Below are 72,089 nucleotides of genomic sequence, written 5' to 3'. Positions count from 1 at the left end.
CATTAAGGCTCCTTAAGCTAGAAATTGTCTCATGGCAAGAAGATAATTCACAAGAAAGCATTTCATTTCTTTTAATTTCTAGAGCAAGAGAATTTTGTGCACTAACAAATTTATCATGCTCCTCATATAAAAGATCCTCTTGTTTTTCTAGTAATCTATTCTTGTCATTCAAAGCATCAATCAACTCATTAATCTTATTAATTTTATATCTATCTAATCCCTTGAATAAGCATGAGTAATCTATCTCATCACCATCACTAGACTCATCCTCACTTGAAGAAGCATAAGTACTAATATCATGAGTGCTTACTTTCTTCTCCCTTGCCATGAGGCAAGTGTGACACTCGTTGGGGAAGAGGGATGACTTGTTGAAGGCGGTGGCGGCGAGTCCTTCATTGTCGGAGTCGGAGGAGGAGCAATCCGAATCCCACTCCTTTCCGATATGTGCCTCGCCCTTGGCCTTCTTGTAATGCTTCTTCTTCTCCCTTTTGTTCCCCTTTTCCTGGTCACTTTCATTGTCGGGACAGTTAGCAATGAAATGACCAATCTTACCACATTTGAAGCACGAGCGCTTCTCCTTTGTCTTGGTCTTGCTTGGCTGTCCCTTGCGACCTTTAAGCGCTGTCTTGAAGCGCTTAATGATGAGGGCCATCTCCTCATCATTTAGCCCGGCCGCCTCAACTTGCGCCACCTTGCTCGGTAGCGCCTCCTTGCTCCTCGTTGCCTTGAGAGCAATGGGTTGAGGCTCATGACTAGGACCGTTCAACGCGTCGTCCACGTATCTCGCCTCCTTGATCATCATTCACCCGCTTACGAACTTCCCAAGAACTTCTTCGGGTGACATCTTGGTGTACCTAGGATTTTCACGAATATTGTTCACCAAATGAGGATCAAGAACGGTAAAGGACCTTAGCATTAGGCGGACGACGTCGTGGTCCGTCCATCGCGTGCTCCCGTAGCTCCTAATTTTGTTGATAAGGGTCTTGAGCCGGTTGTATGTTTGGGTTGGCTCCTCGCCTCTTATCATCGCGAATCGTCCAAGCTCGCCCTCCACCAACTCCATCTTGGTGAGCAAGGTGACATCATTCCCCTCATGAGAGATCTTGAGGGTGTCCCAGATTTGCTTGGCATTGTCCAAGCCGCTCACCTTATGGTACTCGTCCCTGCACAAAGAGGCTAGCAACACAGTAGTAGCTTGTGCATTTTTATGAATTTGTTCATTAATAAACATGGGACTATCCGTACTATCAAAGTGCATTCCACTCTCTACAATCTCCCATATGCTAGGATGGAGAGAGAACAAGTGACTACACATTTTGTGACTCCAAAATTCGTAGTCCTCTCCATCAAAATGAGGAGGTTTACCAAGTGGAATAGATAATAAATGAGCATTAGTACTTTGAGGAATACGAGAGTAATCAAAAGAAGAGTTCGAATTGACCGTTTTCTTTTTCTCGTGGTCGTTGTCGTCCTTTTGGGAGGAGGAAGATTCGTCGCTGTCGTAGTAGACAATTTCCTTGATGCGCCTTGTCTTCTTCTTCCTCCCGTCTTTTCTTTTGTGGCCCGAGCCTGAGTCGGTGGGCTTGTCATCATTGGGCTCGTTGACAAAAGACTCCTTCTCCTTGTCGTTGATCACCATCCCCTTGCCCTTAGGATCCATCTCTTCGGGCGGTTAGTCCTTTTCTTGAAGAGAACGGCTCCGATACCAATTGAGAGCACCTAGAGGGGGGGGTGAATAGGTGATCCTGTGAAAATTGAAAACTTAAGCCACAAAACTTGGTTAATCGTTAGCACACTAATTGCCAAGTGGCTAGAGAGGAGTCAAAACACAATAACCACAATAAATCAATCACAGAGATGGCAAAGTGGTTATCCCGTGGTTCGGCCAAGACCAACGCTTGCCTACTCCACGTTGTGGCGTCCCAACGGACGAGGGTTGCAATCAACCCCTCTCAAGCGGTCCAAAGACCCACTTGAATACCACGGTGTTTTGCTTGCTTTTTCTCAATCCCTTTTGCGAGGAATCTCCACAACTTGGAGTCTCTCGCCCTTACACTTGAAGTTCACAAAGAAACACGGAGTAAGGGAGGGAAGCAACACACACAAATCCACAGCAAAATGTGCACACACACGGCCAAGAATCGAGCTCAAAAGACTATCTCAAAGTTCTTACTAGAACGGAGCTCGAATCACTGAGAATGACAAACGAATGCGCAAAGACTGAGTGTGGATGATCAAGAATGCTCTAAGGTTGCTTGGTATTCTCCTCCATGCGCCTAGGGGTCCCTTTTATAGCCCCAAGGTAGCTAGAAGCCGTTGAGAACATTCCAGGAAGGCAGTTCTTGCCTTCTGTCGCCTGGCGCACCGGACAGTCCGGTGCACACCGGACACTATCCGGTGCCCGATTTCTTTCCTTAAAAGCCGACCGTTGGCAGCCAGAGAGCCGTTGGCGCACCGGACATGTCCGGTGCACACCGGACAGTCCGGTGCCCTCTTCTAGCCGTTGGCTCGGCCACGTGTCCCGCGCAGATCGCGCGGCCGACCGTTGGCTCACCGGACAGTCCAGTGCACACCGGACAGTCCGGTGAATTATAGCCGTACGTCGTCGGCGAATTCCCGAGAGCGGCCACTTCGCTCGAGCCAGCCTGGCGTACCGGACACTGTCCGGTGCACCACCGGACAGTCCGGTGCTCCCAGACTGAGCAGATTCTTGGCTGCTTGAGCCAAGACATTTTCAATTGGATTTTTCCTGTTTCCAGCACTTAGACACAACACATTAGTCTTTAAAACAATGTACTAAGTCTGAGAAACATACCTTTATCCTTGATTTGTACTTTGTCCACCATTTTACACTTAGGCACTTGTGTTGGACACTAAATCACCAAAATACTTAGAAATGGCCCAAGGGCACATTTCCCTTTCAGAGGTGCCTGAGGTGCTTCTTCTTCTTCAACTTGAACATCCTGTGCTCCCCCTTGATCACACGCCTCCTCTTGATGAACCTGTTCATCGTCTTGAGTTGGGGAATGCACCATTGTTGAGGAAGAAGGTTGATCTTGCTCCAATTGTTCATGTGGTCGCACATTGCCAATCGCCATGGTGCGCATAGCGGCCGTTGGAACGTCTTCTTCATCTACATCATCAAGATCAACAACTTGCTCTCTTGGAGAGCCATTAGTCTCATCAAATACAACGTCGCTAGAGACTTCAACCAAACTCGATGATTTGTTGAAGACCCTATACGCCTTTGTATTTGAGTCATAACCTAATAAAAACCCTTCTACAGCTTTGGGAGCAAATTTAGAAGTCCTACCTCTCTTCACAAGAATATAACACTTGCTCCCAAATACACGAAAATAAGACACATTGGGTTTGTTACCAGTTAGCAGCTCATACGAAGTCTTCTTGAGGAGGCGGTGAAGGTAGACCCGGTTGATGGCGTGGCAAGCCGTGTTCACGGCTTCCGACCAAAACCGCTCGGGGGTCTTGAACTCTCCAAGCATAGTCCTCGCCATATCGATGAGCGTCCTGTTCTTCCTCTCTACCACACCATTTTGTTGTGGTGTGTAGGGAGCGGAGAACTCGTGCTTGATCCCTTCCTCCTCAAGGAACTCTTCCACTTGAAGGTTCTTGAACTCGGACCCGTTGTTGCTCCTTATCTTCTTCACCTTGAGCTCAAACTCATTTTGAGCTCTCCTGAGGAAGCGCTTGAGAGTCCCTTGGGTTTCAGATTTATCCTGTAAAAAGAATACCCAAGTGAAGCGGGAAAAATCATCAACTATAACAAGACCATACTTACTTCCTCCTATACTTAGATAGGCGACGGGTCCGAAGAGGTCCATGTGAAGCATCTCCAAAGGTCTTGATGTGGTCATCACATTTTTGGTGTGATGAGAGTTTCCCACCTGTTTCCCTGCTTGACAAGCTGCACAAGGTCTATCTTTTTCGAAATGTACGTTAGTTAGACCTATCACGTGTTCTCCCTTTAGAAGTTTGTGAAGGTTCTTCATTCCCACATGTGCTAAGCGGCGATGCCACAACCAGCCCATGCTAGTCTTAGCAATTAAGCATGCATCTAGACCGGTCTCCTCTTTTGCAAAATCAACTAAGTAAAGTTTGCCGTCTAATACACCCTTAAAGGCTAGTGAACCATCACTTCTTCTAAAGACAGACACATCTACATTGGTGAATAGACAATTATACCCCATATTGCATAATTGACTAACAGATAACAAATTATATCCAAGAGACTCAACTAAAAACACATTAGATATAGAGTGCTCAGATGAAATAGCAATTTTACCTAACCCTTTTACCTTGCCTTGATTCCCATCACCGAATATTATTGAATCTTGGGAATCCTTGTTTTTGACGTAGGAGGTGAACATCTTCTTCTCCCCCGTCATATGGTTTGTGCATCCGCTGTCGATAATCCAGCTTGAACCTCCGGATGCATAAACCTGCAAGGCAAATTTAGGCTTGGGTCTTAGGTACCCAACTCTCGTTGGGTCCTACAAGGTCAGTGACAATGGTTTTAGGGACCCAAATGCAAGTTTTGTCTCCCTTACATTTGGCCCCTAACTTCCTAGCAATTACCTTCTTATCCTTTCTACAAATAGCAAAGGAAGCATTGCAAGCATAATAAATTGTAGAAGGTTCATTCATTACTTTCCTAGGAGCATGAACAATATTCTTTCTAGGCACATGAACAATATTTCTCCTAGTCATATTTCTATCATGCATATGGGAAGAACTAGAAGCAAACATGGCATGGGAATCAAAAGCATCATAAGCATTATAACCCTTATAAGCATTTTTAGATTGTCTCCTACCATGGTACATGAAAGCATGGTTCTTTTGCACACTACTAGCCATAGGGGCCTTCCCTTTATCCTTGGCGGAAATGGGAATCTTATGGCTTGTTAAGTTCTTGGCTTCCCTTCTGAAGCCAAGTCCCTCCTTAATTGAGGGGTGTCTACCAATCGTGTAGGCATCCCTTGCAAATTTTAGCTTATCAAATTCACTTTTGCTAGTCTTAAGTTGGTCATTAAGACTAGCCACTTCATCACTTAATTTAGAAATTGAAGCTAGGTGTTTGCTACAAGCATCAATATCAAAGTCTTTACACCTATTGCAAGTTGCAACAATTTCTACACAAGATGTTAATTTACTAGCTATTTCTAACTTAGCATTTAAATCATCATTTATGCTCCTTAAGCTAGAAATTGTCTCATGGCAAGTAGATAGTTCACAAGAAAGTATTTCATTCCTTTTAACTTCTAAAGCATGAGATTTTTGTGCCTCTACAAATTTATCATGTTCTTCATACAACAAATCCTCTTGCTTTTCTAATAGCCTATTCTTATCATTCAAGGCATCAATTAATTCATTAATTTTATCTATCTTGGTTCTATCTAGGCCCTTAAATAAACATGAATAATCTACTTCATCCTCATCACTAGATTCGTCCTCACTTGAAGAAGCACAAGTAGTGTTTCGGGTACATACCTTCTTCTCCCTTGCCATGAGGCACGTGTGACTTTCGTTGGGGAAGAGGGATGACTTGTTGAAGGCGGTGGCGGCGAGTCCTTCATTTTCGGAGTCGGATGACGAACAATCCGAGTCCCACTCCTTGCCAAGGTGTGCCTCGCCCTTAGCCTTCTTGTATGCCTTCTTTTTCTCCCTCTTGCTCCCTTGTTCCTGGTCACTTTCATTATCGGGACAGTTAGCAATAAAATGACCAATCTTACCACATTTGAAGCATGAGCGCTTCCCCTTTGTTTTGGTCTTGCTTGGCTGTCCCTTGCGACCCTTTAGCATCATCTTGAAGCGTTTGATGATGAGGGCCATCTCTTCATCATTAAGCCCGGCCGCCTCAACTTGCGCCACCTTGCTAGGTAGCGCCTCCTTGCTCCTCGTTGCCTTGAGAGCAATGGGTTGAGGCTCATGGATTGGACCGTTCAACGCGTCGTCGACATATCTTGCCTCCTTGATCATCATTCGCCCGCTTACAAATTTCCCAAGAACTTCTTCGGGCGACATCTTGGTGTACCTAGGATTTTCACGGATATTGTTCACCAAATGTGGATCAAGTACAGTAAAGGACCTTAGCATTAGATGAACGACGTCGTGGTCCGTCCATCGTGTGCTTCCGTAGCTCCTTATCTTGTTGATGAGGGTCTTGAGCCGGTTGTATGTTTGGGTTGGCTCCTCTCCCCTGATCATTGCAAATCTTCTGAGCTCGCCCTCCACCAACTCCATTTTGGTGAGTAAGGTGACGTCGTTCCCCTCATGTGAGATCCTGAGGGTGTCCCAGATCTGCTTGGCATTGTCCAAGCCGCTCACCTTATGATACTCGTCCCTGCACAAGGAGGCTAACAACACAGTAGTAGCTTGTGCATTTCTATGAATCTGTTCATTGATAAACATAGGACTATCCGAGCTATCAAATTTCATTCCACTTTCCACAATCTCCCATATGCTCGGATGGAGAGAGAACAGGTGACTACACATTTTGTGGCTCCAAAATCCGTAGTCCTCTCCATCAAAGTGAGGAGGTTTGCCAAGTGGAATGGAGAGCAAATGAGCATTTGTACTTTCCGGAATACGAGAGTAGTCAAAAGAAAAGTTCGAATTAACCGGTTTCCTTCTCTCGTAGTCGTTGTCGTCGTTGTCCTTTTGGGAAGAAGTAGACTCATCGCTGTCGTCGTAGTAGACAATCTCCTTGATGCGTCTTGTCTTCTTCTTCTTCCCATCTTTGCGTTTGTGGCCCGAGCCTGAGTCGGTAGGCTTGTCATCCTTGGGCTCGTTGACGAAGGACTCCTTCTCCTTATTGTTGATCACGATTCCCTTCCCCTTAGGATCCATCTCTTCGGGCGGTTAGTCCCTTTCTTGAAGATAACGGCTCTGATACCAAGTGAGAGCACCTAGAGGGGGAGGGTGAATAGGTGATCCTTTAAAACTTGAAACTTAAGCCACAAAAACTTGATTAAGTGTTAGCACAATAATTGCCAAGTGGCTAGAGAGGAGTCTTCAACAAAACACAATAACCACAAGAGATCAATCACAGAGATGGCACAGTGGTTTATCCCGTGGTTCGGCCAAGACCAACGCTTGCCTACTCCACGTTGTGGCGTCCCAATGGACGAGGGTTGCAATCAACCCCTCTCAAGCGGTCCAAAGACCCACTTGAATACCATGGTGTTTTGCTTTGCTTTTCTTAATCCCGTTTGCGAGGAATCTCCACAACTTGGAGTCTCTCGCCCTTACACTTGAAGTTCACATAGAAGCACAGAGTAAGGGAGGGATTAGCAACTCACACAAGACACAAAGATCACAGCAAATACGCACACACAAGACCCAGACTTAAGCTCAAAAGACTAGCACACTAGAACGGAGCTCAAATCACTAGAATGTCGAACAAGCGCGCAAGAATGGAGTGTGAGTGATCAAGATTGCTCAAGGAATGCTTGGTATCCTCCTCCATGCGCCTAGTGGTCCCTTTTATAGCCCCAAGGCAGCTAGGAGCCGTTGAGAGCATTCCAGGAAGGCTGATCTTGCCTTCTATCGCCTGGCGCACCGGACAGTCCGGTGTACCACCAGACATTGTCCGGTGCGGATATCCTTCCTTATTTGGCGAAGCCGACCGTTGGCGCCTGGGAGCCGTTGGCGCACCGGACACTGTCCGGTGCACACCGGACAGTCCGGTGCCCCCTCCCGACCGTTGGCTCGGCCACGAGTCTTGCGCAGATCGCGCAGCCGACCGTTGGCTCACCGGACAGTCCGGTGAATTATAGTCGTACACCGTTAATTCCTTCCCGAGAGCAGCAAGTTCGCCTGAGCCAGTCTGGCACACCGGACACTGTCCGGTGCGCCACCGGACAGTCCGGTGCACCTAGACCGAGCTGACTTTGGTTGAACAGAGCCATCTCATTTCCAATTCAATCTTTCTTGTTTCCAGCACTTAGACACAATATATTAGTCCACAAAACAATGTACTAAGTCTAGAAACATACCTTTTGACATGATTTGCACTTTGTCCACCATATTGCATAGATCAACACAAAAGCACTTGCGTTGGCACTCAATCACCAAAATACTTAGAAATGGCCCAAGGGCACATTTTCCTTTCAATAATCGCTTTTCGTTTCGCTCAGGCTTCGTCCTGACCATACTCTTGTATACTCATAACCCGATTCCGAAGATACCTGTTCACATATTTCACTTGGAAAACATTGTTAAATCATGTTTTTGAGGACCTTCGGAAGCCGAAGGCCCCCAACACTTAGGTTACCATAGGCATGTGTTATGTATTGTAGTTTGGACGCTGAACATTTTTCCCTCCTAATGCAAATTGCACAAAGACCTTGAATCTTCACTAAGTTTATTCACGTTCTTTTTGTTTGTTTTCTGCAATCATACCATGACTTTAGCATACATATCCATCCCCTCTTTAATTCCAAAGGTTCGACAAAGAACATTGTTCTTATGAGCAAGAATCATATCTGCTGAATCCTCGAGCTTTGGGGATGGATCAGGGATGGCTACGAGGAGGCCACGACTAATCGGTTGATCGTTTCTAGGCCACGATTGAGGATGACTCCCAATGTTCTCTAATCGGTTGATCGTTTCTAATCGACACAGAGACGATCAGCCGATTAGATCGATTTTTACTTCACAACTGATGTCTTCGATGGTGATAAATACCAGGATTATATTGGTGACATTATTGCGCAACTTTGGAGTCAGTTCATTCTATTTGAGTCAGCGTATTTATAATGATATTATATATTTATATCGTCAAAATAATATTAGTGTTAATGTGATTTGTTGGCACATGGATTTTGCATATCACAGTGATGTTTATTGCCCCGTATCTATATGTTTTATACTAATTTTTAATTCTCGTGGCAACGCACGGGCACATATCTAGTAACTATATAGGATATGATTCCATTCAAGCATACGCAAAATTCAAGGATTGTAATGTTTTTCTTTTTATTTCAATTGTTTGTTTTGCTTTCGCCATTGTACCCTCTGTTTTATCCAATTCCAGACTAAACCTTCTGGGATCGTTTGAGGATAGATTGCTAACAGTTTGCATTTAGTACCACTTATTTAAGGTCTGAAACTTCAAACGGACCAAAGTGACATGCCTCTTGGAATACTATCCCACTCGTCAACAGCCCGTGGACATGGGAGGCCGCAAGCCTTCACTACGCAGTGGACCTGGATCCTCGCTGGGCTCGTGGCGCATTGCTCGCTCAACACCCTAGTCCACATGGGCTCATTTTATGTACTCGTGTCGTGTCATCGTGTGCATGCGCGTATCGGTATATGCGGCAAGGTTTACAAAACTATCAGTAAATAGCGGTAAAGTTATGTATCGTTGCTTCATTGGAGAGCGGTAAAAAAACTTGTATTTCAGTATTGCGAAGTTCGCTGATTATTTGTTGCATTAGAACTGGAGTTTGTGTTTGCATATGTATGTTGTATGTTATTTTGGTGAATATATGTTGTGTGGATCAATTAATATTTATTGTGCAATGTGAATTGAGCAAAGTACAAATAAATCCTATCGAAATTTTATATTTTTTGTAAAAACAGCGAAAACTAGTTCGTTTCGTGGAAAACCGGCGGTTTAGAGCGGTTTACCGCCGGTTTTTTGACGATAAACTGGTAAAATTCAAATTGGTTTGGATTGTCCAAACCGGTCGGTTTTTATCGGTTTTCACCGATTTACTGGCGGTAAACCGTTACCGGTCCCACCTAAAACGGTTTTGTAAATCGTGTGCGGTGCCCATCAACATGATAACATTGGCACCGATACAAATTCAAATTGGTTTGGACTGTCCAAACCGGTCGGTTTTTACCGGTAGGTAACGGTTTTCCCACCTAAAACGAATTTGTAAACCATGTGTGGCGCCCATCAACATGATAGCATTGGCATCACCACAAATCAACGGAGGAGCCTCGGATGCAATGTTTTCTGCATCCATGGACCACACCCATATCATTTGTTCTCCTAGTGTTGGGTTCCCATGTGGCTAGCAAATGGATATCCACTGTGAAAGGGAATTAGGCTTACACCCATTTTCCTAATTGATTTTGGTGGTTGAATTGCCCAACACAAATAATTGGACTAACTAGTTTGCTCTAGTGTATAAGTTATACAGGTGCCAAAGGTTCACACTTAGCCAATAAAAAGACCAAGAAATGGGTTCAACAAAAGGAGCAAGGGATAACCGAAGGCAGCCCTGGTCTGGCGCACCGGACTGTCCGGTGTGCCACCGGACAGTGTCCGGTGCACCAGGGGACTTCAAGCCAAACTTCGCACCTTCGGGAATTTTTCAGAGGCGCTTCGCTATAATTCACCGGACATGTCCGGTGCACACCGGACATGTCCGGTGCACACCGGACAGTGTCCGGTGCTCCAAAGGAGAGCGGCTATGAACTCGCCAGCTTCGGATTTCCGCTCCGCTATAATTCACTAGACATGTCCGGTGCACACCGGACTGTCCGGTGAGCCAGCGGAGCAACGGCTACTTCGCGCCAACGGTCGTCTGCAACGCATTAAATGCGCACCAGCGCGCGTAGAGGAGCAGAGCACGCGTGGGTGGCACACCGGACAGTCTACAAGACTTGTCCGGTGCACCACCGGACAGCCAGGCGGGCCCACACATCAGAGCTACAATGGTCGGAACCCAACGGCCTGGTGACGTGGCTGGCGCACCGGACAGTGTCCGGTGGCGCACCGGACTGTCCGGTGCGCCATGCGACAGCAGCCTCCACCAAACGGTTAGTTTGGTGGTTGGGGTTATAAATACCCCCAACCACCCCACATTCAAGTAATCCAAGTAATTCAAGTAATCCAAGTTTTCCAACTTCCAACCACTAACAAGAGCTAGGCATTCAATACAAGACACATTCAAGTGATCAAATCCTCTCCCAATTCCACAAAAGCTTTAGTGTTAAGTGAGAGTGATTTGTTGTGTTCTTTTGAGCTCTTGCGCTTGGATTGCTTTCTTTCTCATTCTTTCTTGAGATCAAACTCACTTGTAATTGAGGCAAGAGACACCAATCGTGTGGTGATCCTTGTGGGAACTTTGTGTTCCAAGTGATTGAGAAGAAAAGCTCACTCGGTCCGAGGGACCGTTTGAGAGAGGGAAAGGGTTAAAAGAGACCCGGTCTTTGTGACCACCTCAACGGGGAGTAGGTTTGCGAGAACCGAACCTCGGTAAAACAAATCCGCGTGTCATACTCTTTATTCGCTTGCGATTTGTTTTGCACCCTCTCTCGCGGACTTGATTATATTTCTAACGCTAACCCGGCTTGTAGTTGTGATTAACTTTGTAAATTTCAGTTTCACCCTATTCACCCCCCTCTAGGCGACTTTCAATTGGTATCAGAGCCCGATGCTTCATTAGAGCCTAACCGCTCGAAGTGATGTCGGGAGATCATGCCAAGAAGGAGATGGAGACCGGCGACAAGCCCACTACAAGCCACGGGAAGGCTACATCGGAAGAGTCCCGCAACAAAGGGAAGGGGAAGGAGAAGAAAGCCTCTTCCCACAAGTCGCATCGGAGTGGCGACAAGAAAAAGAAGATGAGGAAGGTGGTCTACTACGAGACCAACACTTCATCACCTTCCACCTCCGGCTCCGACGCGCCCTTCGTAACTTCTAAGCGCCATGAGCGCAAGAAGTTTAGTAAGATCCCCCTACGCTACCCTCGCATTCCTAAACATACTTCATTACTTTCCGTTCCATTAGGCAAACCGCCAACCTTTGACGGTGAAGATTATGCTAGGTGGAGTGATTTGATGAAATTTCACCTAACCTCACTCCACAAAAGTATATGGAATGTTGTTGAGTTTGGAGCACAGGTACCATCCGTAGGGGATGAGGATTATGATGAAGACGAGGTGGCCCAAATCGAGCACTTCAACTCCCAAGCCACAACCATACTCCTTGCCTCTCTAAGTAGAGAGGAGTACAACAAGGTGCAAGGATTAAAGAGCGCCAAGGAAGTTTGGGACGTGCTCAAGACCGCGCACGAGGGAGATGAACTAACCAAGATCACCAAGCGGGAGACGATCGAGGGGGAGCTCGGTCGCTTCCGGCTTCGCAAAGGAGAAGAGCCACAAGACATGTACAACCGGCTCAAAACCTTGGTGAACCAAGTGCGCAACCTCGGGAGCAAAAAGTGGGATGACCACGAGATGGTTAAGGTTATTCTTAGATCACTTATTTTCCTTAACCCTACTCAAGTTCAATTAATTCGTGGTAATCCTAGATATACACTAATGACTCCCGAGGAAGTAATCGGGAATTTTGTGAGCTTTGAGTACATGATCAAGGGCTCAAAGAAAATCAATGAGCTAGATGATCCCTCCACATCCGAAGCACAACCGGTCGCATTTAAGGCGACGGAGGAGAAGAAGGAGGAGTCTACACCGAGTAGACAACCAATCGACGCCTCAAAGCTCGACAACGAGGAAATGGCGCTCGTCATCAAGAGCTTCCGCCAAATCCTCAAACAAAGGAGAGGGAAAGATTACAAGCCCCGCTCCAAGAAGGTTTGCTACAAGTGTGGTAAGTCCGGTCACTTTATAGCAAAATGTCCTATTTCTAGTGACAGTGACAGGGGCGACGACAAGAAGGGGAGAAGAAAGGAGAAGAAGAAATACTACAAGAAGAAAGGTGGCGACGCCCATGTATGCCGCGAGTGGGACTCGGACGAGAGCTCCTCTGACTCCTCCTCCGACGAGGATGCTGTCAACATCGCCATCAACAAGGGCCTTCTCTTCCCCAACGTCGGCCACAAGTGCCTCATGGCCAAGGACGGCAAAAAGAAGAAGGTTAAATCTAAATCCTAGTGATGAGGATGATAATTTGCGTACTATTTTTGCCAACTTAAACATGCAACAAAAAGAAAAATTAAATGAATTGATTAGTGCTATCCATGAGAAGGATGATCTCTTGGACTCCCAAGAGGACTTCCTTATTAAAGAAAACAAGAAGCATGTTAAAGTTAAAAATGCTTACGCTCTAGAAGTAGAAAAATGTGAAAAACTATCTAGTGAGCTAAGCACTTGTCATGAGACTATAGACAACCTTAGAAATGAGAATGCTAATTTATTAACTAAGGTTGATTCTAATGTTTGTGATGTTTTAATTCCCAATCTTAGAAATGATAATGATAATTTGCTTGCTAAGATTGAAGAATTAAACATTACTCTTGCTAGCCTTAGGAATGAAAATGAAAAATTGCTTGCTAAGGCTAAAGAACTTGATGTTTGCAATGTTACAATTTTCGATCTTAGAGATAAAAATGATATATTGTGTGCTAAGATTGTTGAACTTAATTCTTGCAAACCCTCTACATCTACCACTGAGCATGTCACCATTTGCACTAGATGTAGAGATGTTGATATTGATGCTATTCATGATCATATGGTATTAATTAAGCAACAAAATGATCATATACCAAAATTAGATGCTAAAATTGCCGAGCATGAACTTGAAAATGAAAAATTTAAATTTGCTCGTAGTATGCTTTATAGGGGGAGACGCCCTGGCATTAAGGATGGCATTGGCTTCCAACAGGGAGGCAATGTCAAACTTAATGCCCCTCCTAAGAAATTGTCCAACTTTGTTAAGGGCAAGGCTCCCATGCCTCATGATAACGAGGGTTACATTTTGTACCCTGTCGGTTATCCTGAGAGTAAAATTAGGAGAATTCATTCTAGGAAGTCTCACTCTGGCCCTAACCATGCATTTATGTATAAGGGTGAGACATCTAGTTCTAAGCAACCAACCCGTGCTAAGTTGCCTAAGAAGAAAACTCCTAGTGCATCAAATGATCATGACATTTCATTTAAAACTTTTGATGCATCATATGTCTTAACTAACAAATCTGGCAAGGTAGTTGCCAAATATGTTGGGGGCAAACACAAGGGGTCAAATACTTGTGTTTGGGTACCCAAAGTTCTTGTATCTAATGCCAAAGGACCCAAAACCATTTGGGTACCTAAAGTCAAGAACTAAACATGTTTTGTAGGTTTATGCATCCGGGGGCTCAAGTTGGATCATCGACAGCGGGTGCACAAACCACATGACAGGGGAGAAGAAAATGTTCTCCTCCTATGAGAAAAACCAAGATTCCCAACGAGTTATCACATTCGGGGATGGAAACCAAGGTTTGGTCAAAGGATTGGGTAAAATTGCTATCTCCTGACCATTCAATTTCCAATGATTTTCTTGTTGATTCATTAGATTACAATTTGCTTTCCGTTTCTCAATTATGTCAAATGGGTTACAACTGTCTTTTTACTGATGTAGGTGTCACTGTCTTTAGAAGAAGTGATGATTCAACAGCATTTAAGGGAGTGTTAGAGGGTCAGCTATACTTGGTAGATTTTGAAAGAGCTGAACTCGATACTTGCTTAATTGCTAAGACTAACATGGGTTGGCTCTGGCATCGCGGACTAGCCCATGTTGGGATGAAGAATCTTCATAAGCTTCTAAAGGGAGAGCACATTTTAGGATTAACAAATGTTCATTTTGAGAAAGACAGGATTTGTAGCGCATGCCAAGCAGGGAAGCAAGTTGGTGCTCATCATCCACACAAGAACATTATGACGACCGACAGGCCACTAGAGCTCCTACACATGGATCTATTCGGCCCGATTGCTTACATAAGCATCGGCGGGAGTAAGTATTGTCTAGTTATTGTGGATGATTATTCTCGCTTCACTTGGGTATTCTTTTTGCAGGAAAAATCTCATACCCAAGATACTTTAAAGGGATTCTTGAGACGAGCTCAAAATGAGTTCGGCTTAAGGATCAAGAAAATTAGAAGCGACAACGGGACGGAGTTCAAGAACTCTCAAATTGAAGGCTTCCTTGAGGAGGAGGGAATCAAGCATGAGTTCTCTTCTCCCTACACGCCACAACAAAATGGTGTAGTGGAGAGGAAGGATCGAACTCTATTGGACATGGCAAGAACCATGCTTGATGAGTACAAGACTTCGGATCGGTTTTGGGCCAAGGCGGTTGAAAGTCGCCTAAAGGGGGGGTGAATAGGGCGAAACTGAAATTTACAAAATTAATCACAACTACAAGCCGGGTTAGCGTTAGAAATAATAACGAGTCCGAGAGAGAGGGCGCAAAACAAATCGCAAGCAAATGAAGAGTGTGACACGCGGATTTGTTTTTACCGAGGTTCGGTTCTCGCAAACCTACTCCCCGTTGAGGAGGCCACAAAGGCCGGGTCTCTTTCAACCCTTACCCTCTCTCAAACGGTCCCTCGGACCGAGTGAGCTTCTTCTTCTCAATCAAACGGGAACAAAGCTTCCCCGCAAGGGTCACCACACAATTGGTGCCTCTTGCCTTGGTTACAATTGAGTTTTGATCACAAGAACAAGTGAGAAAGAAAAGAAGCAATCCAAGCGCAAGAGCTCAAAAGAACACGGCAAATCTCTCTCGCTAGTCACTAGAGTCTTGTGTAGAATTGGAGAGGATTTGATCTCTTTGGTGTGTCTAGAATTGAATGCCTAGCTCTTGTAAGTGGTTGAGAAGTGGAAAACTTGGATGCAATGAATGGTGGGTGGTTGGGGGTATTTATAGCCCCAACCACCAAACTAGCCGTTTGGTGGGGCTGTCTGTCGAATGGTGCACCGGACAGTCCGGTGCACACCGGACATGTCCGGTGCGCCAGCCACGTCACCAAAGCCGTTGGGTTCTGACCGTTGGAGCTCTGACTTCTGGGCCCGCCTGGATGTCCGGTGGCGCACCAGACATGTACTGTAGAGTGTCCGGTGCGCCAGCATGGGCGTGCCTGACTTCTGCGCGCGCTGGCGCGCAATAAATGCACTGCAGGTAGCCGTTGGCGCCGAAATAGCCGTTGCCCCGCAGATACACCGGACATGTCCGGTGTACACCGGACAGTCCGGTGAATTATAGCAGAGCAGCTGAAGTGAATTCCCGAAGCTAGCGAGTTCCTGAGGCCGCTCTTCCTTGGAGCACCGGACACTGTCCGATGTACACCGGATAGTCCGGTGAATTATAGCGGAGTTGCCTCTGGAATTTCCCGAAGGTGACGAGTTTGAGTTGGTGTCCTCTGGTGCACCGGACACTGTCCGGTGGCACACCGGATAGTCCGGTGCGCCAGACCAGAGGTGCCTTCGGTTGCCCTTTTGCTCTTTTGTTGAACCCAATACTTGGTCCTTTTATTGGCTAAGTGTGAACCTTTGGCACCTGTATAACTTGTACACTAGAGCAAACTAGTTAGTCCAATTATTTGTGTTGGGCAATTCAACCACCAAAATTATTTAGGAACTAGGTGTAAGCCTAATTCCCTTTCAATCTCTCCCTTTTTGGTGATTGATGCCAACACAAACCAAAGCAAATATAGAAGTGCATAATTGAACTAGTTTGCATAAGGTAAGCGCAAAGGTTGCTTGGAGTTGAGCCAATATAAATACTTACAAGATATGCATGGATTGTTTCTTCATTTTTAACATTTTGGACCACGTTTGCACCACATGTTTTGTTTTTACAAATTCTTTTGTAAATCCTTTTCAAAGTTCTTTTGCAAATAGTCAAAGGTAAATGAATAAGATTTTGTGAAGCATTTTCAAGATTTGAAATTTTCTCCCCCTGTTTCAAATGCTTTTCCTTTGACTAAAACAGAACTCCCCCTAAATGAGATCCTCCTCTTAGTGTTCAAGAGGGTTTTGATATATCCATTTTGAAATACTACTTTCTCCCCCTTTTGAACACAATAAGATACTAATTTAAAATTTACCAATTTGAAAATCTCTATTTTAAAATTAGGTGGTGGTGTGGTGTGCGGTCCTTTTGCTTTGGGCTCATATTTTCTCCCCCTTTGGCATGAATCACCAAAAACGGAATCATTAGAGCCCTTTCAAGTACTTTCTCCTCCTTTTGTCATAAAATAAATGAGTGAAGATTATACCAAAGACGGAGAGTGATGCGGAGCGACGGCGAAGGATGAGTAGTAGAGTGGAGTGGAAGCCTTTGTCTTCGCCGAAGACTCCAATTCCCTTTCAATATACCTATGACTTGGTTTGAAATACACTTGAAAACACAATAGTCATAGCATATATAAAAGAGACATGATCAAAGGTATACTTATAAGCTATGTGCGCAAATTAGCAAAAGAAATTCCTAGAATCAAGAATATTGAGCTCATGCCTAAGTTTGGTAAAAGTTTGTTCATCAAGAGGCTTGGTAAAGATATCGGCTAATTGATCTTTAGTGTTAATGTATGCAGTCTCGATATCCCCCTTTTGTTGGTGATCCCTAAGAAAATGATACCGAATGGCTATGTGTTTAGTGCGGCTATGCTCAACGGGATTATCCGCCATGCGGATTGCACTCTCATTATCACATAGAAGAGGAACTTTGGTTAATTTGTAACCATAGTCCCGCAGGGTTTGCCTCATCCAAAGCAATTGCGCGCAACAATGACCTGCAGCAATATACTCGGCTTCGGCCGTAGAAAGAGCGACCGAATTTTGCTTCTTTGAAGCCCAAGACACCAAGGATCTTCCCAAGAACTGGCAAGTCCCCGATGTGCTCTTTCTATTAATCTTACACCCCGCCCAATTGGCATCCGAATAACCAATCAAATCAAATGTGGATCCCCGAGGGTACCAAAGCCCAAACTTAGGAGTATAAGCCAAATATCTCAAGATTCGTTTTACGGCCGTAAGGTGTGATTCCTTAGGGTCGGCTTGGAATCTTGCACACATGCATACGGAAAGCATAATGTCTGGTCGAGATGCACATAAATAAAGCAATGAATCAATCATCGACCGGTATACCTTTTGATCCACGGACTTACCTCCCGTGTCGAGGTCGAGATGCCCATTTGTTCCCATGGGTGTCTTGATGGGCTTGGCATCCTTCATTCCAAACTTGGCTAGAATGTCTTGAGTATACTTTGTTTGGCTAATGAAGATGCCCTCTTGGAGTTGCTTGACTTGGAATCCTAGAAAATACTTCAACTCCCCCATCATAGACATCTCGAATTTTTGTGTCATGATCCTACTAAATTCTTCACATGTAGATTCGTTAGTAGACCCAAATATAATATCATCAACATAAATTTGGCATACAAACAAATCATTGTCAAGAGTTTTAGTGAATAAAGTAGGATCGGCCTTGCCGACTTTGAAGCCATTAGCTATAAGGAAATCTCTTAGGCATTCATACCATGCTCTTGGGGCTTGCTTGAGCCCATAAAGCGCCTTAGAGAGCCTATAAACATGGTTAGGGTACTCACTGTCTTCAAAGCCGGGAGGTTGCTCAACATAGACCTCTTCCTTGATTGGTCCATTGAGGAAGGCACTCTTTACGTCCATTTGAAAAAGCTTGAAGCCATGGTAAGTAGCATAGGCTAATAATATACGAATTGACTCAAGCCTAGCTACGGGTGCATAGGTTTCACCAAAATCCAAACCTTCGACTTGGGAGTATCCCTTGGCCACAAGTCGGGCTTTGTTCCTTGTCACCACACCATGCTCGTCTTGCTTGTTGCGGAATACCCACTTGGTTCCTACAACATTTTGGTTAGGACGTGGAACTAAATGCCATACCTCATTCCTTGTGAAATTGTTGAGCTCCTCTTGCATCGCCATCACCCAATCCGAATCTTGGAGTGCTTCCTCTACCCTGTGTGGCTCAATAGAAGAAACAAAAGAGTAATGCTCACAAAAATGTGCAACACGAGATCGAGTAGTTACCCCCTTATGAATGTCGCCGAGGATGGTGTCGACGGGGTGATCTCGTTGGATTGCTTGGTGGACTCTTGGGTGTGGCGGCCTTGGTTCTTCATCCTCCTTGTTTTCATCATTTGCATCTCCCCCTTGATCATTGCCGTCATTTTGAGGTGGCTCATCATTTTGTTCTTCCTCTTTATCAACTTGAGCCTCGTCCTCATTTTGGGTTGGTGGAGATGCTTGCGTGGAGGAGGATGGTTGATCTTGTGCATGTGGAGGCCCTTCGGATTCCTTAGGACACACATCTCCAATGGACATGTTCCTTAGCGCGATGCACGGAGCCTGTTCTTCACCTATCTCATCAAGATCAACTTGCTCTACTTGAGAGCCGTTAGTTTCATCAAACACAACGTCACAAGAAACTTCAACTTGTCCATAGGACTTGTTAAAGACTCTATATGCCCTTGTGTTTGAATCATATCCTAGTAAAAAGCCTTCTACAGTCTTAGGAGCAAATTTTGATTTTCTACCTCTTTTAACAAGAATAAAGCATTTGCTTCCAAAGACTCTAAAATATGAAATATTAGGCTTTTTACTGGTTAGGAGTTCATAGGATGTCTTCTTGAGGATTCGGTGCAGATATAACCGGTTGATGGCGTAGCAGGCGGTGTTGACCGCCTCGGCCCAAAACCGATCCGATGTCTTGTACTCATCAAGCATGGTTCTTGCCATGTCCAATAGAGTTCGATTCTTCCTCTCCACTACACCATTTTGTTGTGGGGTGTAGGGAGAAGAGAACTCATGCTTGATGCCCTCCTCCTCAAGGAAGCCTTCTATTTGTGAGTTCTTGAACTTCGTCCCGTTGTCGCTTCTAATTTTCTTGATCCTTAAGCCGAACTCGTTTTGAGCCCGTCTCAAGAATCCCTTTAAGGTCTCTTGGGTATGAGATTTTTCCTGCAAAAAGAATACCCAAGTGAAGCGAGAATAATCATCCACTATTACAAGACAATACTTACTCCCGCCGATGCTTATGTAAGCAATCGGGCCGAATAGATCCATGTGGAGTAGCTCAAGCGGCCTGTCGGTCGTCATGATGTTCTTGTGTGGATGATTGGCACCAACTTGCTTTCCTGCTTGGCATGCGCTACAAATCCTGTCTTTCTCAAAATGAACATTTGTTAGTCCTAAAATGTGTTCTCCCTTTAGAAGCTTATGAAGATTCTTCATCCCAACATGGGCTAGTCGGCGGTGCCAGAGCCAACCCATGTTAGTCTTAGCAATTAAGCATGTGTCGAGTTCAGCTCTATCAAAATCTACCAAGTATAGCTGACCCTCTAGCACACCCTTAAATGCTATTGAATCATCACTTCTTCTAAAGACAGTGACACCTACATCTGTAAAGAGACAGTTGTAGCCCATTTTGCATAATTGAGATACAGAAAGCAAATTGTAATCTAATGAATCTACAAGAAAAACATTGGAAATAGAATGGTCAGGTGATATAGCAATTTTACCCAATCCTTTGACCAAACCTTGATTTCCATCCCCGAATGTGATCGCTCGTTGGGGATCTTGGTTTTTCTCGTAGGAGGAGAACATCTTTTTCTCCCCAGTCATGTGGTTTGTGCACCCGCTATCGATGATCCAACTTGAGCCCCGGATGCATAAACCTACAAAACAAGTTTAGTTCTTGATTTTAGGTACCCAAACGGTTTTGGGTCCTTTGGCATTAGAAACAAGAACTTTGGGGACCCAAACACAAGTTTTGGAGCTCTTGTGTTTGCCCCCAACATACTTGGCAACGACCTTGCCGGATTTGTTAGTCAAAACATATGATGCATCAAAAGTTTTAAAAGAAATGTCATGCTCATTTGATGCATTAGTAGTTTTCTTCTTAGGCAACTTGGCACGGGTTGGTTGCCTAGAGCTAGATGTCTCACCCTTATACATAAAAGCATGATTAGGGCCAGAGTGAGACTTCCTAGAATGAGTTCTTCTAATTTTGCTCTCGGGATAACCGGCAGGGTACAAAATGTAACCCTCGTTATCCTGAGGCATGACAGCCTTGCCCTTAACAAAATTAGACAATCTTTTAGGAGGGGCATTAAGTTTGACATTGTCTTCCCTTTGGTAGCCAATGTCATCCTTGATGCCAGGGCGTCTCCCATTATAGAGCATACTTCTAGCAAATTTAAACTTTTCATTTTCTAAGTTATGCTCGGCAATTTTAGCATCTAATTTTGCTATATGATCATTTTGTTGTTTAATTAAAGCCAAATGATCATGAATAGCATCAATATCAATATCTTTACATCTAGTGCAAATGAAAACATGCTCAACATTAGATGTAGAGGGTTTGCAAGATTTTAATTCTACAACCTTAGCATGCAATATATCATTCTCACTTCTAAGGTCGGAAATAGTAACATTGCAAACATCTAAATCTTTAGCCTTAGCAATCAAATTTTCATTTTCTATTCTAAGGCTAGCAAGAGATACATTCAATTCCTCAATCTTAGCAAGCAATTCATCATTATCATTTCTAAGATTTGGAATTGAAACATTACAAACATTTGAATCAACCTTAGCAATTAATTTAGCATTTTCATTTCTAAGGTTGGCAATAGTGTCATGGCAAGTGCTTAGCTCACTAGATAGTTTTTGACATTTTTCTATTTCTAGAGCATAAGCATTTTTAACCTTAACATGTTTCTTGTTTTCCTTAATTAGGAAGTCCTCTTGGGAATCCAAAAGGTCATCCTATTCATGAATAGCACTAATGAATTCATTTAATTTTTCCTTTTGTTCCATGTTAAGGTTGGCAAAAAGGGTACGTAAGTTATCCTCCTCATCACTAGCATTTTCATCACTAGAAGACTCATATCTAGTGGAGGATTTAGATTTAACCTTCTTCTTTTTGCCGTCCTTTGCCATGAGGCACTTGTGGCCGACGTTGGGGAAGAGGAATCCCTTGGTGACGGCGATGTTGGCGGCGTCCTCATCGGAGGAGGACTCGGTGGAGCTCTCGTCGGAGTCCCACTCGCGGCACACGTGGGCATCGCCTCCCCTCTTCTTGTGGTACCTCTTCTTTTCTCTCTTCTTGCCCTTCTTGTCGTTATCCCTGTCACTGTCACTTGATAATGGACATTTAGCAATAAAGTGACCGAGCTTACCACACTTGTAGCAAACCTTCTTGGAACGGGATTTGTAATCCTTCCCCTTCCGTTGCTTGAGGATTTGGCGAAAGCTTTTGATGATTAAAGCCATCTCCTCATTGTCGAGCTTGGAGGCGTCAATTGATTGTCTACTCGGTGTAGACTCCTCCTTCTTCTCCTCCGTCGCCTTGAATGCCACCGGTTGTGCTTCGGACGTGGAGGGTTCATCAAGCTCGTTGATCTTCTTTGAGCCTTTAATCATACATTCAAAGCTCACAAAATTCCCGATTACTTCCTCGGGAGTCATTAGTGTGTATCTAGGATTACCACGAATTAATTGAACTTGAGTGGGGTTAAGGAAAATGAGAGATCTTAGAATAACCTTAACCACCTCGTGGTCGTCCCACTTCTTGCTCCCGAGGTTGCGCACTTGGTTCACCAAGGTTTTGAGCCGATTGTACATATCTTGTGGCTCCTTCCCTTGGCGAAGACGAAAGCGACCGAGCTCCCCCTCGATCGTTTCCCGCTTGGTGATCTTGGTGAGTTCATCACCCTCGTGCGCGGTCTTGAGTAGGTCCCAAATCTCCTTCGCTCTCTTCAACCCTTGTACCTTGTTATATTCCTCCTTACTTAGAGAGGTGAGGAGTATGGTTGTAGCTTGAGAGTTGAAGTGCTCGATTTGGGCCACCTCGTCCTCATCATAATTTTCATCCCCTACGGATGGTACCTGTGCACCAAACTCAACAACATCCCATATACTTTTGTGGAGCGAGGTTAGATGAAATCGCATTAAATCACTCCACCTAGCATAATCTTCACCATCAAATGTTGGTGGTTTGCCTAATGGGACAGAAAGTAAAGGTGTATGTTTAGGAATGCGAGGGTAGCGTAGGGGAATCTTACTATACTTCTTGCGCTCTTGGCGCTTAGAAGTGACGGATGCCGCGTCGGAGCCGGAGGTGGACGTTGATGAAGAATTGGTCTCGTAGTAGACCACCTTCCTCATCCTCTTCTTCTTGTCCCCACTCTGATGCGGCTTGTGGGAAGAAGATTTCTCCTTCTTCTCTTTGTGGTGAGAAGAGGATTTCTTCTCCTTCCCTTTGGAGTGTGAAGAAGACTTCTTCCCTTTGGAGGAGTCCTTCTTCTTCTCCTTTCTCTTGGTGCGGGACTCTTCTGATGAAGTGCTCCCGTGACTCGTAGTGGGCTTGTCGCCGGTCTCCATCTCCTTCTTGGCGTGATCTCCCGACATCACTTTGAGCGGTTAGGCTCTAATGAAGCACCGGGCTTTGATACCAATTGAAAGTCGCCTAGAGGGGGGGGTAAATAGGGCAAAACTGAAATTTACAAAATTAATCACAACTACAAGCCGAGTTAGCGTTAGAAATAATAACGAGTCCGAGAGAGAGGGCGCAAAACAAATCGCAAGCAAATGAAGAGTGTGACACGCGGATTTGTTTTACCGAGGTTCGGTTCTCGCAAACCTACTCCCCGTTGAGGAGGCCACAAAGGCCGGGTCTCTTTCAACCCATACCCTCTCTCAAACGGTCCCTCGGACCGAGTGAGCTTCTTCTTCTCAATCAAACGGGAACAAAGCTTCCCCGCAAGGGTCACCACACAATTGGTGCCTCTTGCCTTGGTTACAATTGAGTTTTGATCACAAGAACAAGTGAGAAATAAAAGAAGCAATCCAAGCGCAAGAGCTCAAAAGAACACGGCAAATCTCTCTCGCTAGTCACTAGAGTCTTGTGTAGAATTGGAGAGGATTTGATCTCTTTGGTGTGTCTAGAATTGAATGCCTAGCTCTTGTAAGTGGTTGAGAAGTGGAAAACTTGGATGCAATGAATGGTGGGTGGTTGGGGGTATTTATAGCCCCAACCACCAAACTAGCCGTTTGGTGGGGCTGTCTGTCGAATGGTGCACCGGACAGTCCGGTGCACACCGGACATGTCCGGTGCGCCAGCCACGTCACCAAAGCCGTTGGGTTCTGACCGTTGGAGCTCTGACTTCTGGGCCTGCCTGGATGTCCGGTGGCGCACCGGACATGTACTGTAGAGTGTCCGGTGCGCCAGCATGGGCGTGCCTGACTTCTGCGCGCGCTGGCACGCAATAAATGCGCTGCAGGTAGCCGTTGGCGCCGAAATAGCCGTTGCCCCGCAGATACACCGGACATGTCCGGTGTACACCGGACATTCCGGTGAATTATAGCGGAGCAGCTGAAGTGAATTCCCGAAGCTGGCGAGTTCCTGAGGCCGCTCTTCCTTGGAGCACCGGACACTGTCCGGTGTACACCGGATAGTCCGGTGAATTATAGCGGAGTTGCCTCTGGAATTTCCCGAAGGTGACGAGTTTGAGTTGGTGTCCTCTGGTGCACCGGACATGTCCGGTGGCACACCGGACAGTCCGGTGCGCCAGACCAGAGGTGCCTTCGGTTGCCCCTTTGCTCTTTTGTTGAACCCAATACTTGGTCTTTTTATTGGCTAAGTGTGAACCTTTGGCACCTGTATAACTTGTACACTAGAGCAAACTAGTTAGTCCAATTATTTGTGTTGGGCAATTCAACCACCAAAATTATTTAGGATCTACGTGTAAGCCTAATTCCCTTTCAGCGGTCAACACCGCTTGCTACGCCATCAACCGGTTGTATCTACACCGAATCCTCAAGAAGACATCATACAAACTCCTAACCGGTAAAAAGCCCAATATTTCATAATTTAGAGTCTTTGGTAGCAAATGCTTTATACTTGTTAAAAGAGGTAGAAAATCTAAATTTGCTCCTAAGACTGTAGAAGGCTTTTTACTAGGATATGATTCAAACACAAGGGCATATAGAGTCTTTAACAAGTCCTCTGGACAAGTTGAAGTTTCTTGTGACGTTGTGTTTGATGAAACTAACGGCTCTCAAGTAGAGCAAGTTGATCTTGATGAGATAGGTGATGAAGAGGCTCCGTACATCGCACTAAGGAACATGTCCATTGGGGATGTGTGTCCTAAGGAATCCGAAGAGCCTCCAAATGCACAAGATCAACCATCCTCCTCCACGCAAGCATCTCCACCAACTCAAAATGAGGATGAGGCTCAAGTTGATGAAGAAGAAGATCAAAGAAATGAGCCACCTCAAGATGACGGCAATGATCAAGGGGGAGATGCAAATGATCAAGACAAGGAGGATGAAGAACCAAGGCCGCCACACCCAAGAGTCCACCAAGCAATCCAACGAGATCACCCCGTCGACACCATCCTCGGCGACATCCATAAGAGGGTAACCACTAGATCTCGTGTTGCACATTTTTGTGAGCATTACTCTTTTGTTTCCTCTATTGAGCCACACACGGTAGAGGAAGCACTTCAAGATTCGGATTGGGTGGTGGCAATGCAAGAGGAGCTCAACAACTTCATGAGGAATGAGGTATGGCATTTAGTTCCACGTCCTAATCAAAATGTTGTAGGAACCAAATGGGTGTTCCGCAACAAGCAAGACGAGTAGCCTAATCATGTGTATAAACTCTCTAAGGCGCTCTATGGGCTCAAGCAAGCCCCAAGATCATGGTATGAATGCCTAAGAGATTTTCTTATCACTAATGGCTTCAAAGTCATAAAGGCCGATCCTACTTTGTTTACTAAAACTCTTGACAATGATTTGTTTGTATGCCAAATTTATGTTGATGATATTATATTTGGGTCTACTAATGAATCTACATGTGAGGAATTTAGTAGGATCATGACACAAAAGTTCGAGATGTCTATGATGGGGGAGTTGAAGTACTTCTTGGGATTTCAAGTGAAGCAACTCCAAGAGGGCACCTTCATTAGCCAAACGAAGTATACTCAAGACATTCTAAGCAAATTTGGGATGAAGGATGCCAAGCCCATCAAGACACCCATGGGAACCAATGGGCATCTCGACCTCGACACGGAAGGTAAGTCCGTGGATCAAAAGGTATATCGGTCGATGATAGGCTCTTTACTATATTTATGTGCATCTCGACCGGATATTATGCTTTCCGTATGCATGTGTGCAAGATTCCAAGCCGACCCTAAGGAAGCTCACCTTACGGCCGTAAAATGAATCTTGAGATATTTAGTTTATACTCCTAAGTTTGGGCTTTGGTATCCTAGGGGATCCACTTTTGATTTGATTGGTTATTCCGATGCCGATTGGGCGGGTTGTAAGATTAATAGAAAGAGCACATCGGGGACTTGCCAGTTCTTGGGAAGATCCTTGGTGTCTTGGGCTTCAAAGAAGCAAAATTCCGTAGCTCTTTCTACCGCCGAAGCCGAGTACATTGCCGCAGGCCACTGTTGCGCGCAACTACTTTGGATGAGGCAAACCCTTATGGACTACGGTTACAAATTAACCAAAGTTCCTCTTCTATGTGATAATGAGAGTGCAATCCGCATGGCGGATAATCCCGTTGAGCATAGCCGCACTAAACACATAGCCATTCGATATCATTTTCTAAGGGATCACCAACAAAAGGGAGATATCGAGATTGCATATATTAATACAAAAGATCAATTAGCCGATATCTTTACCAAGCCTCTTGATGAACAAACTTTTAACAAACTTAGGCATGAGCTAAATATTCTTGATTCTAGGAACTTCTTTTGTTAAATTGCACACATAGCTAATTAATATACCTTTGATCATGTCTCTTTTATATGCCATGACTAATGTGTTTTCAAGTATATTTCAAAACAAGTCATAGGTGTATTGAAAGGGAATTGGAGTCTTCAGCGAAGACAAAGGCTTCCACTCCGTAACTCATCCTTCGTCGTCGCTCCGAGCATCTCTCCATCTTTGGTACAATCTTCACCCGTATTTTATTTGCCAAAGGGGAGAAAGTAGTTGTAAAGGGCTTATATTTCACTCAAGTATCCGTTTTTGGCGATTCATGCCAAAGGGGGAGAAAGTATTAGCCAAAAGCAAAAGGACCACACCACCCGCACCACCACCTAGTTTTAAAAAGAATTTCTCAATTGGTATGATTTTCAAATAAGTATCTCATTGTGTTCAAAAAGTGGAGAGGAGTAGTATCTTCAAATCAATATCTTAAAACCCTCTTGAACACTAAGAGAAGGAATTTATCAAGGGGGAGTTTTGTTTAAATCAAAGGGAAAGCATTTGAAACAGGGGGAGAAAATTTCAAATCTTGAGAATGCTTCGCAAAAATCTTATTCATTTACCTTTGACTATTTGCAAAAAAAAACTTTGAAAAGGATTTACAAAAGAATTTGCAAAAACAAAACATGTGGTGCAAGCGTGGTCCAAAACATTAAAAATGAAGAAACAATCCATGCATATCTTATAAGTATTTATATTGGCTCAATTTCAAGTAACCTCTGCACTTACATTATGCAAACTAGTTCAATTATACACTTCTATACTTGCTTTGGTTTGTGTTGGCATCAATCACCAAAAAGGGGGAGATTGAAAGGGAATTAGGCTTACACCCATTTTCCTAATTGATTTTGGTGGTTGAATTGCCCAACACAAATAATTGGACTAACTAGTTTGCTCTAGTGTATAAGTTATACAGGTGCCAAAGGTTCACACTTAGCCAATAAAAAGACCAAGAAATGGGTTCAACAAAAGGAGCAAGGGATAACCAAAGGCAGCCCTGGTCTGGCGCACCGGACTGTCCGGTGTGCCACCGGACAGTGTCCGGTGCACCAGGGGACTTCAAGCCAAACTTCGCACCTTCGGGAATTTTTTAGAGGCGCTTCGCTATAATTCACCGGACATGTCCGGTGCACACCGAACAGTGTCCGGTGCTCCAAAGGAGAGCGGCTCTGAACTTGCCAGCTTCGGATTTCCGCTCCGCTATAATTCACCGGACATGTCCGGTGCACACCGGACTGTCCGGTGAGCCAGCGGAGCAATGACTACTTCGTGCCAACGATCGTCTGCAACGCATTAAATGCACGCCAGTGCGCGTAGAGGAGCAGAGCACGCGCGGGTGGCACACAGGATAGTCTACAGGACTTGTCCGGTGCACCACCGGACAGCCAGGCGGGCCCACACTTCAGAGCTCCAACGGTCGGAACCCAACGGCCTGGTGACGTGGCTGGCGCACCGGACAGTGTCCGGTGGCGCACCGGACTATCCGGTGCGCCATGCGACAGCAGCCTCCACCAAACGGCTAGTTTGGTGGTTGGGGTTATAAATACCCCCAACCACCCCACATTCAAGTAATCCAAGTAATTCAAGTAATCCAAGTTTTCCAACTTCCAACCACTAACAAGAGTTAGGCATTCAATACAAGACACACTCAAGTGATCAAATCCTCTTCATTCCACAAAAGCTTTAGTGTTAAGTGAGAGTGATTTGTTGTGTTCTTTTGAGCTCTTGCGCTTGGATTGCTTTCTTTCTCATTCTTTCTTGAGATCAAACTCACTTGTAATTGAGGCAAGAGACACCAATCGTGTGGTGATCCTTGTGGGAACTTTGTGTTCCAAGTGATTGAGAAGAAAAGCTCACTCGGTCCGAGGGACCGTTTGAGAGAGGGAAAGGGTTGAAAGAGACCCGGTCTTTGTGACCACCTCAACGGGGAGTAGGTTTGCGAGAACCGAACCTCGGTAAAACAAATCCGTGTGTCATACTCTTTATTCGCTTGCGATTTGTTTTGCACCCTCTCTCGCGGACTTGATTATATTTCTAACGCTAACCCGGCTTGTAGTTGTGATTAACTTTGTAAATTTCAGTTTCGCCCTATTCACCCCCCTCTAGGCGACTTTCACACTGCGACTGCTACGTGCACGCATTCGAGCATGGGGGCACTCGTGCTCGTTTGCACTGTTCGGTTGTATATAGTATCCCACCATCATCGTATCTCAATTTTCGCATGCAACCGATAGGGGGGACCTCAACTCCAATACCAAGGCCTTGTTTGAGTACGGTGGAGAGATAGGAGAATAAAATATCGTTTTTGGGACCATAAATAAGTTAAAATAAGTTAGCATTATATAGTTTATTTGAACTTATTTGTGATTTAAAATTAATATTTTATATTACTACCCTTCCACCATAATCCAAATTATATAATCTAGAATAGAAACAAATATATCTTAACAATATTCACATGCAGGGGCTAAATAACAGCTAAGTTGTACAAGAGAAACATATTAGAAAGAAAGGCGGCGCCAAACAGTTACGAAGCCTGAGCAATTCCCGTTAGAAAGACCACAATGAGCAATTTCAGAGATTGGCTGGATTTCACAAATCTGCAGCTATTTTCTTCCTCCATCTCATCTATATTCTTTTGTCTTTCTTCTCTTCCTAGTGTATTTTATTGTTTTATAATTTGCCCCTAGTAAAGTAGACAGGGCCGGACATTTCGAGGGTCCCAAACAAAAATTTAAACGGAGACCCTATAGGAAGGTGTGACCGTGCGAGACTGCTATTTAAAAAAATGGTATCTGAAGAATAAAATAAGATACTAATCTACACGATTTCATTCAAATTGATATGAGCGGAGACACGGTTACCGATATTTATGAGTCGCAAAATTATACAAACTATATAATATAACTGTGCATTTGTTTTGAGAGAGAGTATTTCACTTTTATCTTGTCAAATTAGACTAAACATTAAAAAGCACAATAAACCAAATCTAAACACACTAGAGAAAATTGTCTAGAAACAAAGTACAACGAACTAAACTAGGAGTTGTATTTTATTGTTTTATAATTTGCCCCTAGTAAAGTAGACAGGGCCGGACATTTCGAGGGTCTTAAACAAAAATTTAAACGGAGACCCTATAGGAAGGTGTGACCGTGCGAGACTACTATTTAAAAAAATGGTATCTGAAGAATAAAATAAGATACTAATTTACACGAGTTCATTCAAATTGATATGAGCGGAGACACGGTTACCGGTATTTATGAGTCGCAAAATTATACAAACTATATAATATAACTGTGCATTTGTTTTGAGAGAGAGTATTTCACTTTTATCTTGTCAAATTAGACTAAACATTAAAAAGCACAATAAACCAAATCTAAACACACTAGAGAAAATTGTCTAGAAACAAAGTACAACGAACTAAACTAGGAGTAACAATACGAGTTGTCGGGACGAGCCCTATAATAGGCTAGAATTAAGCAACACGACTATGCGAGTAGCAGTCACATGACAGGCACAGTGCACATCACCTTCTGTCCTTCCTACGTCGATCAGTATTTAGTACTCGTCATCAAGCAACCGAGCGATCTCAAAGAAATGAAGGCATCGATATAGACATCACTGATCTGCCAGGAAGTCATAGAGATGTAACAAAGAAAAGAGAACAATGATTACATATATGTATATGTATTTGGACATAAGCTGGACAAAGGGGACCCTACCGACCGTGGAGGTCCTGAGCGGTTGTATATCTTGCATACCCTCAAGATTGGGCCTACAAGTAGAATAAAATATAAAAACATCACATCTTATTCATGTTTTTATCAGCTGAGCCCTTATTTGGGAAGTAGGTTTCCTCCCGAATTGGCTCCTAACTCTTAAATTTTGTGCAACTAGTAATATACATGTGCTAATGTTACGACTTAATTTTTAATGCTAATTAAATATATATGTGCTCTAGTGCTTTTGAGTTTTTTTCATGTAGACGAACAAATGGCGAGAAAGTATACACAACCAGCTTCTATGCAGAGTATCTTGTGCACGAACATCGTCATCAAAGGATAAGATAGAATGATAGTATCCAAAATAAACTAAAAGAAGTGCAGTACCTCCAATATATTCATCTATTCTATCTTAGCACCACAATCAGTTCATCGCCATGTGGTGCTCCATCATTTGCTTGACCACCTAAACCAGCAATTGCAGAAGCATATGGGAAATCAATCGTTGTTAAATAAATATCAATCTTAACAACAGTTAGAGAAAGTATCTAGTAAAAACTACCAATAACTTGTCGCGGTTGTGCTACAAATGGTGAGGTGGTTACACAGGTAATGTTTCCCAAATCTGCTCAAATAATCCTAGATAGTACTTTTCAATCCTCTCTAATGTGTGACTCTTAATTGCATCATACCGAGATCTTTTCAAAGGATTCATACCAATGCTTGATTTCGCACAGTTAATTGTATGTTTAAGAGCGAACAAGTGTAATTCCAAATGAAAAAAATAAGTAGCACCAGGATTCACCTCTTTCTCAAGAATAGTTCCATATATGGATATAGTCACTACCGAAATAGAGTTCTTTGCCGAGTGCTTACGACATTTGGTAAAGCCTCGATAACACTCGACAAACATCACTAAGTTCAGACCAAGTATTACAACACCAACATGTTTCACAAACATAAGTATCATCCACATTTTACAAACATGAGTATCACAAGTTTCACAAACATAAGTTTCAAATCACCACTAAGTTAAGAAGAACATCAGCGAGGTGGCCAGCTAAACTAGTTCAACGAAGGGCTGGGCGAACCGTGAGGGTTGTTCGATGCCACATATTGATTCTGCATAGAGAAGCGATTGCATGTGTGAGACTAGATGAATATATATCATACATGACTAAATTTTTTTATTATCACAGGAGTAGAAAACCGAGGAGCCTCAGCCGTAGGAAACAACAGAGGTGGTGGAGCAAAACTAGATGTGGCGCTAAGGCTCTGCATGCAATGAAACATCTCCACCATCCGAGTGTCTATGTGGCACTCGGCAAAGTTAATGGTCGTCACATATAGACGGTCGCTGATGGCGATTTACCAAGAGTCTTAGTATGTCAAGTGTTTAGCACTCGGCAAATATGCCTTTGCTGAGAGTCTTTGTATGCCGAGTGTTCTGCACTCGGCAAAGGTGGTCTTTGGTTAGTGTCGTTTTTCGCCGAGAGTGACACTAGACGAAGTTGAACTAGGCAAACATCTGAGCACTCGACAAAGATGTGTTTTCGATAGTGAGTATAAAAAACAACTTCCCAGTTAAAAAACTAAAATAAATATGTGATTAACTAAAGAAAACAAACTGCAAGATTTGAGTATCTTCTAAATGACAAGGTCCATCATTGATGACCCTTTTCAGATGCATTTAGCTTACAATAAATACTCTTTTCATGGAGATTATATTATACAAAACTACCTGTGATGGAACTAAGGACCTCTACAAAACAATTGATTAACGATATTAAGACAAGTCCATGTACCTGTAGGTTAGCATGTGTGGTATCTACAATATCTTTGGCAAAGTCTTCATTCTCTAATTTTATCAAACCATTATGACATAAAAAGAAAAAAAATACAACAAAAAAAGTTAACTTTATTAAATATAAACCATTACGACAGTTAAATTTTATATTTGGGACAATTTGTATTGCAGTTTGCAAACATGAATCACTGTAAGCACAACTGCATCACAAGGAAAAGGGGTATAACATGTATTAAAGAGACAACAAAAAGACAATAGAGAGGCAATGAACTGCTAGATGACTCTGTATAGGAAAAAGGTTACATTTCTCTCATCTCATAGCAAGTCATAAGCAAAACAACAAACATTGTTCAGCTGAACAAGTAATACCTGCAGTTTTAGAGATTGTCTCACCGAGTCACCGATCCAAACATGGACCACCAACTCAAAGGAGAAGTCCCGTGGTCAACGACCATTCTCCTTGCAAGCTCACTCGAGAAGTCTCCAATCTTCCTCTTGAAGAAGTTATACTCTTGGAGTGCCATTGCAGCAGTATTCGAATCAAACATCCTTTCAACACCCTTACGAAGATCGGTCATGAGATTGTTTGTGATCCCCATGACATAGTTCACATATGGATGCAAGGCACACGCTGGTTGCACATGTGTCTGTCATGACAGTGTTCATTCTAGCATCAACCACGTCCATGATCATGTTGTAGCGGGCGTTGTCGTTCTCAAACTTGCTTTCACATCCGGTGGTTTTCACTGGGGAGCTCGGTGGGGGCCGGATGGAGAGGGAGCTCGGGGCTGCAGGCGGTTAACCGCTCCCGACGAGCAGTAAACCGTGCCCACGAGCGGTTAACCGCGTCGCCAGGGTGGTTTTTGCTGCTGCGGCGGTGGCTTCGGGTAGGGAGGTGGCGGGTGCAGGAGGTAGGGGCCGAGAGGAGTGGGAAAGGGGAGATTTTTTGTTTTTATATAAAAACCCTAACGACTAACGAGTCTGGTAACGAGACTAAACGTTTTCTAATTTTTAATGGGCTAAACGAGACTAAATTTGAATATCTTGTATATTAAATTACTCATAAGAAGATGTAGTTTTTTTATCATTTTTTAATTTTTATTTTTTTCAGATTTTTAAAATTTGAATCAAAATTTGAAACTAAACCGATGGTAAAACCGATACCACTCAACGACGGTTTCGGTAAACCGACCGATTTACTGCCGTTTTGTAAACCGTGCTCTGTACTCGGCTAAGTTGTAAGGGTATGCTTAGTTCATGCCCTCTCTCGCTCGCCAGGCAAACATCTCAGCTCGAGGCACTCAAAAGTCGAGCGCCTCGTGGACCTTCTCGTGCGATGTGAATTTAACTATCCTAGAGGCAAACCAAACATTCGGTAACCTTAAAAAATTTGAGAAAGTTTGACAAAGGACGAGTTCAAACCGATAGCTAGCTAGGAGTTAGCAACAAGAGGGTGTTTGTTTATGGTTATAATCTATACAGAGTATATAATCTAACTTATTTTGAACTAATATAATTTAGACAGATTATAATAAAAAAACATGCCTTTTATCTAGTATATAGCCCAATAAGACTTGTTTCGTGACCATGTAACTAGTTCTTTGTCCGTGCACAGGCGGAGTGCACTTGTACCACACTACTGACAGTCAAACTAATCTCATTTCTCAATGTATTGGCCAATCAGTTGTCCCAGCAGTTGATATCAAGTCCTTGATTGCTGCGTCTAGCTACACATTTTGCTAGGACGATAGTCCTCCTCAAGCTCATCTGTACTACCCAGTATATATATAAATATAGTAGGGGAATCTTGATGCTACGCGTAGCTACATGTGCTAAAAATGGCTCCCAGCCGTTCAAGATATAAACTGCCGAGTTGGTCGCTGGCTGCATTCCAAATTTTCCTTGTTTTTTTTTTATATTCCTACCCCTTGTTTGGCCTGGGGTGCCACCATTGCCTTGGGTGATGAATTAATGGTCCGTCCCTCTTGGCTACAGTATATATATATGTCTCTACAATATTCGTGTGCTTGTAGAACCGGTGCAGGCGTCTCAAGTCCTCGTTCACCACCTTATTGTCACTTCGCGTACGTAGCGTAGCGTAGCTGTAGTGCATCATGCAAGATTTCCTACTGAACTGAAATAAGTAGATAAAACAAGGCAGACGGGTGCGTATAAAAGATCCGTTGCTGTGTCTTCCAGATCGACAAAAGGTGAAGAGTCCCTCAACTCATCATGCACACTCTAAAGCCGTGCAGCTGGTCAGTTTGTTGTGTCACAGGGCTTTGAACGAGTTTTACCAGATGAGATGCCCATGACCATGAGAAAACAAAGCAAAGCCAAAGGCCAGGTGGTATTACCACATCGCCATCCGTCACAGTACCACCATAACCAACTGTCCTGCCTATAAACCCTTTAACTTCGCTTCCGCCTCCCTCCCTCCCTCCACCACGACACACCTCGCCTTCCCCACGCACCGGGCCAGGTGGTATAATCAATGGACCTCGACGCCGACATGATCCCGACCTCCCCCTCCGCCGACTCCTCGCCCTCCTCCTCCGACCTCGACACCGAGGTAACTCTTCACCCTCGCCCAAGTTCCTGGGTCTTCTTGGATTGCTTGGCTTACATGTACGGCCTGACATGCTTGTTATGGATGACGTCTCGCTTTCTTGTGTGTGTGTGTGTGTGTGTGGGGTGGGGGAGGCAGTCGACGGGGTCCTTCTTCCCGGACCGGAGCACGACGCTGGGGACGCTGATGGGCGTGTCGGCGTTCGGCGGGCGGAGGGCGCCGGCGGCAGGCGAGGGGAGCGCGGAGGGGCCGCAGCGCGCGGCGCTGGGTCACGGGGAGGAGGCGAGGGGCGCGGGCGTGTGGCGGCGCCGCCGCCGACGGAGGCGGCGCGGGAGCTGGTGGCGGCTGTGCCGGGACCACGGTGGGCCGCCGACGTCGCTGGGCGAGTTCCTGGACATGGAGCGGCAGCTCGCGGGCGCGGACTTCCTCTGCGACGGCAGCGGCGCCGGCGCGTCGGGGCGCGAGACGGCCGCGGCGCTGTTCGAGAACGGAAGGGTGCGGCCTCCTCCGCAGCCCGCGGCCGCCGCGGCGGAGGAGAGGGGCAGGTGGCGGCTGCTGCGGGCGTCGGATGGCTCGTCGACCTCGACGGCGACGGCGTCGGCGTCCCTGGCGCGCCTGCCGGTGCTGCTCACCGGCATCTGCAGCGGCGGAGCCGGGTAAATGTAGTAAATAAATTGCAATTAAGTCGCTTTGGAGAGGGGGTGTTTCGCGACAAAAATGGTGTTGACGCATCTTTAATCAAGCCCCCTTGTCCCTGCTTCTTTTCCCATTAATTAATTATTCCAGTTTGGTCCTTTTAGCCATAAAAATGTTCCATTTGACGATGCTCCTTTTCTCTTATTATTCCCTCCCCTTTTTGCTGTTCTACCAATCTTCTATGAACAGAAAAGAATCAAGAGTTGTGCAAACCCTGCTGTCTGAATCGGCTTTACTTCTAAGTTCTAACCAGTAGTGATCAGCTTTCACAGCGTACTAGTCGATTTCATGGCAGTCATTCCCTGGTTGATTTGATTCTTGCAATTTGCAACGGACAAAGTTCGTATACAAATTTCCTGCGGATGCACCGTAAGCATCAGGGCCCAGTACCGGAGGCATTTTTGTCCTGGCACTGCGGTCCGATTCGATCGCACTCGCACGGCGGCAGAAAGATACGCACACACCTGTAAACCTCCTGTGACCTGCACGCTGCACGGGTTCACCGGTCCCCACTCCCCACCCACCGCTCCTCGCCTCGCTCGTCGATCCATGTGGGTACCGAGGGCAGGACATCTGTGTGTTGGCAAGGTCCGCGCTCCGCCTCTGGTCTCGCGTCGGAGATCAGCCGTGGACGACTGGACGGTTCCGATCTCGGGATGTAGGTGTAAAGTGACGGCAGTTATGCAATATATCATCACCGGTCTATAAAATTTATACTAAGATCCAACGGGTTCTCTATATCTTGTTCTCTATATAAATATCTATATTTAAAACATATTCAACTTTTATTTTTTACACAGACGTACTTCCCATACTCTCAAATAATTTATACATATTTTAATTTTACTAAATGTGTTGTTTAAAGTATAATTTATACATAATTTTTATTCTTTGGTGGATGTTTAGTTAATTATCATTTTGTGGTAGTTGTATGCAGAAGATTGCAAAAGATTGGAACCTTTTTTGCTTCCATAATAAAAAACTAGGTGAGTGATCGTGCGTTGCAATTGGATCATATAATAGCAATATATATATATATATATATATATATATATATATATATATATATATATATATATAAATATAAAACACGGAATGACAGGTTAACTTTGTAGCCTTAGTAATTAGTAGAGATTTTACTATTGAAATTACACGGAGCCCAAAAGAGTATAATTTGTTGAAATTATATGGAGAAGGGGGTCACATATGGATGATGTGCACATAAAGGTGATTAGAGATGAAGCGGGACACGGCACCGCGCAACGTGCTGATGAGAAACTTGAGCGGGGAGGAGGTCTGGACCTTGAAGACGACTGAGAGGGATGTGTGCAGGGAGCGGAGACAGAGGTCGACACGACACTTGGAGTTGGCTTGAAGTCTATCATCACTTCATCCTCCACCTCCAGGAGAATCACTCCCTCCTTCTGCAAGAATCACCCGCTCTGTCCCATATCTATAAATAATTTAAGGAAATGACTGGACTGAATCAAACGAAGAGAAACAAAAGATTTGAGAGACTTTCGCTCACCATACAAGGATACCAACAACACTCATGCAGTGTTTCCCCCTAGGTAACAGGTCAGTTGTACGATACTGGATAGTTACAACAACCTAAAAATCATTGATAAGTCATATGTATATACAACGGATCTTGGTAACAAACCACATGCTCCCATGAATTCAACTTGTGTTGCTTAGCTTAAAAGGGTTGTAGGTGCTCAGTTCTGGCTCTGCTAGACCCATAAACCATAAATTGTTTCTTAGGATCTTTGATCTTTAGATGACAGGAAACAAAACAAAAAAGTTACTGGGTGGACATTAACAAAACCTTCTCAAATGTGTCATCAGAACGTGTAATAAGTCGGATAGAATTCTCCTCATTCTCCGGGGGCATAGTTTTTAAATGGTAAATCTTGCCAGTCACACAGGATTCGACCGTCTTTTAACACATTTGTAGATTAGAACATCATCAAGAACATGAATTCACAAAAAATCGGAATGGAAGGGGATAAAGGCATTTGTGGCTACACTGCCCCAAAAGAGGTGGTCTATTTTGTCTACCACATGGTCAGTTTGTTCAGTTTACAACATTCATGTTTTATGGTTATTGAAAAAGAGGTGGTATGTTCTGTCTGCGTAAGGGAACTATTCTATTTTTATTTATGGTTTAGTAAACTGAACAAACTAACTCAATTATAGGATTGGTATGGGACTACTGTTGTATAAGACAAACGTTTTGTCTGTTTGCAGACCACCTCTTTTCCAATAACCAGATAACAGTACCCCTGTTAAAGAGTTTTATCGTACCACATGTTGAAGTACATTTATATCATATTTCAGTCACAATTTTTCTAAACAGTTTGGTTATTGGATTATGAGTGGTAGTAACAAACTAAACATATTTTTCACACACATCGTTTGTCTATTGTGTACATGTATAGTTTTGCACACATTTTATCTTGGTTCTGAAAGTCGCCTAGAGGGGAGGTGAATATGCAAATCTGAAATTTATAAACTTTAAGCACAACTACAAGCCGAGGTTAGCGTTTGAAATATAATCGAGTCCGAAAGAGAGGGCGAAAACAAATCAACCAAAGAAATAGAGCGGATGACACAGTTATTTGTTTTACCGAGGTTCGGTTCTTGCAAACCTACTCCCCGTTGAGGTGGTCACAAAGACCGGGTCTCTTTCAACCCTTTCTCTCTCTCCACCGATCACAAAGACCAGCGAGCTTTTCTCCTCAATCAAATGGGTCACTTAGACCCCACAAGGACCACCGCAACTTGGTGTCTCTTGCTTTGATTACAAAGGTGTTGAGAACAAGAAATAGGGAAGAAGAAAAGCGATCCAAGCACAAGAGCTCAAAAGAGCAAAATATGCTAATATTTGCCAGTGTACACCAAGGAATTCAAAAGAGCAAAATATTTCTGTTATGAGAACTACTTTACTTTTGCAAGAAGCAAAACCACATAAAATGAAAAAAAAAATTCCTCTCAATATTTTGATTTTAGAAGCACTTTGAGTTTTACAGAAGTACTTCACGGTGCAAGTTCAGCCTATAAGCCATGTAGTCCACTCCCTCATCCCCTGAATATGAGAAGAAGAAAAACATTGAAACCCTGATTTTGTGTAATCAGGTCACTCTACGGTATAACACTTCAGTTCACTTCCCTAAACCGGTGATCAAGCCAAGTACTCCAGTACACACTTCATCCAATATACAACAAAAAGAAAACGAAGATCCTTAAGGACATATATAGGCAGAATGGTACATCCTTGAAAAGAGTCGGCTATTTAGATAGTAGCTTTATAATTCAGTAATTTCCATGAAGCTCCTACTTTTGCACTTTATTTGAAATGGTGTATCATAAACCATTAAAGACAACAAAAATTCCTAATAGTAATCGACTGTGGGGCCAGGATTGTTTGTTGTTGGGCCAGCAATTGACTCATGTTATAGTATGTAAAATTCTTTAGTAAATCACAATCGAAATCGAACTTAGTTGACCCTGGCAATATCTAATGCTTGCTTTGTCACTGATAAAAATATTTGCAATCTTCATAAATTAAAATAGATAACTATGATATATGTATTATATTGTTACGAGAGAGCAACCTGGACTGGGTGATGACAGAGCTAGCCCAGCATCCGTACATCCCGAAGAAGGTTGAATGTTGTCATCTTCACCATAAGCCTGAGCAGTAGTTTCAAGGACTGAGCTAAAGATGTTCTCTAGGGATTCATGTTGTTCAATCTAGCCATGGAATACAAAAATGTGAGATAACTCAATAATTACAGTACAAGACCTAACAAAAAATTATACATGAAGAGTTAAAGAAGAATACAATAATTTTCTTAAAAGAACCCTACATAACTCAGATGTAATAAGCAGTTAAGAAAACCATATAATTAAATAATAATGATAATATATTTAGAGAAAATATTTGCAACATTGTCTTAGCCACAAACTCAGATGACACAAATGCTATAGCATATACAGATGACTTTTTGTCATGCTAGGGATTTAATGATTTCAAACTCTTCTAAGTTCCTACGAAACCAGTAACAACATAGATTACAAGGGATGTGTCTGCTTATATGTAAGATCTAGAAACATCTTGTTGCTCCCATAGGATACCCTTCTATTTGGTGTAGTTCAATTTGCAAGATTAAAAGTATGTGTAGAAGCCCATTGACCAAAATCAGGATTCAGGACACATCAAAACTCAGTGCAAGCAAAAGCATAGGGTATTCCATATGAGTGTTTAAGGTACGCCATTCCATCCTATTATATAATTCCTTTCTCAGGCAAAGCAAGAGCCTTCTAATTACCTCCTTGAGCATCACCGAGAGATCAAGCCTAATAATTGATGGATCAAGATGCCATAAAAGCAACCTACTACAAATAAAAGATATGACTAAATCAGTATATTATAGAGAGCAGATGTTTAAAAGTCCAAGCAGTAACAACAAAAATACACTCTTTGCTTAATATGTAGCAAAGAGCCAACTCCATCGGTGTGAGGCATCCTGTTTCCGTGAGAACCCTCTTTGCATTTGTGATGGAACATGGAACACTGTTTTCTTTATACAAGAACATCTCACATCACGTGGCAGCTCTTCCAGCGGATCGAAAACGTACTAAATAAGGAGAGGTTACCTTGATGCTGGAAGGAGAGAGGCGGATGGTATGACCGACGCCGCTAAGAGCACACTGCACACACCCAGAGCCAAGTATGGTTCGTGAGCACGAGCCCACTTTCCTCATGCCATCCTCTCAGGAGAACATGGGACCCAGCCCGAGAAGGCTCGCGCGCTGGGCGAGCGGAACCACCTCTCACCGGGGGGGACACATTGGGATGGGTGGGGGCCTTACCACATGCGGCGGACGGAGGTCGCCGAGGCCTGCCAATGGGCACGACGACGGGGTGACAAGGACCGGCGACGAGGGTTGGGGTTTCAGAGCAGTCATGTGCGGAAGAACGGACGGGCGGTGGAGGAGCTAGGTCTGAACCGAATAGGGTCGAGTAGTGTCCGATCGAGGCCATGAGACGGTGGAGGATCTCCTATGCAAACACGCACGGTGGGATGGGCAGGACCTTACCTCGCGCGGCAGACGGATGTTGCCGACGCCTGCTCCTTTCTCCCTGCAGCGAACTGACATCGCGCCGACGGGTGACGAGGAACGGCGGTGAGGCGGGGGCACCCGAGGACTGGTGGGGGCGTAGGGGGTGCTGGTCAGTGCCTGATCCAGACTTCTCACTGCATCGTCAAGGTCTTCCTCCCCATGCCTCGAAAGCATCGCGGCGCGCGCGTGGCGAGGGAGGAGCTCGGCGCCGCCTTGGTTCGGGCGAGACAGGGACGGGGCATCACAAAGCAGGGCTGGTGGGCATCAGGAGGCGGGCGTAGTGGGCGGGGCATGGAGGTAGGAGAGCGGGACAGGGGCACAGACGCCGATCTGGGGGATGGGGGCACGATATTGTCGCGGGGGAGAGCGAGATTGCCACGGGGGAGGGAGATTGCCGCGGGGGAGGGTGAGCTTGCCGCGGGGGACGTCGAGATTGCCGCTGGGGAGGGCGAGCGCCGACATTGCCGCAGGGGAGGGTGAGGCGAGCGGGATGCGAGGCGTGGTGCGCCAGCGGCAGAACGTGCACCACTATGGCTGTGAATGCCTACAGTAGACACTTAAGTAGTAGTAGAGATGTATTTGGCGAAACAACAAAACGTTTGTTCTAGACCCTCAAGTTCATAAGAAGTTCCATATATTAATTAGAGTGTCACATCAGATTTTTTGGACTTCTGAATGACATAGCACCATATTTTTTATGAAATGAATGACATAATATTCATCACCATGAGATTATGTCAACTCATTTTCAAGACAATAGAAAACACATGAAACCACTATCGAGAAAACATTTGCCATGTCAGGTGACCATTGAGCCTCTGGATTCCAGTGTGCCGCCAGTAGGAAGCAGGCGTCGGCGGCTCCCAGCTCGGCGAGCGGCGACACCTGCCCAGCAGCGGCGCAGGCACGCAAAAGGCGTTGGGGTTGGGCCGTCGGTCGCTCACTCACTCCACGCCTCGCCTCCCAGCAAGGTAGTCCAGCTCCGCAGCTCCATGGCTCCTCCGCTCCTGCAGACCCGCGCCGGTGCGCTGCCAGCAAAGGTTGAAGCCTTGAAGGAAGCGAGGAACCGAAGGGCAGCCACCAAGCCACAGAAGACAGAGCGTTGGGCGGCTCGTTCAATGGGCCTGATGCGTAATGGGTCGTGCGTTAGGGTACAGACGAGGTCTGAAATGTGGATTTGAGAACAAATTTGTATATTTTATGTTTTTGTAAAAATTTTAGTGTATATATATCTAACGTATACATGTATATAAAAAAATTCCAAAAAGTATTTTTTGTGCATTTACAGAGGACGTCTACGCTGTTGAACCGCATATGCTTCTGTGTACATATAATGAAACTGTTATGGCGTCACCAGCTTTGTATATGTTTATATGACCCTACTAGTGAAGTCTAATTTTGCTATCCTCATATGTGTATGGGCACGCGCAATACACTAGTATATATCTTAAGTGTACATGTATATATAATTTTTTTGCCAAAAACATTTTTTCGTGGGGCGTGGGTTACTGGGTTTGGGTTGGAGAGGGCCTTAGACAATGTGATGTCACTTGCGGGTCGCCAAGCCATTAGCAGCGGCTGTTACGCCGTGCTCTGCTGAATTTACTTGCCAGAAACGCGAGCAGCCGAGCACCTACCTCGCCATTCGAGGGGAGTAGTGGAAGCCACTTTGGGCATATTTGGTTCAGCTTTTTCTGACCAGCTTTTTCGGGAATCTAGCTGTGAGAAACCTCGCCATTCGAGGGGAGTAGAGGAAGCCACTTTGGACATATTTGGTTCAGCTTTTTCTGACCAGCTTTTTCGGGAATCTAGCTGTGAGAAGAATCTGACTGTGTAGAGAATCTGAGTATAATTAGGATTACGTGCGGAAGAAGATAAAGTTATCTATGGGGCTCATGATCTATAAAGTGACGGATTACTACTATTGCGATGACTCAACCGATTATATGTTTATGTTGATTTTGAATGGTTTTTACCCAAACGAATTTTATATAAGCTGACTGAAAAGCTAAGTGTTTAGCAGTCCGCAGCAGCTTTTGGTGGCCAGAAGCTGCGAAAAGCCGAAACAAACATGGGCTTTGGGTCCCCTTGCCTCGCTCTTTTAGGTGGTGCGGCGTGCGTGCCTGCCCGCCACCACGCGAAATGATAGGCAGGCCCAGCTGTCGGAGTACGCAGGCGCTTGTTTGAAGCAAGCTTTGGATTCTAGCAAGTTGCAAGGACAACGCAAGGCCGGAAGGAGACCCACAACAACAAAAAGAAAATAATAGTATCGGTAGTAGGCTAGTAGCAATATGTCCAGCAGTGGTTTCTATATACGACGCTGAAACTCCGAAATTAAGGCGATTTCAGAATGCATCTTACCACCATACAGCAGCTTACTTGGGGCATAGTACGAGTACAAGCAGTAGGACCAATCCTCGTTCCTGCCATTTTTTTTACAGGAATGGATCGGCACAATATATGCTACCAAAACATAAATACTGCAAAACAAATAGCACGAGCAGCAGCAGCAACGGAAGAATACTACTACAACACCTACTACTAGCTAGCTAGCTGCCCGTTCATCAGTGCTGCGCTGGGTCGGGGTGCTGGGAGAAGTAGGCGAGCAGGCCGAGCAGCGGCGCGTTGATGTAGGTGGTGGGCTCGGACTGCTGGAACACGGCCCGCGCGTCGGGGAACGCGTCGGTGCTGTTGCTGGGCCCGCCCACCACGGCGCCCACCAGCAGGTTGGGGTTCGGCGCCGGGCTGGCGTAGTAGGCCGCCCCGGCCTTGCACCCGATGCGCGCCGGGTGGGCCGAGACCGACGGCAGCGAGCTGGCCCGGTGGTGGATCCGCAGCGGGTACCGCGGGCCGTACCCCACCATGTAGGACATCCGCAGCGGGTTGTCCCCCAGGATGTAGTCCACCTGTCGCTTGGCGACGCGGCGGAGCTGGACGGGCGAGGCGGCAGCGGCGGAGGAGGAGGAGGAGCACGGGACGCGGGCGTCGGCGTGGCTGAGGTAGTTGGAGTAGACGAGGAGCAGGAAGGAGAGCGACGTCACGTGCTGCATGTTGCTGTTGCCCACCTTGAAGAGGAGGCCACCTGCAGGCATGGAACGTCGGTTGAGCGCATGCACGGGAAGGTATCCATGGCTGAAAGAAACAGTAGTGAATAGGTTGGACTACCCGGCGAGTACTGGATCTGTGGGTGGCCGGAGATGCCCGGCAGGAGGCTGCAGATGAAGTTGTCGGCGTTCTCCCGGAACGACCGGAAGAACTCGTCCTTGCCCATGAGGACCTCCTGCGTGCGCATGCAAAGGATAATATATAATGGACTGTGGATAACACATTTACGCTACGTCTACGTAATGGCCTTTGCGTTGGAATTAGCACGTAATGATGCGGGAAGATACACGAGGCCCGTGACACATCAGTACGTAGCAGAAGTGCAAAAGACCAGCTTTAGGAGCAAGAGCCTGGGTCACTGACTGATGCCAGAAACATGCTCACTTCACATGCATCGAGATCCCTGACCAAAAGCTGCAGCCGTTACGATATATAACAAGTTGATTAGTCTTTGCCAGATAGTAGAATCTTTTGGTCTAATCATGCTTCGTATATTCTAATACACGGTACAGACAGTGCTAATCGGCTGCTGTGGCATCCTAGCATTGGGTGTAGCCAACAAAACCAAGACCAGACCTAGCCATATTAGACCGGGAACAATAATGCCTAATCCCACGCATCCGTCATCCCATCCTAGCTAGTCCGGTGCAAACAAAACAATGAACCGACCAATAAACCAAGCGAAAAAAAAAGATGTTTGTACACTATAGACACGACACGAGGAAGGAATATCTGCAAAGCAGAAGACATGACATGTGCGACACTAGCTGATGTCTGCTGCTACACCCTTATTTTTTTTCAATTTTAACTAAATTTGTAGTTAGATATTATCAATATCGTGTATGTTTAAATAAGCTTATTATAATTCAAATATCTATCTAGTTTCCAGCCCGTATGGTGCGACCGCGACGCGTCAAAAGTTGCATGCCATTTCCTGACGAGTCAATGGCGCCGCAACCTCGCAGACAAAGGCGGAAAGCCGGCAGCGAGGCGTCAGAGGAAGCATGTGCGCTCGACTCGACGACGCTGCGCGACTCCAGATACAGAGAGAGAGAGTACTCCAAAGCCGAGGCAGAGCGCCCCCCCTACTGCTGCACTGCTACCACGGGCGCAGCAGCCAGCGTCACCGGCCGGGAGCAACGCGCAATCCTAGGCTATGCTCCTCAGAGTTAAAAACAGTGGACTACGAGAGTAGTAGCCGTGGTCCAATACAGGTGCGGCATTGTGCAAACGCAAAAAAAAAAAAACGCACCTTGGAGATGAGGACGTTGATGCCGGCGTGCTTGTTGTCCCAGCCAAACTCGTTGATGGCGTCGCTGGCGCCGAGCGCCACCTCGTTGCGCTTGATGTAGTCGCGGTACTCCCGGCGGCGCGACGCCCTGTGCAGCCAGGCGGCGCCCCACAGCAGCTCGTCCTGGTACCCGTCGTAGTCGCAGTAGCAGGGGCACACCGCGGCGCGCAGGCTGCCGCTGTAGGCCCCGCGGTGCCGGTCCGCGAACTCGAACACCTCGGCGGCGCGGCCCAGGAGCCGGCGCGAGTAGCCCGGGTCGGCGTCGCGGAACACGATGGAGCCGGCCGCCAGCGCCGCCGCGGTCTCGGCGGCCACGTCCGACCCCGGGTGCGCCGCGTCCACCCTGTACACGGTGCGCGGGGTGTCCATGTCCTCCGGCCGCTCCCAGCACGCGTGGTCCCGGGACGCGTCCCCGACCTGCACGTACACCACCCCCGGCGTCGCCGTCGCCTTCATCAGGTAGTCCGTCGCCCACCGCACCGCGTCCCGGGCCTCCGCCTCGTGCGCGCCGAAGCTGCGACCGAAGTCGATCAGGCCCCACGACATGAGCGTCGCCGTGAACGCCATAGGGAACCCGAACTTCACGTTGTCGCCCGCGTCGTAGTACCCGCCCGTCAGGTCCACCTGCAGTGCACAGCAGAGCATGCGTGCGTGTTCATTACTGACGCAATGCGCTCGTGCGTACGCATACGAGGATGGTGTGCGCATGAATGGGAGGGATTACTGAAAGAGAGAGAGAGACAGACTCCCGTCCGTACCCCCGCCTCGGCGCCGTCGTGGATGGCCGAGTCCTGCCGCCACCGGAGGCGCTGGTTCGGTGGCAGCCGGCCGGACCGCTGGCCTTCGAAGAAGAGGATGCTCTTGTGGAGGGCGTCACCGTAGTCGTGCGCGGCCAGCGCTGCCGACGCCGCCGCGAGGACCACGACCGCCATTGCCTTCGTCGCCGTCGACACCAGCCGCGCCATGGGAACGTTTGTGCCTTGGGCTCGGTGTTGGCGGTTTAAGTTGGTTGGTTCTGCGCGCGCGCGCGGCGGTTGGGAGACAGGCCGGGGTGCGGTGCGGAGGAATTTAATAGGGCCCGACGCGACGGCGACGGCGACGCACAGACATCATCCAGTGCAGTAAAACCACGGGGTGGTAAATGGCCATGTGAGCTTGCGCAGAGGGGGAATGGGCGCGCCAGAAAGGGGGCATGTGATGTGAGTTGCTCGGGAGGTCGGCCAAATGGGGGGCTACACGTCCGTGAACCGTGTCGGAATGCTGTGGCGCGCGCTACGAGGTAGCGGCAGGGCGCCGCTGTGCTTCCATTTCCATGGACCAGGTCCTTGTGGGTTGCCGCTTGAGCAGCTTACGCAGCTGTGCCAAACAGGGCCTTAACTTACCTACCGGTTTGCCTCGTGGAGTACATGGACCAGCGGCCCGGCCGGGGCGCGGCGCAGGGTTTCGACGTGGGTCAAAGCCGGACTGAGTGACCGGCGAGGAGGTCGACGTGACTGGTCGAGAGGATGAGGAGGTGGGATCCTGCTGAGTGGTGAGGGCCCGGGTCGCCGGCGAGCTCATCACGTGACGACGTGGGCTCCTTGCTTCTTGGGAATGCATGCGACCAGCGGCGCGTGGCCGCGTGGGGCAGGCATGTGCACGCCGATACCAGACAGCCGGCATAGGGAGGACCGTGCGGGGCGCGGCGGTGCCCATCCGGCCATCCTTCCCGCCGCCGGTCCGGTATGCTGCGAACGAGCTGCGGTAGAGATCTCTCTGGCCGCCAGTCAAAGCTATCCCGATGGCCGGCTACGGTTTCCGATGACAAAAGTTGGGAGGTATGATCGTACAGTAAGCACAATAAAAGCTGTGTAGTTAATTGTCACCGATAGTTTGGCAGGAGTAGAGACTCGTTTAGTTTGGTGACCGGTATACTCCATAATATAATACGTAATCATTTTTTATTTTAATCTCATAATATAAATGGTGCTCTTTTTTTGGTACCGGTATATTGATACAATACTACTAGTGTTAATAGAAAGACTTAAATACATTTCTTAGTCTTTTAAATTAGATTTAGTTACGTCTTATATACTGAGATAAATAAATGTATTGCAAAATGCAAAATATATCATAGAATATATATATATATATATAAATATATAAATAATATTATAGGCTCTGTGCTTTCAATAGTTAGAGGAAAGTCATGCCAGACGATGCCATATGGTTGAGCTGGACTGGGCAGGGCATCTACAAAAGATATCCAAACCCTAGGGTTTGGGTTTCGGGGCCTGGCGGCGGCTACAACTGCTTGAGGCGTGAGCAGCAGCGACCGGTCGCCAAACATCGACGACGGCTTCTTGCGGCATGAGACGCGAGCGGCGGCCTGAACGACGGCCTGAGACGACGACGACTTCCTGCTTAAGAGAAGAATTGAGTTCCTTCTAATTTTTCTTTAAGACTCGACCTTAATCCATTGAAGGCCAACCCAGCTAGCTCATTATCAAACAAATTTATCTAAAAGCATTGGTTCCTTGTATTTTGGAATCTCCTAAAATAGTCATTAACTGATTCATCGCGTCCATGTTGTAACGACACCAGATCGACTAAGCCTAACTCATAATCCCAAGAGGGGAAGTGTTCATGAATTTTGTGCTCTAGGTCACCCCAAAAACTAATAGAGTTAAGAGACATGGCAGCATACCAGACGGATGCGATGTTAATGAGGGAAATTGAAAATAAGAGAACATGAAAATCTTCCTTGGTCAATTCTCCAAGTTGTGCTAAGAACTAGCCTATGTGCTCGTGTGTGCTTCTAATGCTTTCACCCGAAAATTTAGGGAAATCTAGCACCTTGGTCCCTAGAGGGTATAGGACGGTGTCAAATTAGTGGTCATATGACTTTTGATATGATAGTCCTAGGCCAGACACGCTAATTACGAGTCTGACTCGAAATAATTCAGCAATTTCCTCCCGGATTTATCCATAGTAGCTAGGGATGGCAACGGGTTTAAAACCCGCGGGTATAGAGATTACAAACCCATACCCGCGAGATTAATGTTAAACCCGTACCCGCACCCGCTACCCGCGACGGGTAGCGTATGTTACCCAAACCCACTACCCGCGGGTTTATGGCACCCGCGGGTACACCCGCGGGCACAATACTCACAAGTTATCATATTATATATATACATACATATATACATACATATATATACATACATATATATATATACATACATACACATACATATATATATACATACATATATACATACATATATATATATACATATACATACATACATACATATATATATACATATATATATACACACGCGCGCGGGTATGCGGGTTTGCGGGCACGGGTACAACATTTTCATACCCACGAGAAAAAACCCGTCGGGTTGAGAATCAAACCCGTACCCGTACCCACGGGTACAAACTCACACCCAAACCCGCACCCTATAGGGTTTTTACCCGCGGGCACGCGGGTAAAATGTGCCCGTTGCCATCCCTAATAGTAGCGGGTGGTAGGGTACCGGCTCTCGTGAGGTGAGGCTCAGGCGGTCGGCATTGTTATGCTAGTTCTCCACCCAAGTATTACCCAATGTGGCAGTGTGTGGTGGTGTGCACCCCTCTAGCCCCCTGGGTACTGAAAAATATCTAGTCTCGGGTGTGGCATGCTTCAGCCTTGGTGCGTCAAAGGTGGAGGAGGCTAGTGCTGCTGAGGTGTGGGGAATAATTGTGCACTACATGTACTAGTCAAAACCGTATACTCCTATCCGGACAGTCTGGCTTTGGGAGCACTGGAATTTCCGGTGTGAGGTAGCGGATGGTCCACAATGGTGCCTAACGGTCCAGTGTGAGGTATCGAACGATCCACGGTGGTGCCAGACTGTGTGTGGTTGCTCCTAGAGTATCCGTCCATGGTCATTAGCACTGATCTATCACATAGGGAAGGCGGTGACAGTCGTTGACCAGGATATGAATGCATCGACATGCCATCTAGTGGTCGGATCTGTGGAGATCGGATTGTTGCCGAGTTGTTGGGTGCAACCGTTTTGATGCCCAAATCACGTGAAGGAAAACTTGGCATATATTTTTTTCTAGTGCACGCGCCATCTTATCCATAAACTCCACCATAAGTCTTATCTCATCATCAAAAGAATTCTAAACAAACTGAATATCGTGGGATGACATGATGTTACTTAAAGTGGGGGCTGCGACGAGGCTATCAGGGAAGGGAGCTCCACTTCCCTACCATGGATGACCCTTTGGTGGGATTTATTGTGAAGTGCGAGAGGTACCACATCTCTGCCTCCTCGTCTAGCTTCTTCATCTAGTATTCAAATTCCTTCCACTCTTTGGCCGACAAATTATATATTGTCAACCTCGTATCATTGTCTATGGGAACATAATTGAGATCTTTAGGATTGGCAATTGTAGCCGATTTGTAGATCTAAAGCTTCTACTCGCAGCGGAGTCGTAAAAAATGTGTTGATGCCTTTTTGGGCCAAACACCAACGATTCCTAAAGCTCGCTCACAAGGAACAGGACATGGGGGTCCTCTCTATTGGTGTGTGGAACGTCTCTGGGGCTACGTAGAGAGCTTCACTCGTCTCTGCAGGTGTGTGGGCCATCCGCGTATAGGCGACGAATCATCTGCGATACACGTAGAGGGCTTCTTATTGAACCTATGATCTTTCCTCTTCGATGGATCGTCTGCGATGCGCACAAAGGGATTTGTGTAGAACCTAGATCTCTCCTTCTCGGAGGGACCCTGTCGGGGAGGAGAGATCGTATGGTTGCTTCAGAATCGGCAATCCACCTAAAGCGTTTATAGACGACGTAGAACGAGGAGAGGTGAAGATTGAGATTGGGGGACTACAACTAGAGCTACGCTACATCTAGGCCTAAGGAATGAAGATAAGTAATATAAATAGATTGGTTCGATTAGATTGTGTGTCTAAATCGATCGTACCCTTTCATATTTATAGGGGAAGAAGTCTGTACCTTATCCTAAACGAAGTCCGACATTATATCACAAGAAACTGGAAAGATCCCGCAATAAACCGGACCGTCCGAGCTTGCTCGCGGACCGTCTGACAGTACAAGTGCTGCCAAATTTGGTGTTCAACATATGGCAACATCAGATGTGAACACAAAACATAGATATTGGGTGATGAGCAATACTGAAGAGTTTACAAGAAAGTGATTAGATGGTTTAGGAATAAATAAGCTATATCACCAAGCGTAGAGAAGTGGTGGCAACCGTAGAGAAGTGGTGGCAACGCTAGCCACCGTTGGGGAGGAATTTGGCAAAATGGGTCGCTCTATCTTGCCGCTCTGCAAAACACACCGTTTCAAGCTGAACTCGTCAAAACGGGTTGCTTAAGTCTGCTCGCTCGCCAAAAGAGCTCACGGGTAATTTTGGGGCACCTGGCAGGTGGGCCCGCGAAGCCTTGTGCCGATTATGCCCTTACAGCCTCACGCACGCCGTCTGTTTCCCATTTCCCTTTCTTTCTCTGGACGCCTCTCCTCCTTCTCTGTCTTCGCACGCAACGCTATTTCTTTCCTCCTCCTCCTCTGTCGAAGTGGCGGTCATCGGAGACGAACCTGGGAACGACGATTAGGCACGACGTCCACCAGTCCCCTCGCAGGTAACCTTCCCCTTCCCTCAGTAACCTTTCCCCTATACTAATCAACGCTTAGGCATGGTTGTGCACCCTGTATTTTAGGTTTTAGGTTTAGTGTTTATCTGCAGTGGTGAATTTTTATCTACTCCTCGTCGTGTACTAATGGATGCAGGGATGTCGAAGAGCTCTGAAATCACAGATAAAGCAATCATCTTGATGCAGGATCATGCCAAGCATATCTTGTATTTGCAATGAGAAGCTACTCTTGGGTAAAGGGTTGACTGCATTTGAGGTTAAAGAACTTCGGGAAGCACTTGAATTCGCCGCCGAAGGATTGGACCAGGACTCCCTTTTTGCCAAGAGGAATTGGATGCAACTTTTAAGGAGGAACAATTGGAGCATGACGAGAAGGTGGCTTTAGAGAGGATTGAAAGCCCACTACCTTCTCCTGATTCGGACTTGCTTCCTATCCCTTGAAGAGCACATTGAGAAGTTTTGGGGCGCTGATTACAACTCAGACCAGATGCCTAGCTACTCCGACTAGGTTCAGAGTTTATGGTGTACTGAAATTCTAGATGTTTGGGTGTAATGGTATGTTTGGATGTGTATGTGAACTGAAATTCTAGATGTGTGGATGTAATGGTGAACTGAATGTATGGTATCTTGTGTAATGGTATGTTCGGATGTCTATGTGAACTCTAGTTCTGGGTTTAATGGTGAACTGAAATTTAGTGTTCATTTTCATCTACATAACCCTATGAAATTCAGTGTTCAACTGAACAACCAACAATCTGTTATTTTTTTCACTGAATTCAGTTAACCTTCTCTAGTTGGCATTTTAACAGCTCCCAACAGGCAGCCAGTCCAGCGCATGTTTCAGTGAAAATGAACATCTAGTTTGGATTCACTGAACAATCTATTATTTTCACTGATTCAGTTAACCATTACCAGCCAGTCCAGCTCCCACCAGCGTTGAATTCAGTGAACAGCTTGCATTCAACTGAACAATGTGAAAATAACAGATTGTTCATCATGAAAATAACTGAACAATGAACAACTTGCATTCATCTTGTCTATACAGTTTGTTCAGTGAATCCAAACTAGTTGTTCATTGTGGCTGTTATTTTCTTCATCCAGTTCATTGTCCAGAATAACAGAAAAGAACAGTTGTTCATTGTCCAGAATAACAAAAAAGAATAGCCAGAATGTGAAAATAACAGCCAGAATGACAGTCAACTATATAATAAATGAACAGCTCAGCAGATCAATTGTATAATAAATGAACAGATTGTTGGTCTCAAATAAAAGATTGTTGGTCTCAAATAACACATAGTTCACACAACATATGTGAAATTTTACATATCAGGTACCCATGCCTTCCTTTTTTGGTGTGAGCTTCTTTTTAAGCATTCTAGGACCAGTGCCATGGCATGATGGAGTAGTTGGAAGACTTGGCGCTACACTGGATGGTCCTAATAATAAAAGAGGTCTTCCATCTTTTCCTGGTCCACCTTCTCTACTTGGTGCTGCACCTTGTGTTTCTAAAATAGTGGATGGTCCACCTTCTCCACTTGGTGATGCACCTTGTGTTTCTAAAACAGTGGATGGTCCACCTTCTCCACTTGGCGCACTTGAAGTTTGGATGCCACTAACTGACACAAGTACAAGGCTACTACAAAATAAAATTTTAATTAGTCATTATATGACGACATTTGAAGCAAAAGACTTATAAGTGAAATGTACCTATCATTTGTAGACTTCGGAGACTAAATGTCGGTCTGTGAAGGTTAATTTGCACCCGCATATTTGCGACTCCTCTGTTTCCTATTTCTTTTTTTTGGTACCGTTTAGTGGGCACTTATAACTTGTTTGTCTGTGACCAAGCTCTCCACATTTTCTGCATCGTATAGGGCCTCTTTTCATTTGCCTACCACCTTCTTTATTGGTTGTCTTAGGTTTACTCCCACCTTCCAGACAACCTTTGATTCGTAATTTCCTTTGCCTACCAACACCTCGTTTTGCTAAAGGCCCTTTTACAACAGGGTCCATATCAACTTGAGGCCACTGTGAACGATCCTTATAGGATAGATGACTCTACAATATGCTTCTCTAAACTTTTGTACTGAATAAAAATCATGCACATAGTTTTCGATTCTTTCACTTCTAAAACTAGTGATGACAACTATGGCATGGTCACAAGGCTTCCCAGTGTGCTGCCACTCCAGACATGAGCACTCTTGCGCTCCTAGATCAACAATATGTCTTTCTTGTTTGGGGTTATTATCAAAAACCTCAGCATGACCATTTCCAACATTTACAACTTTTAAATGACCAAGTCCTCTAGACCTTATATTCAATTGATGTACTATAGCTGGCAAGATAGTTCCACAAAGTTTGCCACCAATTCTCCTCCTTTTCTCCCATAGGACCATAATAAGCTCTCTAATCTTGTCTGCTAGTTGAACTACTGGCAGGTCTTTGTGGTCTTTGACCCAGTTGTTGAAACACTCTACTAAATTGTTGTTGTTGTAGTCGCATTTGATATCTGGATCAAAAGTACTCCTCATCCACTTGAACTTGTGATCTCTATTTAGCCAGGTAATCACTCAGGGTCAGAATGCAAAATGGGCCCAATATGCCTATCAAATTCAGCTTGTTTATACGCTCTTGCAGCAGGATACATTCCTCTATAACTATTTCCATGGAATCTTTTGATGAAATTTTGCATCAAATGTCTGAAACATTCTCTCTTATCAGCTTGTGGGAAAACTAGTTCCACAGCAGTCATCAAACCCTTGCCGGCATCAGTACAAATAGCTAGTTTCTCCATATTCACTATGGCCCTTCGAAGTTGTGTCATAAACCAAACCCAATTATCCTTGCTCTCAGAATCCATGAACCTAAACGCAACCGGGTACATCCAATTGTGTCCATCTAACGTTGTTGCAGCTGCTAGGTGACCATTCCATCTACCATTGAGTACAATTGAATCCACACTAAGGTAAGGCCTACACGCAGCACGAAACCCTTCTATACAAGGCTCAAGTGCACAGAAAAATCTATGGAAGTAGACCTTTTCATCTATAACTTGGGTGTCTATCTCCACCACACTATGAGGGGCTTTTATCAAAACTTCTTCCTTCCACCTGTACAACATACTAAAACTATCATCCCAATTGCCATACATCTCTTTTAGAGCTTCTTGCATTCCTTTCCATGTCACATCATAACTAACCCTACAGTTGTAAGTGTGTTGTAACCTGTTTTGAAAAGCCTTAGCACCAAGTGAAGGCTCATTTCTTAGTAAAGGCAAGGCCTTCTGTGCTACCCATGCTTGATTGGCATTCCCATAACTAATCCGGCTGCTTGAAGCACATGTATGCTCATTCACTAGGACGGTAACCTACAAAACAAAATAAAGATGTAAGTAACACCAACTTTTGTGAACAAAATTATACAATTGGAGAGAAACAGAAGAAAGGTTAGTACCATCACACTAGAATCTGGCCTTGTAGAACCATTCAATTTCCAAGGGCATGTGCAATCATTCCCTTTGCAGTACACTCTATATCTATTTCTATCCGACTTTGTTATGCCAAGCTCAAACTCCTCATTTATAGCATATTGCCTCACAACTAGCCTAAACTCTTTCATCGATGGATAGAGAGTACCCAACTTCAGATCAGGGTGGTCAACATCGTGCAATATATCGACCATTTCTGCATTTTCATCATCAACTGACATGGCAGCATCTAGATTACTTGGATCAAAACTATTACTTTCCGATGTAAAATGAGATGCAAAGTTGCTTGGTTCTGGGTTGGTTCGATTCATCTCCTCATCCTCATCTCCAAGTCCCAAGAACGCATACATCTCATCCTCATCACAGATTCTAAACATATCACCCGTCTTCCCATTATCCTTATTTTCAGCATTCTCAATAATAAAGCTACTCCAGTCAATGGACATGGTGTCATCATCATTACAATCCATGACGCGAGCACGGAATTGTCACCACCTATTTCTAGTGTCAGCACAAATTATTACACATAATTATCAAAAATATCCTCACTAAAAATATGGTGCTGCCGCGGCGGGGATAGACCTTGGGCGCCGCCATAATTGAGGGGCACCACGACGCCGCGACAGAGGGGAGGGGAAAGGTTACCTGAATGGGGGAGGAGGGAGTGGTAGACGTCGTCGTCACCAGATATCACAGGATTGGACGACCCCTGGATCCACCTGCTCGCGTTCGCCGCACATCCGGCTGGGAAGGAAAATGTTACAGAGGGTTGGGGGAAGTTAGGGGAAAGCTTACAGAGGAGCCTCGCTTACAGAGGGGATTGGTGGACGTCGTCACCGTCGCCGGAAAAGTTAGCCTCCGACGGCCACCGCTTGGACAGAGGAGGAGGAGGAGGAAGGAAATGGCGTTGCGTGCGAAGACAGAGACGAGAGGCCTCCAGAGAAGAAAGGGAAATGGGAAACAGACGGCGTGCGTTGAGGCCGTAAGGGCATAATCGGCACAAGGCTTCGTGGGCCCACCTGCCAGGTGCCCCAAAATTACCCGTGACGGTGTGTTTTGCAGAGCGGCAAGATAGAACGACCCATTTTGCCAAATTCCTCCATACCGAGGGTCACGCCAATAACTTGCGATAAAAATTGAATAAATTATTTGATTATATTTGGTTCAGCTTTTTTAGCTAGATTCACGGTTAAAAATTTGAAATCCTAGCAAAAAGAGTATCCAAAATTTTCACATATCCCAGATTTTCTAGATTTTTTATCATCTGAACTTGTTAAAATATTACTCGTTTACGATAATTTATAGGATAAGATCATTATATTTTCTATTGGAAGGCTCTATTGTAGGTTGTTCGCTTTAGATTAAAGACGGCTGTTTGGACTGCTGCAGCTGTAATGTAGAGACAAAAATATTATAGAAATAGTAGAAGCAAGTATTGATTAAAGCCAAAAAAACATGCTCTGTACTTGTTGCTGGACTAACAACCAAAACTACCTCCCAACCAACTAAACCTCAATATGAAGGTTTCGGCACCACGCCAGCAAATCGCCAACGGAGTTGTCGGCCTGACCCTGACCCTGCCCCTAAAACCCTAATCCATGACGTGTGGTCTAACTTCGGCATCCTTTTACCCCCTAGCCCCCTCACGCGTTCCGTCAAACCCCCTGCCCATTTCGTCGAGCAGCCTGGCTGCGAGCGCAGGTGAGAGAGTTCAATTGAGCATTTCATCGAGCGCCCTGCGCCGTGTCCGAGAAGGACATCATCCGTTGCGGCCAATGCATTGAACACGATGGCCGCAGCTTAGGCTGATCCCGTTGTATTCCAGAAGCTCGTTATATTGGTCCCGATTAGTCCCAATTTACAGCTTCCGGTGTAACGGGAAATTGATTAAACATTACATCAGGAACAAGAACCCGTAAAACAGAAGGAAACAGCACCACGCAGCTCACGGAAATCCTAAGATTATCTGCGAAATAGATCATGCGCGCCAACTCAAAAGTCCTCGTCGATGCTGAAGACGTGGTTGGCGGCGGCGCTGCCGTTGAGGCTGTTCATGACGGAGGCCTTCTGGTAGTCACCGACGCGCTTCTCGAAGAAGTTGGTCTTTCCCTGCAGCGAGATGAGCTCCATCCAGTCGAAGGGGTTGGTCACGTTGTACATCTTCTTGCACCCGAGCGCCATGAGCAGGCGGTCGGCCACGAACTCGATGTACTGGCTCATGAGGTCCCCGTTCATGCCGACGAGGGAGACAGGGAGGGCGTCGCAGACGAACTCGCGCTCGATGTCGACGGCGTCAGCGACGATCGTGCGCACGCGGGCCTCGTCGAGCTTGCTGCGTAGGACATCGTAGAGGAGGCAGGCGAAATCGCAGTGCAGGCCCTCGTCGCGGGAGATGAGCTCGTTGGAGAAGGTGAGGCCCGGCATGAGCCCGCGCTTCTTCAGCCAAAAGATGGCGCAGAAGGAGCCCGAGAAGAAGATGCCCTCGACGCAGGCGAAGGCAACGAGGCGCTCGGCGAAGCGCTCCCCGCCGTCGATCCAGCGCATGGCCCAGTCCGCCTTGCGCCGGACCGCGGGCACCGTATCGATGGCGCGGAAGAGGCGGTCCTTCTCGACGTCGTCGCGGATGTAGGTCTCGAGCAGCAGCGAGTACATCTCCGAGTGGATGTTCTCGATGGCGATCTGGAAGCCGTAGAAGGCCCGCGCCTCGGCGACCTGCACGTCGGACATGAAGCGGGACGCGAGGTTCTCGAGCACGATGCCGTCGGAGGCGGCGAAGAAGGCGAGCACGTGAGAGATGAAGTGGCGCTCGTCGGGGGACAGCGCCTCGTCCCAGTGCCGGGCGTCGGCAGAGAGGTCAACCTCCTCGGCCGTCCAGAAGGACGCCACCGCCTTCTTGTAGAACTCCCAGATCTGCGGGAAGCGGATCGGGAACATGGAGAAGCGGTCGGAGGACTCCGCCAGCAGTGGCTCCACCGCGTCGCACGGAGGGACCAGCGTCGGCGTAGAAGGCATCGTCAGAGGGTTGGGGTATGGTTTATCTAGCGTGAAATTGGGGGGCTTTTGGGTTGGTTTATGGAGGTGAGCAAGGAGGCGGGGAACTTATAGGGCTGGTGGGGAATTCAACCGCAGTTTTTGAATTGGAACGGCATTCCCGTTGGCGCTAGCTTGCAAGAGAAGAAGGCCGGGGCGCGCGACGAACGGATAAGCCGGGCTGGAGGGAGAAGACAGGAGGCGCGCCGTGCCGTGCCGTGCGACGGAAGATTGGGGGAAAAAATCAGTTTTTTTTTTGTGGAGTGGTTGAAAATTTCAGCGGAATATTTTTACTAGACAGTTAGAGCCACTGAGGCAGCGGAGCGCAGCTTGACTGACAGATGGTAGTAAGGACCGTTTCGGTAAAATGGGCTGGGAGTGTGAAATTCCTTGAAGCGGTTAGGCTCGCTGGGCTGCCAAATTTCGGTAATCTTTTATAGTGGCTGTTCAGTTCAGTTTTTTTAGGAGATTTTTTTTATAATCTAGCTATAATCTGAATATGGTGAAGATTATGTGCAGAAGATGATAAAAGAGTTTATTGGGTTTAATATGTATAAATTGACGGTTTTCTACTATCGCAACGACTCGGTTGATTATATGTTTACGTTGACTTTGGATCGTTTTGATTAAATTGATTCACATAGAAGCGGGTTGAAAGGCTGGGAGTTTGACAACATAGTAGCTTCTGGTGATCAGAATCTGAAAAAAATCTGAAACAAACAGAGGCATAGTGTCACACTCAACGAGTTTACAATCAAATATTGATTGAGTTTATCAAAAATACTCGGGAAGTTTAACAAACAAAATTATCGAGACATGTTTATTTGCCATAAACGAAGTTAGGCAGACAGGAGTAGCTCCACCATTCTAAACAGGTATGGGTACCCATCGAGTATAGAATAACCGATGGGTTCGGATATGGGTGTGGAATTGTACCAACATGTACGGGTATTGGAGCGGTGAGTTTTTAGTCTAATGAGGCTGGATCTGGGGTAGTGTTGACGCTAGCCTCACGTGGGTCGAAATGTTATTGTCAGGCTCTTTTTGAATACACTATAACTAAAGCTACTAAAATTAGTTGGATACATCCAAACAATTTAACTAATAGCTCAGCTATTAGAGCACCTCCAAGAGACGGGCCAAATGGCTCGCCAAGCCAAATTTTAGCTACACAACAGTAAAACAACTCTCCAACAAACTAGCCATTTAACTCGTCAAGTCATGCGACTCTCCAAATTGGCCTCATCTCTAGCCAAACTAACTTGCCAAGTGTGAGATGATGTGTATGACCCACACGTCGGTGAGTGGAGGGAGAGAGAGTTGAATGTAGCTGTTGGGATTTGGAGAATGAGAAATGGAGTCTATTGGAGTGAGATGCTACATATAGAATGTAATCTTTATGAAGAGGTAAATAAAGTAAAAATTGAGAGTCCCTTGGAGATGCTCTTTGTTGTTTTGAGCTGAAGACATCCAAACACCCCGAACTAATAGTTTAACTGACTATTAGTTGCACCCTCAACCATCCATTAGTTCATTAATTGGTCCAACCAACTAAAATTAGCTAACTACTGACACGAGGCGTCGATTGAAGTTGTGTTTTAGCTTTCTTTTGGCAATGAGTACTATGTAGAGCAGCTTTTGGACCTACGAGTATCGAGTCTTGGATTTGGTTAGTACTTTGTTGATGAAGTAAACATGCCTTTGTACTTTGAGTGTGTGGCCCTCGTTTGCCCGCTCCACGGCGAGCGCTGCGCTGACCACCTGGGTGGTAGCGACACCATAATGGAGGAGAGGTTCACCTATGGTGGGCGCGACTAACACCGGCGGTGAGGTCAGGAATGGCTTTATTTGGTCGAGGGCCTCCTGGACTTATAGGGTCTAAGAAAACTGGTCGCCATTCCTGAGGAGCTTGTAAAGGGGCATGCCCTTTTCCCCAAGCCTAGAAACGAAATGGCTAAGTGTGGTGATGCACCCAACCAACTGTTGTACTCTTGTTGCCAGGCCTCAGGCAGTGAGACCATGTGGTGGTCGTGCCCGATGGGGTGCTTGTCGTGTGCCATATGGCCAAGGACCCTGTGTCAGTGGCTTTGGTTCTTACTTCCCCAATGAGCCACCGTTTACTACTTATGGTTGAAAGGGAAATGTGCCTTTGGGCCATTTCTATATTGTTTTGGTGATTAGATGTTCAACACATTTTGTTTAGACTAACATAAGACATGAGCGTAGGTATATTAAGCAAAGTGAGCTCGGAAGAGGACATAGTGCAAATCTATACGGACCGAGTAGAAAGGTAAGCTCTAGACAGTTAGTTAACTATTTGTGTGCTAATCATATTTGTCTAAATGCCAGGGACTCTAAGAAGTCAAGTCAAAAGAAGCAAAAGAAAACAAGAAAGAAAAAGGAAAAAGGTTGTTGGACTGAAGAGGCACCGGAAGGTCCGGCCAACTGCCTGCTCTCGGGAATTCTAGCCTGCGTCGACTATAATTCACCGGACCGTCCGTGCGGAGCGACAGACCGTCCGGTGTGCCGGCCACCAACGTCTAGCTACCACGTTGGCCGAGGGCCAACGATCAAGTGGAGCACCGGACAGTCCGGTGTCCCCATCAGACAGTCCAGGGCCCCCCAGAATAGGAAACCAGCCAATGAGGGATTTCATAGTCGTTGCACTGTTCACTATCTGGTGTGCACCGGACAGTCCAGTGCACACGCGGACAGAAGGCAACTAAAGCCTACCAAATGGAGCTCCAACGGCTCCTAGGTCCCTTGGGGCTATAAAAGGGACCCCTAGGCGCATGGAGCTCCACACCACGCAGTCATTGAACATCCTACAACGTCGAGACATCGAATTCACACCTTTGCTTTAGTAGATAAAGACTTGGGCACTTGTGTTTAGCTGTAATACTGTTGTGCAGTCTTTGTGCTCTTACCTCCTAACTTGTGTGCGTGAGTTGTGTAGGAAACGGTGACACCTAAGAGGGGGGATTAGGACTTCTAAAACTTTCTCTAAGGACACAAATAAATCCCTAGAGCAAAACCTATGCAGCTAATCAAACTAGAATGTGCAAACTAGATTTTGTCTAAGTGTTGCTATCTCTACCGCAAAGGCTAAGTTTCAATCTAAACAATCTACCAAAAAGACAAGATTGAAACTTAAATAATTAATGTAAATGCGGAAGGTAAAGAGCAAGGTAGAGATGCAAACTCTCGTGGATGACGCTGAAGTTTTTACCTAGGTATCTGGAACCACGCAAGGTTCCGACTAATCCTCGTTGGTGCCCCTACGTAAAGGGAAGCCCACGCAAGGGCCAAGCACCACAGTCGAGTAACTCCATAGAGAGTCGCGAGTATTCTCCACACGCAAGTGGTGCTACGCTTCCGGCTCCTCTCGGATGCTCCCCACCATCTCCACTATCAAGCTTCCGATCGAAACGCCGTGGGCCTCATTCCCTCCGATACACGGTGGCAGCCGTGACACAAACACGGTTGTCACGGTCTCGCAAGTCTCTCGTACCACTCGGAACAATTACAATGGCTCACGCAAGAGCCGAGGGGTTGTGTGGTTTTTCTAAACTCACTCAACTAAGTAGGATTCACCTAGAGCAACCGCATAAGCGGTCTAAATAACCTAAGCACATCGCAAAGCACCTACGCTAATCACCGAGTGATTCTATTAAGCACTTGGGTGTTTGACCACTTAAAAATATCTACAATATGCCTTGGTATGTTGCTTGGGCTCCCACACCTTAAAATGGCCGGTTGGGAGTATGTGGGGGACAGATATCCCCCGGGTCCACTGGAAGGATAAAAGACCTCATGAAAGGCCAAAGGGCCCAATAAATCGTAAGGTCATCCCTTCGTGGGCCTGGGGAGGAACGACCAGTGGAGCAGATTGACGTAAGGCCGGATCGGTGCGAGCCCAGACGGCCCAATGACTTCGAGCAAGTAATCACAACAGTGACCCGACCTTCCCGCGCTGGAACCCCGTACAACGGAACCAAGCGAGGATGGGTCGGCGGAACTATAGGAAGATAGACTCAATTGGTTCACTATCATTTAGGCGCATACTGTTATCATATCCACATGTAATGCCCCACGGTCGAGTATATAAGGCCTAGGGGGCACCCCTTCAGAAAAGATCAAACTCACTACTCAGCCATCCACCTCAACTCTCTACGTTTTCCGCACTAGAGAGCCCCCTTGTAACCAGTCACATAAAGCATTCTCGCCAGGACGTAGGGTATTACGCATCTCAAAGCGGCCTGAACCTGTAAACCATTGTTTACTATTTCTCGTGCATCCAGCACGAACCATTGAGCTACAGTCGGTAACACCGTCCTACTCCTAAAAAACACCTTGAGGGGCAACCCCGGGTGTGCGGTCGGACCCAAAACACCGACAGCTGGCGCGCCAGGTAGGGGGTGTGTCTCCGATCCAAGCTAGCTCAATGGCCGTCACCTTCCATCACAAGATTATCCTCCGCCCTGGATCCAAGTTCTGCTTCGGAACTATCTCATCTGTAGCGGATGAGGAAGGAACTCTACATCGCATCGCAGATCCGCCAAGGAGGAAGTCTCCTCCAACAACCTCTGAAAATATTGGGGCAAAGCAGGGAAAAGCGCAACCTCCAGCGCTCCGAAAGAAGATCGCCTTCAGCAAGCCTGGAGCCGAGGGCCCGCTGACCCGGAGAACTCCACTGTCTACCTCTCCGACAAAAGAATGGACACAAATCGCAAGGAAGAAAGAAACAAATAAAACCAGAAGGAAGCAAGTTGTTCTTTCTGTGCCTCTGCCCTCAAAGGAGAACAGAAAGCAGATTGCCACGACAGCTGCACCATTCTACCCCGACGTCCTCTTCATCGGGAGAGTGGAGTCGCCCCCTGTCTCCGACGACGAGCCGACTGCACCCGGAGAGGAACCTCCTCAGCGGGAATCCCGCCGACGAAGGAACCGACGCCGAAATATCCGGCGACATCACGAGGCCGGAGAGCGGGACCCGAAGCAGCATGTATCGCGAGACGAGGTCTCAGAGATAGGAGAAACTCCGGAGGAACGTGTCTTTAGGGAACAAAGGAATTCCCGACGGCGTGATCGCCGACGGGCTCAGGAACAAGCCGAGCAGGAGGCAAGGCAACGTCGGGAAAATCCACTCTTTGGGCGCAACCTGAACCCCGACTTCGCTCGAGCCATGAACACGCCGAGTGAAGTCGGAGGGGTGCTGGTTCGGATAGCTAATGGGCTCCCTCGGACTCCCGACGCCGAGGGCTATCGGCGGCTGTTCACTCAGGCAGCCAATCACCTCCTACCTCTCGCTCACCCGCCGAACGATCTACGACACGCCATCAACAGTCGCCGGAACGCGTAGAGCTCCATCAATGCCTCGCGTGAACGTCGACACGAGAACAAGATCCGCCACTGGGAAGAGTACGACAGGGATCACAGCATCCTAGCCCGGAGTCAGGCCGCCAGGACTGAGTCGGCAACGGCTTCGACAGGCGGTACCACCCGGGGACGGTCGAGGCACCACGACAACCACTCCCCTCCCCGGGACAGACATCATCCCCGACGATAGGAAGACATGTGTGGAGTATCTGCACTTACTCCACGCCTCAGGGCCATTCAATGGCCTCCTAACTTCAAGGTATCCAATGTCGACAAATATGAACCTAAGCAGGATCCAGGAGGCTGGCTAGCCGTCTACACCACCGCTGCTCGAGCTGCCGGGACGATCGAGGACGTAATGACCGCATACTTACCCATTGTCCTTGGGCAAGACGTACTGCAATGGCTGCGACATCTACCCCGACACTGCATCGACGACTTGAGCGACTTCAGTCAGCGCTTCACCGCCAACTTTCAGTCCCTCTCCGACAAACCGGCGCAACCATGGGACCTCAAATCCATCAAGCGCCAGGGGGACGAAACTCTCCGGTCGTACCTCAAAAGGTTCCAGACCATGAGAAATCGTATCCCCGAGGTCGTGGAGGCAGCAGTGATCGAGGACTTCTACAGAGGATCCAACGACTCGGCCTTCGTCCGCACCATATTACAGAAGGCGCCGACTACCTCCAAGCAACTGTTCCGGGAAGCCGACCTCTACATCACCACCGACGAGCGAGCTCAGGACCTCATCAGAGGAACGAAGCCTGCACCAGCAGCACCACGACGCTAGACGAACCAACAGCCTGACAAACGATGGGAGAAGAGGCCTCGCGAAGAAGTTCACGCCGCTGGACCACCCGCCTCTCGTGCCCGGGGAGGACCTCGAGGAGGCGAGCGCACGCTGGACGACATCCTCGATGCTCAGTGCCCATACCACAAAGACATGCGTCACACCCTTCGGAACTGCAGAGACTTCAAGCACTCCGTCGGGCACGACCGACCCTTCCAAACTCTACCTCCTCCTCCGCCGCGGGGAGGACCAGGAGAACCGCGACAACCCCAACAACAAAAGGAGGGAGGAGGTGGAGCCTTCCCGCGCGTTGACAGAGAGGTCAACGTCATCTTCGGCGGACACGGATTGCAGGAGAACAAAAGACAACAAAAGCTCAACGATCGCCAAATACTGGTGGCGACCACCGGTCCTCCCGCTCCGTACCGATGGTCGGAGCACCCGATCACCTTCACTCGGGCAGATCAGTGGCTCAACTTCGACCACCTAGGCAAATACCCGCTCCTTGTCGATCCGGTGATCCGAGAGAGCAGGGTGAAGAAGGTATTAGTGGACGGGGGGAGCAACATCAACGTCACCTTCCCCCGGACACTCCAAGGCTTGGGAGTTCACCTCAAAGAGCTCCACGAGTCAGATACTCCTTTCTTCGGCATCGTGTCGACTGAAGGAGAATACCCGCTGGGCCACATCTACATGCCGGTCACCTTCGGAACTCCGGAGAACTACAGAACCGAGTTCCTAAGGTTCGAAGTGGCAAACTTCGACTGTGGGTACAACGCCATCATCGGGAGGCCTGGATTGGCAAAATTCATGGCCATTCCACATTACACATACATGATATTGAAGGTGCCAGGGCCGCAAGGGATCATAACTGTGCGCGCTGACTTCCAAGGCGCCGCAGAATGTTTCCGAGTGGCCATCCAGGCGGCCCTCACCACCAAACCATCGACGATTTCTTCTGTGCAGGCAAACTCTAAGCCTGAGGAAGACCTTGCAGTGCCTGCGAATGAAGCTCAAGCCGCGACCTCTATGCGGGCGACTGAAGAAACTAAAAGGATCAACCTCGGGTTCGCTGATGAACGCAAGACCGCCATCATCAGCTCCAGCCTGGATGACAAATAGGAAAGCGCACTCGTCCAGTTCCTGCAAGATAACCGAGACGTATTCGCATGGCAACCTGCGGATATGCCAGGAGTCCCGAGAGAACTGACCGAGCACAAACTGAAGGTCTACCCCCAGGCGAGGCCTATTCGGCAAAAGTTATGTCGTTTCACGCCCGACAAAAGAGAGGCCATTCCCGCTGAGGTGGCTCGCTTGGTCGCGGCTGGATTTATTAGAGAGGTGTTACATCCCGAGTGGTTAGCCAATCCTGTTCTTGTACTCAAAAAGAATAAAGTGGATTGACGCATGTGCGTCGATTATACGGATCTCAACAAACACTGTCCAAAGGATCCCTTCGGGCTCCCTAGGATAGATCAGGTGGTAGATTCTACCGCTGGATGTTCTTTGCTGTCCTTCTTGAATTGCTACTCTGGGTATCACCAGATTAGCCTGGCGAAAGAAGATGAGGAAAAAACAGCGTTCATCACTCCATTCAGTGCTTTCTGCTATACCTCCATGCCTTTCGGCCTCAAAAACGCTGGAGCGACTTATTAGAGAGCTATTCAAACATGCTTAGCCGATCACTGGGGCAAGCGTGTGGAAGCTTACATGGATGATGTGGTAATCAAAACAGAAAATTTGGAAAATTTCATTGAAGATTTATAGTTGGTTTTCAACAGTCTACGGTGATATCGATGAAAGCTTAACCCCGAAAAATGTGTCTTCGGGGTACCAGCAGGAAAGTTACTCGGGTTTATTGTCAGCCACCGGGGAATTGAAGCCAATCCAGAAAAGATCGAAGCTATCATGAAGATGGAGGCACCGCGATCACAAAAGAAAGTTTAAAGACTTACCGGATGTATGGCAGCCCTGAGCAGATTCATATCCAGGTTGGGAGAAAAAGGCTTACCATTTTATAAGTTACTCAAGAAGGTGGACAAGTTTCAGTGGACTTCAGAAGCACAGGAAGCCCTAAACGCATTGAAAAAGTTCTTGACAACACCACCAGTGCTGAAACCGCCACGACGGGCCACGTCGACTCAACCAGCTGAAGTTTTGCTGCTGTATATCTCTTGCACGACTCACGTGGTGAGCACCGTGTTGGTAGTCGAGCGAGCAGAATAAGGACATGCCTACCCAGTGCAACATCCTGTTTATTTCATCAGTGAAGTTCTGGGTCCCTCGAAGAAAAAATATCCTCAAGTTCAGAAGCTATTATATGCAGCACTTATAACTGCACGCAAACTACGTCACTACTTCGACGACCACAAAGTCATAGTAGTCACTGGTTTTCCGATAGGGGATATTCTTCACAACAAAGAAGCCTTTGGCAGAATAGCCAAGTGGGCTTGCGAGCTGGGGTCTCATGACATTGAATTTCGACCTCGCACTGCCATCAAAACTCAAGCACTGGTTGATTTCGTATCAGAATGGACTGAACAACAAGTACCAGATAACCCAGAAACCGCAGAAGTATGGCGAATGTATTTTGATGGCTCGTTAAAGCTACAGGGAGCAGGCGCGGGGATCCTCTTTACCGCACCTGGAGGCGAGCACCTCAGATATGCCCTTCAGTTGTTATATCCAGCCTCTAACAATGCAGCTGAATATGAAGCTCTGATTCATGGACTGAACATTGCTATATCACTGGGCGTCAAGAGACTGATGGTATACGGAGATTCTCTGGTAGTCATAAGCCAGATAAACAAAGAATGGGATTGTTCGAGCGATTCAATGCGAAAATACTGCACTGCCGTCCGGAAACTAGAAGATAAATGATGAGGACATCACTATGAGTACGACACCAGCAGCACTCGAGCCCGTGCCACTTCCTTCATTAGCTGGGCCAATCACTCGGGCCCGTGCCAGAGATCTTAACTTCGTCATGCTACTGAAGAATGAGGGCCCAGAAGAATAGACGACCAGCCCAACTGAGGCCCATAGTGGACGACCTAGGGTTGGCCGCCCCTAGGGGCTGCGCCCCCTCTATTTATCCAGGAGCTGCGCCTCCTTTATTCTCGAGTTTTGTTTTACGTTAGCCTTAGCTACTCTCGAACACGCGCAAATCTGCGCTGTCTTCGTGTAATCAGAACTCCACCCTCGAGTAATAGATTAGATTGTTCGCATCTTGTTCTTGTTCGTTCTTCGATTGCGCACAGGAAACGATCTTCGTGATCAGGCCGATCTCGCATCAGCAAGGTCGGTAACCACAGGGAGTTGGTTCAGCGATTGCATTGGCGCCTCGGGCTTGCTCGTCGTAGTCGGATCGCAAGGGTCATCTTCCGCCAAATCGGAATTATCCCTACTCGCCGAAAGATCGGGCACCTCAGCTTCATCAATTGGTATCAGATTTCCAGGTTGATCGGTGAGTTTATCGAGCGTTTTTTTTCCTACAGTCCACAAAACCACATAAAAATTCAGGTTAGATCTTATCCCAGCACCCTTTTGAGCCTCGCACTTTCTTTCAATAATCTGCATTGTTGAATTTGTGTGCTTTCGCGTCATTTGTTGCTGGTTGCATTGTGTTCTTCCACCATTCAAACCCTAGCGCCGCCACCATCTACCCTTTGATCACGCCACAAACCGAGTCAACATCGTTTCCTTGTTTTTCTCCTTCGGTTACGAAAAAAAACAGAAAAAGAAAAAAACAAACCGAGTCAACATCGTTTCCTTGTTTTTCTCCTTCGGTTACGTCAAAAAAAAACAGAAACAAAAAACAACGAAGGAGAAAGGATACGGTTGTTTCATCCCGGTCGTTTGAAAACATAACTTGAGATACCTTCCGTAAACCGGGCATAACTTTTCGCTCGGGTGTCCAAAAAATCTGAAATTTTTACAGGAGCTAGTTGACACCATTCTGAGGCCGGCCAAACTCACCTACGGTCTGTTTGGGTTTCGGCAAAATTGTCAAAAAAATTCAGGAAAATAAAGAAAAAAATCTGTCAAAGTTCTCGCACGCTTTTCAGAGAACTTCCTGATTTTCTATAGACCACATCTGATATCTGTTTTAGGTGAAACTTCGTGTAGCTCCTATCTTGTTGCTTCTTGTGTTGAGAAAAATATCAAAAAAATCATACAAAAAAGAAAAACAAAATCACCTGTGATTTCTACTAGTGCCTTTTTGGCATCACTAGTACAATATTTACGGTACTGCCATTCTGCTAGTTCCATCCATCCTTTGCACCTGTGGCCAGCAATATAGTTTCGTGTTTTGCACTATAATTCAACTTTGCATTATTGTTTGATCGTGCTAATCCTTGACTTGAGTGCAGCCTACCCAAAACTCCACATATTTCTACGACGAGAAGGTTTCTGTTTCTCCAGGCAATCGCTAATCCAATCTTTCACCGGTTCCACCTGTTGGTTGCAGTTCACCACTGTGGCTTGGTAAGAACGGATAAGAACTTGATAACAGCACTAGTGTGAGCGCCTTGTGAACAGTACACCCCTGTTTTTGTCGTTGGTTTTTTTTCTCCTTTTGGTGTTTTGGTGTTTGCGCTAACTATGGCAGGAGCACACGACATGGTGGATGCCCAGTTGCAGGAAGTCAGGGGACAAGTTGATGGACTTGCTGCTGACATTAGAACGATGCATGAACGGCTTGATTCAACGGTCACTTCGACGACCGAGCGTTTCAACCAACTTGACCTTGCTCAAACGGCGACTCGCACCACACTCGACACCATCCTGGCACGCCTTGATGCATTGACCACAAAGATGGAGCAGGAATACGGCGGTGACACTGAGCAGGACGATGGAGATCGCCGTGGTCGTGCACGTCGTGTGGTTCGTCATCCCCCTAATGACTTATTTTCTAAGATTAAATTTAAAATTCCATCTTTTAATGGTAAATATGATCCTGCTGCATATCTTGATTGGGAATTGGAGGTAGAACAGAAATTTTCATGCCATGATATTCCTGCTAATAGCCAAGTGAAGGCTGCCATTAGTGAATTTACTGATTTTGCTTTAATTTGGTGGCGTGAGTATAAACAAAAACTTCCCATTAACAGTGTCATTACTTGGACCCAATTAAAAACTGCCATGCGCCACAGATTTGTTCCTTCCTATTATGCTCGTGATTTGCTTAACAAAATGCAGCGTTTTCAACAAGGTTCACAATCTGTTGAGGAATATTACCAGGAGTTGCAAAAGGGTATGCTTCGTTGTGGTTTGGTTGAGTCCGATGACGCTGCTATGGCGCGTTTTCGTGGTGGTTTGAACAGGGAAATTCAGGATATACTTGATTATAAGGATTATTTTGATATAACCACATTGTTTGAATATGCTTGCAAAGCTGAACGTGAAGTGCAGGGACGACGATCAAAGACATATACTAACTCTTTTGCAGGCCGGGGTCCAACACACAGCTCAACTCCTTCCAGTCCTGCACCTTCTACGCCTAGCACTACATCGCGCACAGGGACGACCAAGCCAGTGGCGCCCCCTGCCAAAGGCGCCGCTTCTTCCACAGGACGTACACGGGATATTCAGTGCCATCGTTGCAGAGGGTTTGGGCACATGATTCGGGACTGCCCAAACAAGCGTACCTTGCTTATACGTGACAATGGTGAGTACTCTTCAGCCAGTGATTCTGAGGAAACTAGTCATGCTATGATTGCCACTAACCATGCAGAAAATGAGGAAGTCCACGTTGATCCCATCGACGCCGATAGGTATGAGAGTCTTGTTGTGCAGCGTGTTCTCAGCACACAGGTTGCCCAGGCCGAAAAAAATCAGCGACACACTCTATTCCATACCAAGGGCGTCGTGCACGAACGGTCGATTCGCATCATCATCGATAGTGGCAGCTGCAACAATTTGGCAAGTACAGCGTTGGTAGAGAAATTATCCTTGCCCACTCGCACACATCCACATCCGTATCACATTCAATGGCTTAATGATGGTGGTAAAATAAAGGTAACACGTTCGGTACGTGTCCCCTTTTCGCTGGGTTCTTATTCTGATTATGCTGATTGCGATGTTATTCCTATGGAAGCATGCTCTTTGTTATTAGGTCGACCTTGGCAATATGATACTGATAGTTTACATCATATGGTCGTTCAAATCATTATTCTTTCATGTTTAAAGGCCAGAAAATAATTATACATCCAATGACCCCTGACCAAATTTTGAAAGATGATCTTACTAGGGCTGCTAAAACTGCACAACAAGTCAAATCGACATCAGCCACACCTATTAAATCTGAAATCAAGTTACACTCTCCTGTTTTACTTGCTACACGTGCTGATTTTGATGATCTCCATGAAGCTCATATGCCCTGTTATGCACTTGTATGCTCGCGAATGCTTGTTCCGCTTGATGATGCACCGTCTTTGGATATACCCCCTGCTGTTGTTAACCTTTTGCAGGAGTATGCTGATGTTTATCCTACGGACTTACCACCGGGTCTCCCTCCCCTCCGTGGCATTGAGCATCAGATCGATCTCATCCCCGGCGCTTCTCTTCCGAACCGCGCCCCGTACCGTACAAATCCAGATGAGACGAAGGAGATCCAGCGCCAGGTGCAGACGCTGCTTGATAAGGGTTACATTCGTGAGTCTCTTAGCCCTTGCTCGGTTCCTGTTTTACTCGTTCCAAAGAAAGATGGGTCATGGCGTATGTGCGTAGATTGTCGTGGTATTAATAACATCACAGTTCGTTATCGATATCCTATTCCACGCCTTGATGATATGCTAGATGAGCTTAGTGGTGCCGTTATTTTCTCTAAGGTTGATTTGCGTAGCGGTTACCATCAGATTAGAATGAAACTCGGTGATGAATGGAAAACGGCTTTTAAAACGAAATTTGGTTTATATGAATGGTTGGTTATGCCATTTGGATTGACTAATGCTCCCAGCACCTTTATGCGTTTAATGAACGAAGTTCTACGGGCCTTCATAGGTTTGTTTGTTGTTGTTTATTTCGATGATATCCTTATTTACAGCAAGTCTATAGAGGAGCATTTAGAACATTTGCGTGCTGTTTTTGACGCTTTGCGTGCTGCTCGCTTGTTTGGTAACATGGAAAAGTGCACATTTTGCACGCAACGTGTCTCGTTTCTTGGTTATGTGGTTACTCCGCAGGGCATTGAGGTGGATAGCAGCAAGATTGCTGCCATTCGGGAGTGGCCTACACCGACGACGGTCACACAAATTCGGAGCTTTCTTGGACTTGCCGGTTTCTACCGCAGATTTGTTCGTGATTTTAGCTCCATTGCAGCGCCTCTACATGAGCTTACAAAGAAAGATGTGCCGTTTGCTTGGAGTGATTCGCAGGAGGTAGCGTTCAGCACTTTGAAAGATAAGTTAACCCAAGCTCCCCTCTTGCAATTGCCTGATTTTAATAAAGTTTTTGAGCTTGAATGCGATGCTAGCGGTATTGGGCTAGGTGCTGTTTTGTTACAAGAAGGAAAACCAGTTGCTTCTTTTAGTGAAAAATTAAGCGGTGCTAGTCTGAAATATTCTACTTATGATAAGGAGCTTTACGCTTTAGTGCGCACTTTGCATACTTGGCAGCACTATCTTTGGCATCGTGAGTTCATAATTCATTCTGATCATGAGGCTTTAAAACATATTCGTACCCAAACAAATCTGAACCGTCGTCATGCTAAATGGGTCGAATTCATTGAGTCCTTTCCTTACATTATTAAACACAAGAACGGGAAGGACAATGTTATTGCTGATGCTTTGTCTCGTCGCTATACCATGCTGTCACAATTAGATTTTAAAATCTTTGGTTTGGACACTGTGAAGGATCAATATGTTGATGATGCTGATTTTAAAGATGCTTTCGGCCATTGTATTAATGGGATACCATGGGGCAAATTTCACATACAGGATGGGTTCCTGTTTCGCGCTAACAAGCTGTGTGTTCCAGCTAGCTCGGTTCGTCTTTTGTTGTTACAGGAAGCGCATGGAGGCGGTCTCATGGGGCATTTTGGCGTCTACAAAACGCATGAGGTGTTGGCTGCCCATTTCTTTTGGCCTCGGATGCGCGCTGATGTGGAGCGCCTTGTTGCACGCTGCACTACTTGTCAGAAAGCTAAGTCACGGTTGAACAACCATGGTTTGTATATGCCTTTGCCTGTCCCTTCTTCTCCTTGGCTTGATATCTCTATGGACTTTGTTTTGGGCTTGCCTAGAACTAAGAAGGGGAGGGATAGTATTTTTGTGGTTGTTGATAGATTCTCTAAAATGGCTCACTTTATACCTTGTCATAAAACTGATGATGCTAGCATTGTTGCTGAATTGTTCTTTAGAGAAATTATTCGTTTACATGGTATTCCAAAAACAATAGTCTCTGATCGCGATGCTAAGTTTCTAAGCCATTTTTGGAGATCTCTTTGGAATAAATTGGGAACTAAATTGTTGTTTAGCACTACTTGTCACCCTCAGACTGATGGACAAACTGAGGTAGTAAATAGAACTTTATCTACCATGCTTAGGGCTGTTTTAGACAAGAATTTGAGACGTTGGGAGGATTGCTTGCCTCATGTTGAATTTGCTTACAATCATGCCACGCATTCTTCTACAAAGATGTGCCCTTTCCAGATTGTTTATGGTTACATCCCTAGGGCACCTATTGATTTGATTTCACTTAATGCTGCGAACGCCCCACATGTAGATGCTGCTGCACATGTTGAACAAATGATTACCATACATGAACAAACGAAACAGAACATTGCTGCTACTAATGCTAAAAATCAGGTTGCTGGTAGTAAAGGAAGAAAACATGTTACTTTTGAGCCAGGTGATATGGTTTGGTTGCACTTGAGAAAGGATCGGTTTCCTACTTTGCGT

The 72,089-nt window shown here is 46.2% G+C and overlaps 3 protein-coding genes and 1 pseudogene across 4 annotated transcripts; 2 read left to right on the top strand and 2 right to left on the bottom strand.

Moving 5' to 3' along the window:
- Positions 1–34,496: 34,496 nt before the first annotated feature.
- On the top strand, positions 34,497–35,424 carry LOC100278058 (uncharacterized). The gene is made up of 2 exons (NM_001367303.1): positions 34,497–34,624; positions 34,760–35,424. The coding sequence occupies exons 1-2, from the start codon at positions 34,547–34,549 to the stop codon at positions 35,279–35,281; spliced, it is 600 nt and encodes a 199-aa protein (NP_001354232.1). The 5' UTR covers positions 34,497–34,546; the 3' UTR covers positions 35,282–35,424.
- A 7,336-nt stretch (positions 35,425–42,760) lies between these two features.
- Positions 42,761–46,022, bottom strand: LOC100216867 (uncharacterized). Of its 2 annotated transcripts, none has more exons than XM_008649229.4 (4): positions 45,590–46,022; positions 44,805–45,467; positions 43,613–43,727; positions 42,761–43,529 (listed from the first exon to the last, which is right to left on the bottom strand). In XM_008649229.4, exons 1-4 carry the CDS (start codon positions 45,806–45,808, stop codon positions 43,012–43,014), a joined length of 1,515 nt encoding a protein of 504 aa, XP_008647451.1. In that variant the 5' UTR covers positions 45,809–46,022; the 3' UTR covers positions 42,761–43,011. The 2 variants fall into 2 exon arrangements, with proteins under 2 accessions (XP_008647451.1, NP_001136728.1); NM_001143256.2 differs by having other exon boundaries at positions 42,775–43,529; positions 45,602–45,998.
- A 4,616-nt stretch (positions 46,023–50,638) lies between these two features.
- LOC103629986 (uncharacterized) lies at positions 50,639–51,115 on the top strand (annotated as a pseudogene).
- A 4,654-nt stretch (positions 51,116–55,769) lies between these two features.
- LOC100193273 (Ribonucleoside-diphosphate reductase small chain) lies at positions 55,770–57,216 on the bottom strand. The gene has a single exon (NM_001138420.1). It carries the CDS (start codon positions 56,997–56,999, stop codon positions 55,980–55,982), a length of 1,020 nt encoding a protein of 339 aa, NP_001131892.1. The 5' UTR covers positions 57,000–57,216; the 3' UTR covers positions 55,770–55,979.
- Between the last annotated feature and the right edge of the window lie 14,873 nt (positions 57,217–72,089).

This window comes from Zea mays, chromosome 6 (assembly GCF_902167145.1).
Source record: "Zea mays cultivar B73 chromosome 6, Zm-B73-REFERENCE-NAM-5.0, whole genome shotgun sequence".
Lineage (NCBI taxonomy): Eukaryota > Viridiplantae > Streptophyta > Magnoliopsida > Poales > Poaceae > Zea > Zea mays.
Note: the sequence above shows the minus strand (reverse complement) of the source record. Positions and strands in the feature narration are given on the sequence as shown.

Coding starts and splice junctions, on each gene's coding strand:
- LOC100278058 (NM_001367303.1), top strand. CDS start 34,547: ATGGACCTCGACGCCGACATGATCCCGACCTCCCCCTCCGCCGACTCC. Junction 34,625..34,759: donor CCTCCGACCTCGACACCGAG/GTAACTCTTCAC, acceptor TGGGGGAGGCAG/TCGACGGGGTCCTTCTTCCC.
- LOC100216867 (XM_008649229.4), bottom strand. CDS start 45,808: ATGGCGCGGCTGGTGTCGACGGCGACGAAGGCAATGGCGGTCGTGGTC. Junction 43,728..44,804: donor TCAACGTCCTCATCTCCAAG/GTGCGTTTTTTT, acceptor ATGCGCACGCAG/GAGGTCCTCATGGGCAAGGA. Junction 43,530..43,612: donor ACAGATCCAGTACTCGCCGG/GTAGTCCAACCT, acceptor CCATGCCTGCAG/GTGGCCTCCTCTTCAAGGTG.
- LOC100193273 (NM_001138420.1), bottom strand. CDS start 56,999: ATGCCTTCTACGCCGACGCTGGTCCCTCCGTGCGACGCGGTGGAGCCA.